General features: G+C 40.4%; 1 protein-coding gene across 1 annotated transcript; it reads left to right on the forward strand.

Moving 5' to 3' along the window:
- Positions 1–5032: 5032 nt before the first annotated feature.
- eng (endoglin) lies at positions 5033–42706 on the forward strand. Its single transcript, XM_044012086.1, has 14 exons — positions 5033–5153; positions 6333–6506; positions 20659–20792; positions 26945–27058; positions 30725–30902; positions 33032–33215; positions 33310–33412; positions 33659–33851; positions 34054–34202; positions 34416–34646; positions 34840–34906; positions 38546–38656; positions 38748–38795; positions 38887–42706. Exons 2-14 carry the CDS (start codon positions 6449–6451, stop codon positions 39006–39008), a joined length of 1692 nt encoding a protein of 563 aa, XP_043868021.1. The 5' UTR covers positions 5033–5153; positions 6333–6448; the 3' UTR covers positions 39009–42706.
- The last annotated feature ends 29383 nt before the right edge of the window (positions 42707–72089 follow it).

The raw sequence follows: 72089 nt of genomic DNA on the forward strand, positions 1-72089 counted from the left end.
AAGTATGAGAAAAAAACAAATTTAGTATGATGATTGTGTCTGAATATTTAAAATGAGCACTTTCCAGTGAGCTGCGGAGGACAGCAATCCACTTCTCAGTGGACAGAAGACAGACACTTTATTGTCCTCATTGGGACTGTTGATAAGCCTCAATATTTAAAGTGGCAATTTGATTTATAGTGTGAGATAATGTTAGCTCACACAATAAAAACCCATCTTATAGAGCTTGATTTAAGGAACTTAATTTGGAATTATCAGTAAAATTACTTCAAAAATATGTTGTAGTTTTGGCTCATGCACACGATTAAAACCTGTGACCACTTTTGATGTTGTGGCCTGTTATTTACGGGCCGCAATTTAATATTACACAGACTGATAAACACATATTTTAAGCCCAACACACACACAAATAAACAAACCTTCTAAGGTAAAAAAGGAAACGCTTTTCTGTTCAGAAAGCATGTAGACACAACAGGATACAGGACGTGATGCTGCAGCCATAGTTCGTCACTGTTCTAACTGCTTTGAGCCCATGATGACCAACGAGTCTTCCTTTACCTCTCACCTTACACACACACACACACACACACACGCATGCACCTCCAGCTGGCCAAGCAAACACTGCAACAGGTATCCGGACTAACCCCCAAGGGGAGCTCTGATCATGACTCTGCGCTGTAGGGATGAGGAAAAGGAAAGCAGCTTCTGAAGGGGGACAGGATGAGTCTGTCGGAAAGTCAATCAAGAAAAGGCGTCTATGAGCATTTTCATAAAGTCCATGAGGATGCTGCTTGAATGCTTGGAATGCTGCGCTCGTGGTGCAAAACAAAGGTGAAGAAAGGAGGCAGAGCAGTGCACGGGTGGAAATTTATCACGTACAGCGGAGAGAGACAAAGGGAGGCGTGTCTGTGAGGACGCTGTGTGTCACAAACAAAGAAGCAACTTCAAGGACTGTCCCTTTTAAGTGGTCGAGGTACTGTAGCTCCACTGGACCAGGTGGTTGAGATCATGTGAGGAGGAGGAGCATGCATTCATCCATATGCAGGTGCTGCGTTTATTTCCAACTCCCCTGCAGAAGAAATGGTTATCCTTGAAATACACCAAACAATTCGCTGGATTCGCTGAATAATTTAGCTGCATTTGCACATTTGACCTCATGTGCGAGGGGTTCTATCGAGGCACGTGGTGTAAAAAATGTATTTGTGTGCACTGCTCACCGCAGCTGCTGTCACAATTACTGAGGAGTGAGTGTGCACTGAGCTCTGTTGTCACAGACATACTCAATACATAAATACTGCATGTGTGCACGCATGCATTTAGTTTCTACTGTCAGATGAATGTGCTAAATGAGTCAGGGAGCCCGTGAATGCATTACATTGCACGTGGAGTCCATTAATCACTTTACCTTAGACATGACAAAGGCATGTACTGGGGATTATCAGGGCTACCACCCTTCTAACAGTGTTTTGTGAACATTAAGAGACTTAGACATGGCTAGTTTGTTGGGGGAAAATCCCCCTATAATCCGTCACAGACGATTCCATGTGGCTTTGTGACTCTTATATAAAAATTCACCGGGACTATTCATATCTACAAGAATGAGATTTTGCCGGTATGTTCCTTCACCAATGGCCTTCTCAATTAAGCGGCCTTATGGGATCGTAGATGTACATTCATGATTCTGTAGGGCCGACAGGCTTATGTTTAGCTCATACCAGGCACGGAATATTACTGCTGCAAGGCCATGTGTCAGATCCCCCCTTGGAGGACGATAAGGAAACAAGTAAGCTGGCGTATAGTCTTTATTCTCTCTATCTCTCCTCTGCTGTGGACTGAGGCAGGCTGGCTGGCTGGCACCACAGAGACCCAGTGGCACCGTGCGGGAACCAACGTCAACCTGTGATGAAAGACGATGGCCGATTGTTTCCTGTTATTGAAACACTACTCATGGGTGGGGATGGAGAGTTAGTGGGTAGGCACCAGTGATAAAAAAAAAAAAGAAAAAAAAAAGGAAAGCCATTGAAGCAGAGTGCTACTGGTAGAAGTGTCCTTTGGCCAACCCTCACATGTGATGGAGTTCTTTAAACGATTGCCATCTGCGACAAAAAAAAAAAAAGAACCCCCCGCCATTAAGCATAATGTGATGTGAACTAACAGAGGATTGCCGAATCTAATTAACAAAGAGCGTAAGTAGTCCAAATGTGTCTGCGTTAAGCGCTGCCTCCCCTGAGCGTCTTCTTTGTACATGCTGCCTGAACAAAGGAGGCCGAGGAAAGTTCACAGTCGACGTGTGGAATAACAACGACTGTCTGCAGCAGATGTCACGGCAGACACTTCGAGCCCAGGTGTTCCCGATCACATTAACTACGGCTCAGGTCTCAGTAATTAGACTCATTATTTGCAACTGTGCTTTGCCTACTGTGACACGTCAACAAGTCTGCTGAACACATGTGTAAGTGTAGGTTTTATTTTAACACGTTCACTGTGATTTCTTTTTTCATTCAAACACTGTAACTAATCCCGCTCCTTGGAACCGCCCCCCCCCCCGCCCCACCCTGCATGTTCTAGATGCTTCCCTGCGCCAACACACCTGATTCAAATGAAGGACTCGTTAACTGGCTGACGAGCTGACCATTAGTCAGGTGTGTTGGTGCAGGGTAACATTTGACGTTGTTCTCATGCGCTTGGAACTCAAATTCTGCTCCATAGGTAAGTCATTCTGACATTTGTAGAAAATGCATAAACATAAACTTCTTGAGGAAGTGTGAAAAAAAACCCCGTTGTCCTTTCATAGTGAAAGAAAAAGGGTTCTTTGCACCCTTTCATCAGGTTTTAAGAAAATTGGTTCAGTGTTTTTGCACAACACAGACAGACGCAAGGCAATTCTTGTAGTCATTTTAGACAGTTTTTTTTAATGAATTTAATGAGTTTCCATTGTGTGGTTATATGTGTACTGTATGTCCCTGAATCATGAATTTGTTTTAATAACAAATAGGAAGGAGACCAAGTTTTGCTTCTAAATTACTGTTATGTTGCTGTGAAGGTCTATGACACAAAGGGAGAGGGAGGGAGAGAGAGAGAGAGAGAGAGAGAGCATGAGAAGGGCACAGGGACAGACAGACAAACAGATATGGCAGCTGTTTGTGTAATTTTCTTTGCTCCAGCAGTTTAGTAATTATTACGAATGCTTTTGTAGCGGTTTGAAGTCTGCTGTTTTTCTTTGCTGCTGCTCCTCTGCCCTTTACTCAGAGAGCTGCTTTGACGGGACGGTGACTCATCTGGGTCTCTTCTGTATGGAAGGATTTTGTGTCTACTCTTTTCTTTACATTTTTATCTTATCTTTACACAACAATATAACCTTTCATAGAGGAAATTACTTTTTCTTCATTAGATTTTATCCATTGATACTTAATAATTAGGAAGGAAATACACTTTACCAATATCCAGTATTTTATAATATGGTTTAAAAACAAGGGCCTTTCTGCATGGAGTTTGCATGCTCTCCCTGTGTGTGCGTGGGTTTTCTCCTCCACTGGGATTGGCACCAGCACCCCACGTGACCTTTTGTGGAGGATTAAGAGGTAGAAAATCTCCTGGTGGTCCCAGTTTAGACTAGATTATTCAATGACATCAAACGTAAACCTTTATTTCATGCTTGTGTTACTCATACGAATATGTTTTTCCCTCAGATGTCCTCTCGATTGACACACTGCAACGGAAACATGTTGGAATACCCTTAAAGCGTTTATTCATAAATGAGAAAACAAATTATGTTCGAATTCCACAGATGTGTGAAGCCAATCTTAGGTGACATTGGGTGACGGACGAAAGATACAATTTATCACAGGACTGAAAAGGAAACAAGGAAATAAAACTCATACTGGTAAAGCGAAGAATTTAACTTGTGTGGAAAACCTTGAAACAATAACAGCGTAAATATATTCTCTTGAATTTTGTTCGTATAGTGCCAAATCACAACGTACACTATCTCAAGGCACTGTACGGCAGAAACCTTTACAATATTATAGAGAGAAGAGAGACACAATAGTTCACACAATGAGCATACACTAGGCATCAGTGGAGAGAGGAAAAAATCTGTGGTGAATGATACTCAAAAATCTGCCACAACCGTTTGAGGTGAAAGGACAAATAAGAAAGAGAGGAGACACGACAACGTTTAGGTTTTAGACAGGAAAGTTCTGAATCAGCTATGACATGTTTAAAGTAATACAATCTCATTTATACATACATAAACTGTGCTTAACAAATGTATCTGTCCTTAAAGATATTTTAGAAATCTTTCAAATAACATTTGGGCTTCTCTGAGATGTCAGAAATTAATCAAGCACAACATTCAGCCACTAAAAAAAAAAGAATTCTGTTCAGGAATGCAAGTCAATAACTATAATTCGACATCTTAATCCAGAAATAATGTGTTTTTACTATTTTTTTTGTAAAAACATTCATGATAACAATAATAATTATATGTTAGCGTCTACATACTTTTCTATTAAGCATTACAGAAACGTAAACAAATGATTTTGATAATTACCAGTGCTGTGGCATAGACCTTACTTTGGGTGGTATAATACATTTGTTCAGCACTGTATTATGCAACTAATAACATACATACGTTTGAATATGTGAGTTTTCCCCTTTAATGTCACTCATTTCATTCTTCACTGTTGAAACTGCTGAAATTGTGTGTAAAGTTATAGATAAAACGTGACTTTTAATTGAAACCGGGATCGAACCCACCCGACCCTCTTGCTGCGATCCAACAATGCTATACCACTGCACCACCACGTGTGAAAGATCACCAGTAGACAAAGAGTTCTGGAAAAACATGACGGTGAAAGTTAAAAACGAGTCGTTGAGAAGTGACTTGTTTTCACTCAGAACTAAAGACGACAATGCGTGAGAGGGACAGCAGCAGCGTTTGCTCCCCCACTGAGAGAGAGAACAGAAGGCCGGTGGTGGGAGGGAGGGAGGGAGGGAGGGGAGAGAAAGTCAAAGCCAGCACCGCCCAGAGCAGCGGCACAAAAACTTTGGAAAGTCCTGACACCGTTACATTGCCGAGTGTCGCTGTCACCTCCTCGCCCGTGGATTATCGAGCCTGCACTCCTTTTTAAAGACGCCTCCTCACCCGAAAAGTAAGTTTAGTTAATCATAACTTTTCTTCTTCTTCTTCTCACTCTCCCTCTTACTGCGCCTCCGGAATTTGTGGTCGATTTTTATTTCCTGGAGCCCTTAAGTGAGCTCTTTCCTCGACTGTTAAATGTCCGTTATGAAATTATTAACTTTAGAAAAGTAATAGTTTTGAAACAAAAAAGAAATCTATAGCTGAAATCCATCTTTACTTCTCATGTCACTCGATTTCAGCCACTTTATTGTAATTATTATTAGTGTCAGTGGACACAATTCCCTGCTGTAACATATTGATCCCATAACATTTAATTCCCTCTTAGGAATTTTATTACAAGTGCATTTTTCTCTGAAATTAATGATTCCAAGGAAATGTGTTTTTTTTTTTTTTTGTCTTTCCTTGGAAATGTATAAACAGTTTACACAGGCTCTCCCAGCTATATGAATCATATAATAAGAGCAGTCTTTTGCTTATCTGATCTCGGCATTGTGATATTATTTAAAGAAGGCGACGTTGTAGCGTTTCCTGCCAGAAGTTGGTGACCACCAGATAACCCTTGGGTTCAGACCCTCATTGTACTCAAGGAAGACGCCGAGAAATATTGTGGTTTCGCCTCAGGAGGAAAATCCTGTCACCCCACTGAAGGAATTCAAGGCATTTAAGCGGCAATTCCCCTCACTGTCAGTTTGTGGGAGTTACCTTTGACCCTCATGTCGTTACATTGTACTATTATTTATAGGGACATGAACATCAACATATAAACGTGCCAGATTATAGCCACTGTCTTATTTTACACCTCTCAATCATAAGGAGACGTGACATACACTGTTCCCATTAACTAAGGCTGTCGGGACCATAAGGGTCAAGATTAAGGGACTAGCATGTAAAGTAACTATAAACAACAATATTCATATTAGTCTTCAGTGGCAGAGTAGTTGGACAACATGAGGGAATAAACGTTTGATGACTTTATAATGACCAAGCTCTTGGATAGTTGGTGATACATTTGCATTTACTTGTTTTGCTGTTGCACACTAATTATAAGAGTGATGTACATGAGATAGGCTAAAGTTCGTCACATCCTTTTATCGACCATCACCATCTCATTGGGTCTGTGTGTTTTGCCCCCCCCCACTGACCTGTTGAACCCTAAAGACTGAAATTGTCTCCTCTTCCGCTGTCACAGCCATCACTGCTCTGCTGCTTGACAAGGACACTTCAGCCGCTTCCCACTGAGTGCCTTCAAACCCCAGAGACCCAGACTCAGCTTCCACCGTCGCCTCAAACATAAACTTCCCAGACATGGAGGGTCACATGGTGCGCCTTGCCCTGCTTCTGTGCATCACTGTTGCAGCCTCTGGTGAGTAAACTAAGTGATACTCGGTGTTCTCTGCATTCAGACTTTAAATCGTCTGTATTTCATGCTAAAACCAATCTGTAAACTTTATATTTATGTCAATCTATAATTCAAAGGCAGAATCAATCTTTTGAGTATCCCCAGGTAAAAAAAAAGGGAGTTTATGTGTAAGAATAAATGCTGTGTAGTTTCTGGGCTTGAATGATGGTTTATCCGACAACTCCTGTAGTACACAATATATCATCAGAGTAGGAGCTACATAGATATCTGTAGAGATAAAGAAATGGTGAAATCAATGTTCTGTTCTCTTACCAAATAGTATACAGACTGCTGTGTCTCTGAGTCATCCTGTGTAGCTTTTGCTTGTCAGGGAATTTTTTAGGTTCAAATGAGAAAACAATGTTTATAGGGGACAGTCACAATCACAAGAGACAGGAAAACAAATTGCAACCTCTGTTGGCTGCTAGTGACCATCCACATAAAATCCAATCCTGTAATCCCTACAAGGTGGCAACAGATTCTTCAGTCCGTAACCTAACCTGTGCTGTCATGCCACAAGTCGTCTGAAATTTAGTGCAGCCACATGAATTTCATTTATATAAACAATACATTTTTTATTATCCCATTATTTAATTGAGTGAAAGTGTCTTGAATATAATATGTCTAACATTCTAATTTGATATGAAATTGTCAATGTCAACATGCTTTATTTAGTTACTTTTAGTGGGAAATATTTTTCCCACTAAAAAGGCAGTTTTTCCATCCATCAGACATGGCTTGGTGTTACATTTTTAGAAGATTCGTGCTCATTACAGCAGCCAGGCTCCTCATTGACACCAGTTACACAGCTCACATCACTTGTAGCCCTCCACTAGCTCCCAGTGAAATTCAGAACAAACTTTCCTACTCATACCTTTCAAAGACCTCCATGGTTGGGTCATATTCTATATTTCAGAACTCCTCCAACCATATTCTACCTCCAGACCACTTAGAGTTCCTGCCTTTAGGTCTCCTCATCATTCCCCTCACACACCTCAAGCCAATGGAACAGCCTTTCAACTGTCAGAGACACCGAATCATGCGTTAAAAATCCCTCCAAACCCAATCTGTTTTTATAATGTTAAGTATGACCGCTGTTCATATATTGTTTATTGGATTGTGTTTACTGTGCAGTAAAAGCATTAAAAAGTTCTACATAAATAAAGCTGTACTTACCGACTTACCGGCTAAATACAGACACGCTACCATTATGCAATTCAGTTTAAACATGAATTTATTTCATAACCTTTTTTTCCACACACTGAAACATGTACACCAGAAAGACAAACAGACTTCACCAACTCGATTGTTAACTAAGGGAAAGTGGCTCTTGCAAGCGTATACATCACTTCTAAGATTATATGCCAAATAAACAAGGCTGTTTACTGACTCTGGCTGCACTGCTGACCTGCTATATGACAAATCACAATATTGCCATTAGTGCTAAACACCCTCTCAGCAGGGGTGCTGGTGGCACGGATGCAGAAGTATTTTTTGGCCAACTGACAGACCTGCAGAGAGTTGACCTTGTGGAGCTTTCACTGCAGGGGATCAGTCTCGCTGTCTGCTGGCAGGGCCTAATTGCCTCTGTGACACATAGCCCTGTATGTGCCATCAGTTTTTGCTTTCTTTATAAGGTCCCAAGAAGTTTCCTTTTCCTCTTTTCTTTTCTTTTCTTTTTTTCATTCGCATCTGCTGCAGCCGCTTTATACAAAGGCCCAGAGGGAGCTGTGCCAGTGTTCTGAGACGATCGGGGACTCAGACTTTGTGTGCTGAATATTGAAGCATTAATCAAAACATTAGTGTGACACATATGTGTTTGTCCATCTCTTTAGTGTTTATTCGTCATTTTATAGTCCACGATTGGCTCATTAATTTGTCATGTCCTCTGAAGTCGTCCCCCTGGGGTTTTTGCCACTGCCTCGTCGGTGAACAGATGAAGCACAATCATCAGTGGCCAAACAGAATATAGAACAAAATGTACACATTCCCAGACTAAACAAAATACCCTGCACCCTTATTTACACTGTTTTTAATAGCATCCAGGCCAGCTGCAAGTCTCTGTGTGAGCCAGTGCCATGTGAAAGTTTCTCAAAAGGAAAAAGTAAACACAGAAAAAGTAAATCAGAAAAAGCCTGCAGTCGGCAACAAATCCCATGATACTCTCTGCAGACATGGTGTATTGCGTTCGAGCTGTATAGAAACTTTTTTGATGTGTGATGCCCTGATAACTTCTTGGTGTCTGGGTTATTTAATCATCTTGTGAGGTCTGAAGAGTTGTTTGAACAAACGCGTCTACACTGACTACGTTTGTGTCACAACAGTAAGTCGGTAATATAATAGATATAGACTATTATTTAATTCACTGGCATATGAATAACAACCCCATGCGTTGTTCTCTAAAGAATATGTTGTTGATTGAAAATTGTTGACTGAAAATGTTGTAAAAATACAGTTGAACGTGTTAGTCTGACTGAAATGGTACTGAATGGAATTTAGACCCAGATAATATGATAGTGAGTCAAATTACTATTGCAGCAGTCGCACCAGAGCCGTACTTACCTGACCAGGGGGCCCACGGGCATGCGTCACAGTCCCAGAACCCAGAAATGAAAGAAGCTAGTACACAGACGAATAATTCAACATTTTTTTGACTTGACAATGAGACAGATTTTCTGCTCCGTCAGCCCAAAGAATTGAATTATTTTAAAATTTGATTGGATGGTGGGAAGACTTCGAATGGCGCCCACCATGCTTGCCACCAGCTAAATCGGAAACCGTTTAATACTAACAAGCTGAAGGGGGTTGTTTCAGACACACTTAAGTCAATAAATTGATTCCCCACTAGTGCTCGTACACTGGGACAAGGGCCAATTGAACGGCGTACAGCAACAGCTACAGTTGCAGCCTGAACGACTTAACTGTGCATGGAAATGCACTGACTGACTTTTAAATCGGCCTTCTCTTGAGCTGGAGGGACAAAAACCCAGACACAATTTAATCTCACTTTGACTTCTGATGGATTCAGATCAATTCGAACACAAGGTCATGTTTCCATCACCTCTGGGTTATTTATAAAAATCAACCCCTGCTTGATGCCTTTCATCATCCCTTTTCTCACCCCACAGCTTGAGTATTAAAATCCCCTATAGGTTGGGATCAGTCGGGTCTTTCTTTCTTGTTTGTAGCTCATCTATAATCTGTGAACAGACATCTGTTAGGCTCCAATAAAGCAGACAACATCACACCGGTCTTAGTTTTGCTACGCTGCCTCCCTGTGTGTTTGGTTGTGTTTGAAAGTGTTTGTTTTGAAGGTCTTTCATGGGTTTATCTCAGGGCACCTGTGGTGCCACAGTCCATATGAATCCCTCTCACCACTGAACTGGGGTATTTCTTCATGCCAGGAGGATCATATAGGGAGTGTTGCCCTTGCAATAATGCAATTTGTCTTTTGTTTGATTTCTTCTTTGTTTTATTCTATTCCTCTGTTTGCAGCCGTGTGGTTTATTTAATAGGCATTTAATAAAGATGATGTGGCATCCATCCATATAAGTGATATAATGACTGTCTTATACAGGGCTGTACAGCTTTATACAGTGAATTTGTATTATTATTTTAAACTTAGGGACCAAGTAAGATTCAGATCTTTTTTTTTATTTTAAAAGCAGCAGAGGTCATTATGTACTCAACTGTACTTTTCTGTAAGTGAACGTCCAACCCCCCCACCACCTACATTTGCCATTACTTGAGTCTCTTCAGAGAAGTCTTTCTGCCCAGTAAATCCCACCCTCAGCTTTTATAAATTTGTTGTTCCCTAACACAATCTGTGAGAACCTGAAAGGCATCACCAGCGTTGTATTTTCTGAGTTGATTAAACTTCTTCAAAGGCATGATTTTTGCCTCGTGTCTCTGCAGGGCTTTCAAATAAAAGAATTTCAGCATACATATATTTTCCGAACAGGATTACTGATTGGCCCTCTCTGTCTCTCCGACTGTCTCGCCACTTTCACTTGATGTTAATGGCACCTGCTTTGGAGAAGATTTTCAAATTCTTGCTTTTAGACCTCCTTATAATGGCCGACCACTTTTCGTTGACTGTTTCAGTCTGACACAAACGATTATCTTTGCATCTGAGCGATTGAAGTCTTTCTATTTAGTGCTTTTATCCATTGTGTGTGCAACATTTCCTGGTGGGGAAGTGGTGCTGAATATGTCCCCCACTGTAACAATTTTCCCAGTAGGAATCAGGCATCATGATGTTAACCGCCAGACCTCCTGCTGCACTTCTGCCTACCCCAGAGTCTCCCTCCACGGGCTGAAGGAAAAGTACAATAGTGATTAGCGAGCTGCCGGAGGAGGAGGGGGGAGCGCTGTCTGAAAATGGATGTCAGCCAGGGAAAGAAAGCGAGACAGACAGACAGACAGACAAAGATAACAGAATTCATAAGGACTGATTCATGGAGACAGTGAGGGAGTGGGAGGTCAAATTTTTGTGACTGTCAAAAAACAGATAAGTGGTTCAGGAGGGAGATGTTGGGAAGCAGAAGTAAATAAAGGATAAAGAAACAAAGAGAACCAGGAAAATAAGTTAAATGGAAAAAAAAATATATGAAAGACTGCAAGATATCAGACAAAAACAAAGTAATAAATAACAGTAAAATACAAGGGGTGGGAAAAGGGAGGGATTTGTTGGTCAAAAGAAATTGCATGTCAGAGGGGGAAAAAAAAGAGAAGTGGAAAGAGATGACTAGGATTTCTCAGAAGGCATGGTGTAATAGAATAAGCCTAATGCCAAAACAAAAGAGAAAGAAAGGTAGTAGAAACAACATCATGTTAAAAATGGCGTTGAGAGTCAAAACACTCCACTTCCCTTGTTTTACTGTAGTGAGCCAGCTCTGCCTGCAGTCAGACTGGGTGGCAGGGAGACGCGACCACTTGTCGCTGCCTCAGACCGATTTCAATCTCCTTCAGTGTTATGCCCCTCCCGAATAACAATCATTTCTGACTGCCTCTCTTTTCCTCTGTTTGAATACAGAAAGCAGCGAGAGGGAACCAAGCTAATGCTCGTTCCCACTTAATGCTCACTTGCTCACATTTGGTCTGGTTATCTAGATGCAAGTGTGCAGAAGAACGGCATGCAATCCAAGTATGCTTTCAGTGGAGAGTGACCTTTTTTAAGAGTAAATTCACAGGATTGATCGGTGTTGGTTTTGCACACCAAAACGAGTGAAAACGAGTAAAAGCACATTAATCATACATTGTATCCAAGCTGTTTCTGTGTAATTACTCAGATGACATGTGCAGTTCTTATGTCATCTCCCCATCCTTTATAAACATAATATGGCCTATTGTAAAGAAGACAAACATGAATATATTTTTGGTAGAAAAAGTGAAAAGGCTGGAAACAATTACAGTTACATAATATGGTGTGTGGTCTCTACCTTGATGTTACCATTCGTATTCCCCTGAATGGAATTGCTTTAATTGCCTTTTGCAATGCGAACAAACTGTTTCTCTACCATTTATGTACAAGAAAGCATTTCATTGTCACTTTTCATCATATAGATTTCAGATCCTGGCTGTGTTGCTGAGTCTAAATCGCTCATAAACATCATAGCTATGCATCTATAAGGTCTCACAACCTACAGCCTTTTTTTTCCCCCCATTTTCAGGTTTTCGCTATGCATTTGTATGAGCGCTGAATGGCTCATTAGTAGCGGGCGAGATAAATGCCTCGTCAGCATGGCGGCCACTTGTGCCCATGTCAACATGCCTGCAGTCTGCACAGATAAGGCATGGCATTATGTGCTCTTATCCTTAGATCTGCCTGACCATGCTTAACCATGGGATCTGCACAAACATAAAACAAAAAATGTACCAGTGCATTAGCACAGAAATTGGAGGGAAAACTGAGCTGATTCAAGTGGTGAGGTAAAACAGGCTCACGTACACTCAACTCAATGAAGTTTTCCACATCCTATATCCTTATTTCACTAAAACGTAAGCTTCACCAGTGGTTTTAATTAATAACAGACCTATCACGCAGGACAGAATCAGTCCCTTAATCTTCCTCGGTTCAATACCCATGAACACAATGTTCCCTGCAGCTAATATATGGTAAAATGCCTCCTGACAAATGAAGAGATTTTGCTTTAAATTGTTCTCTTGGCTTAAAGGACATTCGAACAAACATCATTAGTGAAATTAATATTTGCCCAAAATAGCATTTCAGAGAATGTCAATGCAATTTTTTTTAATACTAAGTACTTGGCATTTTCCCTTAAGAGAAGACACTATCTGTCAGCACAGGCTGCCCAGACTCCTAAAATGGTCAGTGCTGGTCAATGTGCAGCAGAGTGTTGTAAAAACAGGAGAGCCTCTTGATTCAAGCCCTGGGTGGGTAGTTTTACTATTGATTCAGGTGCCACACAGTCAATCTGTACTCGGAGAACTGAAATCCTCTGATACCTGACTAGGATTGTATGTAGTTCTCTGTGTGCATTTGATGGGATGAGAGAATCCTCCCTGGATTTGGACCCTCAATTTTGTATTTGCTCCTATATTATACAACCAGCATATGTGACCCAAGGAATAACCCTGACAGTTTATTTTAATAGGCTTATGTACCATTACTACAAAGCTTCCAGTAGTCAAACTGGAGATATTTAATATTTTCACAGTTGCTTGGGGGAAAAGTTGCACTTTTCAACCAGCTGTACCTTCTCCAGACACTCAGTTAAAATGTTAAAATGTAAAATGAAGTCATAAACACATAGCTTTTGCATAGTTCTGACAGGATTCTTTGAGGCTTAGTAGATTTAACATAAAAATAGCACATAAAATTAATTGTATCCTTTTATGATGTTCAGGAGCTGTTTAATTTAGAAAATATTGATCCCATATACACTTGAATTGCATCAGAATATAATGGTTAAATGTTTAATGGGATGCCTCATCACTCTTGTATTTGCTGACATCGTGCTTTTGACTTAAATAATACATAAATATATATCACAGCCTCGATCAATATGAGAACACATTAATATTTACTGGCACGAATCAGTCAAGAGGAGCACGTTAATCTCTATTGGTTCTACATGAAGCATATGTTGTGTGAAGCTACATCCATCTTGAATGATTGGGAGCAACCGCTGTGCAATGAGTCTCTAACGCTTCAGTCTGCCTTGGTTACACGCAGTTAGAATAAAACTTGCTAAATGAGTCTGTCTATCCTCCAATTAATACTTGGATGATTAATTGTGTTTTGCTGGTGCTTTATCAGCATTGGTTGGGAAACTCTAACGACATACAGTAAGTGAGTGGAAAGGATGCACTATACCCAGTAATTGATGGGATCTGAACTATAATGGATCACCCGAGAGTTTAAGCATTAATGTAAAAATAATGATATAGTATTCAAGCTTCAAATCTGCAACTTTTTTTTTTTATTCCAAAGAACCACAATCCATTGATCAAGTTAATCTGCATAAAATAATATGAAATGGCTAATAGGTAGCAGCAGATGGGGCATAATGTGAGTAGGAATTGAGCCTCAGACCCTCGATGTCGTATGCCACTGCTAGACTTGTTCTTCCGCCGTCTTCAGACAGCGATGAAACGATGGGCAAATGGCTCCCAGAGGTGTAAACAGAGCTAGTGTGAAGACAGGCTGTCTCCAGACCTGCTATCGCATCCTCTGTTCCTCTCCAGCAAACACTGGAGGCGGGACTTGGCAAACCTACAGGCAAAAGTCTGGAGCCATTAAACTGACAAGACTAATCAGCAATATTTCGTGATAGAATTTCAGGACATTGGAGCGGGAGGTGAGATGGTCAGGAAGCTCATGTGTTGCTTGGAGTACGTAATGTGGAGTATGCAGGGGTTAGAGGCCAGGGGACAGTGCAGGCCCCTGCAGAGCACTGATAAGAGCTTGTTTACCTTCCTGTGGATGGTCAGGCCTCAATCTGCAGTTGCGGAAACTCCAGGACAATAGGTGTGTGTGTGTATATGCAAGTGTGTGTACTGTATGGGGAGTCGAGAGAGAAACTTGAGCCAGCCTACAAGCTCCCCTATCCCTCCCCGACTAACTCCGATAGGGATGCTGACCCCTCCCTCCCCCCTTCCCCATCATGACTCCGTCACTCGACCCTGGACACAAACAGTTTACTCTATCTTGGGAGACCAAGGGAGACAGTTGGTCTTGACGTTGTCTGCTGTCAGAGTTTCCCTTCCTGTTTTTTTTCCTTCCCTCTCTCTCCCCCTCTCCCTCTGAAATGCAGCCATGCTCTCCAGCTGCAAGTTCTGAAAAGCTTCACTTTGTGACTAAACCCTGGGCATATAGCTGTCTTTTCCACGGTGGCTGACAGTGAGGGAAGACATGAAAGACAGGGAATGATATCAAGCTGAGGTGGGTGAAAAGGCAGCTTGTGTTTAAGATGCAGGTTCCCAGTCTCCTGAATCCAAATCAACATTTTGTTAACTTCTCACAGACATGTACAATTCAAGGGCTCACCACTGCCTGTCAATATTCTACACTGCACAGATACTCTTTGTTAAGGGAACAGTGCTATAGGTTGACTGATGGGTTAGCAAAAATACACCACGGTCCGTTCACAGGCAGAGCAGCAAGTACGCTATCGCCTCGATGTCCCATGTCACAGCGACCCCACCCACTTTGGGGACATACTATGAAGTAATGGAAAGTGAGGTGCCTGATACCCAAACCGAGTAGAGTAGAGTAGAATAGAGTAGAGTCGAGTTGAGTCGAGTAGAACCAAGTAGTCCTAGCCCTGTATCATGGAAATGTGCCAATAGTAATGCTAGACAGAGCCTGTTTTCAGATGAAGGATGCAGATAATGTTACATTGTTTCTATTCATGGAGACTAAGCAGTGGCAGAATAATAACTTTTGGTGATTTTTGTTGTTGACGATGTTATGCACCGCACCTTTTAACAAAGGCAGATCTTTGGGTCAAATTTAAATTCAACATTACTATTTCTGCTGACCAGTGAAATGCTGATATTTTTGGTCTAAAACAAGAAGTGAGACTGTCGGAGATGTGCCTCTATACATTATGCTTTTTATGCAGTTATAGACAAGAAGGAGCCACAGCATCACCGCACCCCTGACGATTTCAAAGTCATATGATACCAGCAAAGCCTTTGTACTGAAAGTAAAGTGGTGACACTTCCGTCTAAACATGCAGACCCCACAGTGGCCTTCGGGTTCCATAACAATGCAAAAGGTCCACTTGAGGGCCAGTGTTGTATGCGCATTCCAGGCTGTTGTAGGAACATGGTGGTACAAGAGAGTGTACTTCACGGAAGACGACAGTGTCTCCAATCATGAAATGCTACGCTTAAAATATTTAATGCTGGACTGAAGTAAAATGATTGGGTGAAACATATAATTTGGAAAACTACAAAGTTAATTTTGTTTTGCTACTATGTAGATGAAGTGGATCAACAAAGTTTTCATTTAAAAGTCATGGCTTCACTCCCAGTGTTCTTGTTTTCCATTTGCAGCCCTGCTCTCAGAGAACGCACATTCCACTTACTGCCATTATTTTAACATACTATGTGATGAATAGAAGCCTGGATTGTGGCTTCTTTGCATAATGTAATGCTTGTGGGATGGCGCTCATGATCGCACTGCTCACGTAAGCCACTCAGCCTTTTTGTAATCTGTCAAGACTGTCCACCGAAAATAATTTACAACACCATAATATAATTCATTCCACCCAACTTTGAAATGTACTAAGTCTGCATTTACAAACACTGCTTTGACTCCCTTGCATGTCAGATCTCGTGTTGGACATTCAGTGAGTCCATGTTTCACAGTTGTTAAAGTTTTATGTGCTTCTGCTCTCACTAACAGTAGCTGACAGGTACTTGTGATGTTTAGCTCAAACTATTTTGAGGAAAAGCAGAAGATGAAGCAAAACAAATAGGGGATGTCAGCAGTCGAGTAGAGCTACTTTTATCCCTAATAATGATAAATCACCTCAAGTATCCTGTAACACCCACGCCAAACCACTGCCTCAGTTCAGCTTTGGTACACTCTGAATAATTATATGGGTCCCTCCTGGGCAGTGAAACTTCATCTAGGAGGTTCAGGTTGGCATTTTCAATTAATTGCATTTTACTGAGTGTTTTAATTTAAATCTTGAAACAGTGGACGTAACGCTTGAATGCACACAAAGACGGTCCGTTGCTGGGATGTTGGAGGTCAGGTTAGCCGTAGTCAGTCGACATATCGTGACTAACAGAGCAATAATAACATGTTATATATGATAGTCAAAGATGCACCTCCACATTCATCATACTCAGCTTTACTTCAGATTCTACTATGTATGCGAATGTGTTTGCATAACGTTTGCATAATCTAGTTCAAGTATAACCTGAACTGACCTAAAGGCCGATGCCTACAGACAAGGTTTCCTTTCAGATGTGTCTCTCGTTTTGAAATCTGTCAAAGGAAATGCAAATGTTCCATCCACTGCTGTGATAGAAGTTGGTTCAATGAGATAAACAGAAGGTGGTGCTTGTTTTCCAGTCAGGTGTTGTTAGATCACTGCAGAGGACGAGGGTTCAGTGGGAGTGCATAATCAAGAAGCCAATTAAGGCTCACACAAAGAAAATGTAGTGATGGAGAGAACACAGCAGTAATTATTTTTGTAATTATATGAAGGCCGTGGTCCCTGCTTACATCATGGTCGCATCACAGTTTACTTTGTTGAAAAAGACGCTTTCATATTCAGGACTCAAAACCCTGTCCTCCCTCTCAAATACCCCTGGTAGAGTGGGCAAGGTTTGGAGACAAAGCATTATAAAAACTCTAATAAAGAAATACTGTCTTTAATATAAAAGGCCATGCTCATGAATAAATTCAGGCTGCAAACTCCAAAGAAAACTAAGTCAAAGAATTTCTGTTACTTTTATTCACTGAAACTATTTCATTTCTGCATGGAGTGCCTTCACCCTCCTGTCTCTACGTGCCATCTTCTCCCACTGTGTGCGTGCTTTTCCACCCACAGTCCAAAAACATGCAGAGGTTTATTGTGAATGTACTAGTAAAGTGTTATTCGTCTCTGTGTGTTGGCCCCGCGATGGACTGGCGACCTGTCCAGGGTGTATCCCGCCTTTCTGCCTGTGTCAGCTGGGATTGGCTCCAGTGACTCATGACCCTCGTGTGGAGGATGAAGCGGTAGACAATGGATGGACGGAGCTTTTCCGCTGCCCTCAAGTGTAAAAACATTTTTGCCAATATTTAACCTTTTTCCGCTGAGGTCTTTTGAAAACGCTCACAAAAACAAGAGAATGAAACCAAATAAACATCTGCAGCATGTTGAGCTAAACTTAGCAAAGCAGGCAGATAGTGTCAAGCTGATCCTGAGATGATCTTAAATGGTCACAGTCGATCTGCTGGCTTAATGATGCTGTGCATAATTGAACACATGCGGGAAAAGGATGTCTTTGATTTTGTCAACCAGTCTCCTGTCATCAGCAGGAATGCCCTGAAGGTTATGAGAGCAGGAGCAGATAGAACTTGGACTTATAAAAGGACCAGAAGTTCCTCTTGTTAATTGTGGCTCCAGGGGGGCTGCAGACAACCAGCCGGGAGCAATGTCCTACACTGTGGTGCAGTCTGCACCACTGTGCTCTCTCTGTCGGTTCAGTAACAGCAAATTGGGTTTGGTTGTGCATTTGTTGCTCTTAATTTTATAAGCATTGATCAATTTGCTGTAATATGTTTAATGTGTTTCCACTTAAATAAGTATTTTAATTTGACCATATGGCGTTGTTAATGTAGTATTTAGAAAGAGTCTTTGCAGGCATTCAGATCCATTGACACTCATGACATTTGTAATTAATGACATTGATTCTGCATTTAGAATTAAAGCAAAGGTTAAATCTGATTATGTGCTCTTTTGTAATAAATATAGCCAATTTTCTGTCCCCCATAATTCCCTAATGGTTTCTATTCACATTCCCCTCCTCATACCTAACATCTAAAGGGAAATCACTAACATTCATAAACATGTCTTCTCATGGAATGGGAAATGGAGGCAACTAAGTAGATAAAGAGGACAGGGAATGAAATGGTTCTTCTATACCTCATTTACTAGCAAACCGCTTAGTGAAGCCATTGGCATTTCCGGGGTCAAGGGGGCAAAATGAATGTTCTTCATATCCTATGGTGACTAGTGGCACATGCACACACATATGCACTCACATAAACACACACACACACACGCAGAGTCTTACGCAGTCAGTGTGATTTATACCAAGACCTCTGGGGCAGCAGTTATGGGTCGTTAACTCTGTCACAGCAAAACAGAAGAGAAATAACTTCATGGATGTGGATATTGAGCAACAGACATTAGCACGAGGGGCCAAAATAACAGGAAACAAGCCTTGACCTATGGGGTAAAGGGGAGGGAAAGAGGGATGGCAAAGGAGTATGGATGGCCGTTCGTCTTGATTTACAAGAAAAACTGTGGTCCAATCCTGGGAAGAATAAAAAACTGTGGAGAATGTTGCTCAAAAATGAAAACCATCCCCCTTTCATAATCCTTTCTCGAATTGGTGGGTCAAATAATACAAAAGAACAGTGTTAAAATGAAAAGTGTCTCTATACATAAGCAGTATCAAGAGTGCACACTACCGACCATGGTGTGTTGTGTGGACAACAATAAAAGAGATGAGCGTCTCATCCTATCCTATATGTTCTGGCTCCCTGTTTTTACCGCTGCCCATTGCATTCATCACTTTCTGTCCCATTTGATCTTCATCTCTGTCCATCCCCCTCCACAGCAAGTGATGACATTGCCTCCACCAAGGTCTTTGATTAGTGCCGCTTCTAAATAAGGCACATCCTGTTGACCTTCCAAACTCCGCTTTTAACCCGTTCCTCTCTTGTAATGTGTCTTTCTCATCCCACATGCGTTACTCCACATCTCCTCTGTGAGGCACTGAGGCCTGGTAAGTAAACAGACCAAATACAAAGTCGGTGAAGCATTACACACTGTGCAGCATTTCCTTACTAAATTAGACGTTTCTATTATATCACACTTGGCTGCTAATATGCTGCACCATCAACTGATATGGGTGTCTGAGGGGATGTTCAGCTGTATATTACTCTTATTCATCTTACTGGAGATATGCTTATCTAATGATTAAATACAGGATGTTGTTTTGACTGATCCTGCAAGAGCTTACACTACCGTGAAGATAGGTGGTATTAAGACTTCGTATTGAGAAGCGAATTCAGATTTGAGGCGATGGGAGCCAAGTTTGGTACAACAAAGACCGCTTTTTCACATGGACGTCTATAATACGTCAGTCAGATTCTTATCTTTAATCCGCAAAATGTGGGAGATGAGCCAGAAAAAGAAAAGGTCCCTGATTAAGTTGGAAAAGACATTTGACCTTCTCTATTCTGACAGTTCCTTTTTGAGGAAGAAGGAAGTTTGCTGGAGGATATTTTGTCCCTGCCAATAACCTAAGGCAAACACACACACGCACACATACACATACAGGCAGACCAGGTCAAACACCAGGAATTTGTCAACGGCCCCATCCACACAGCCTGGTCTCGATCAATCCAGCCTCCTGAGACATGGACTCCCAGGTTAAACAGCAGGCTCATAGCAGAGAGCGGAGTGAGCAGCTGTGATGGATGACTGCAACACTCTACCCTGACACATCTGATAAACGTGAACCAGCAGATGCAGGTTTTTTTTAAACAATATATTCCTACCCATACATTTAACATCCTTACTCGGAGACTGGGGAAAATCTTTCATAATGACTAATAACAAGTTTACCCCCTTTGCGACAGGGAATCTGTACTGTGGCTGGGTTCATCTATCTGTTAAATAATGGCTTATTGGTTTTCACACGTGAAAGTCCTCATTCATGCGCCGCTCGTGTCCAAATATGACAGGATTGTTATGAATAGAGCCATAATCTCGCACTACTTGGCGTTTGACACATTGGACTTAATAATGGGAGAACTTCAGTTTCAGTGCAAGAGGGGTGAAATGATTTACTCTAACTTGATTATGTGCCGCAGACACTGCGTAACCATTTTGCACCATTTGATTTCTTTCAGCCTCAAGTCTAACATGTGATCCAACAAAAAATGACAACCCATGGTTTCATGTGAGAGAGATGCAAACTGGCTGCTGGACCAGCTTCGTCACAGAGGACAAGGCGGAGGTCCACATCCTTCACTTTACTGCCACGGTAAACACATCAACATAACTGAAATGCAGAATAACCAGTGCTGGTTATGCAAATGTGTAACATCACATTAAATCTCAGTAATATACGTATCAAGTTCGGTCACAAACAGAAGGTAGTCGTGTGCAGGCTGATGAAATGTGTCCATCACTGTTACAAACATGGGAAATCGGTTTGGAGAATAAGTCTGAATTGAACTGTTCTACTGTTACAGTCACACATTTGTAAGCCAGTGGCAAAACTTTAAAAATATAGCAAGCTGTACTACGGAGACTGACCCATGCAAATTTCTGTGTGGTTATTTCCACACATAACAAAAAGATGCAGTCCATAATTTCTAAAAGAATGAGTGGGAGAATTGCCTAAAACCCCTCCTGGGGCTTGAGAATGATACCGCATAAGCCTTGTTGTGCAATCTCATCAACACTGCTGCTTAGCAGGCACATAGACATTAGTGTGCACATCTCATATTAGGCAGAAAAAGCACATTAGATGGAACAACTCGATGCAGAAGAAGGGAATGTGATTGTTGGTTGGTATACATTGAACTTTGCTTATATATTGTTATATAATGATGTAGGAAAACCTGTCTGGCACAAAAAATGCAAACTTATTTTTTCTAACTTTTATTGGCCAAATAACCAGCTAACCATTACCAGTCATTAGACAGAACAGAAATGGGAACATTAGGTTTCTGCAAATGTCACTAAACTAAACAGAGTTTCATAACAACTAGGGATGCACTTTTTGTCTGACTGAGTACAACTGTAATTACTTTTATGGCAAATTTGAGTGCTTGCTGATACTAAGTACTGAAGTACTTACAGCAAAAAAAAAATCTTTTGAAAACAAATTCTGCTTGCTCCACTTTGATTAATGCACAAAAGACAAAGTAAGATACTGTTGCTGCTGTTTAAACATTTACAGCCTCCTCTGAAAGTATTGGAAGAGTGAGGCCAATCCCTTTACTTTTGTTGTACACTTAAAACATTAGAGTTAAGTAGACAAGATATCACTATTTCAGCTCTTATTTCCAGGTATTTACATCGAGATGTTAAACAACTTAGTAGATGGCCTTGTTTGTAATGGAGCACCAATTTGTTTCGGTGAGCAAAGTTATAGGAACAGACTTGAATTAGATTTAAATGAGTAGTATTTGGCAAAGTCGTGTTGGTTCTTTAGTTGTTTGACCAAATTACTTGTGTTCTCTCGGCAGTCTAGTACAGCACAGGTTGCCGTCTGCTCTACTTTTGACATCATCGCTTATCTTTAAGTATTTCCAAACTGCTGACATTGCGACACATGCACTTATTGCCGCATACCCGATAATCTCTGCATAAATAGCTGTTTGCAAAATACCTTCTTTTTTTAGCAACTCCAACACACACCATAATTGCAGATAGTGTATTAGGTCATTTTAATTTTCTAACTTGTAGGTAGTGACAGACACAAAAATGCATCCCCATGAAACTTTTAATCTATAAGTTGTTACTGCTGTGCCAGACACAATTTTTCACTGTCTCGTGTTGTCGGTCAGCTCACATTAGTCATTTCTTTATCTGTGCGCTCTGTTTGTTTGCTTCCCTTTGCAGTCCTTTTTTGTGCAAAGTTCACAAAACACGTAAGGCAACCGTTGTTTATTTATTGTCTCTTTTTTAATTTTTCACCCTGTTGGGTGTTCTTCCTCAATCTGGTGGTGATTATGAGGAGCAAAACACTTCTGAGACCTAGTCACAGGAGGGGGCAATACAAAGCCTGCTTGAATCTATTACCTCCATAAAATTAATAATCCATAAGATGGTTTGAAGAGCTTTAGAGAATTCTATTAGAACTTTTAAAGATGGAATAAGCACTGCTGCCAGTGGCTTTGTTGAGCAAAAATAGTCTTTTAGCCTAATGTAAATCAAGTCATCTGAGAGAGAACTAGCCTTTTGGACCTCCTCTACACTTTGATCAATCTCACAGAAGTTCAGTGAGCGAGTGACTGTTGTCTTTGATGGAATGGTTGCTAACCTAAAAAAAAGCAATGATTCAAAGCGATTTGAACAATAAATACATGCGAACATGTCAATATTGGCAGAGCATTTAGATCCGGAGAGGTTGCCTCAGGTCATCCGTTGTGTATGAAATGCATGTATATCTGTTCTGCTTACTTGGTGAAAGGGGCTCAGGACCAAGAGTCTCCATCCCAAAAAGTATAGTAAACACTGAGAAAGGCATTAAGCCCATCTGCTCCACATCACTGTCTCTGTGTTTCTCAGTAGAGCAGTGTTTAGATCTCGTGTCAACAGGTGACATTCCTGCGCTGCTCACAGGAAGTGATTTGCTCTATGTTCGGACAGATGAACAGCAACATCAACATTGTGCTAAAGCAAAGTAAAGGCTGCAAACTTGTTGGAGAATGATTGAAAACACAAAGGAGAGCCCACGGAAATGTTTCGGAGGTGAATTCTACTGCTCAAAAAAACCGTGTTGCTTAGCAGTTTGACAGGATAAAAGCTTCTTTCCCTGACCTGCCCCTGTGCTGCCACTGCACACACACACACACACACACACAAATGCTCCCTCAGTCAGTTCTCGTGGTAACGCTTGAAAAAGCCAGTGTTCAGATGAAGGACACAGCATACAATTAATGTTACATAATTTCCAAACCGAAGCAGAATAATAAAAACAACAACAGCCAAAGGTACGCACTGCAGCTTAGAGACACTGTGATATAACTGAATCTCAAATGTTCAGGTCGGTGAGTTGTGTGATTCATTGCTCACTTTCATTTTAAGTAAGAGCGCCGCCATTGTGCAAGGTGATGATGATTATTGCTGCAGCCTCAAAAGACTGGGTTCCAGGCATGTTGCGAGGTCTTTTACAAAGTCTCATTTAATGGCATAAAGTTTTACAGCATATTTAATGGAGTGGAAATAAGAGGGAAAGGCTTTTTGATGACAAAATAGATTTAAAACATATTAAGCGGAGAATTGCCCCTCTCAGTCATCTTATTGGGCCTGAAGAGAAAAACCAGATACATTACACTGTGTGGGAGAGTCAGAAAAGATACATATACGTGCCAGAAGAGATAGATATAGTTTATAGAAAGAATGGAGTTGGTCGTCTGATTGAGCATTACAAAGTGGTATGGGGTTTGGAGGGAGTTCACAAATGGAATTTGACTTGGGTTCTGTGTCATGCATTGAACATTGTACAGACTTACATCCTGTCTTCTCGTAGGACAATTAGTAGATGGTTTCTCAAGTGAAAGACGATAGTGGACATGAGATCTCTCAACACAGTCTCCTTATCTGCTCTCGAGTGTTTAGAACAGATTTCTCCTGTAAACACAGAGGAAGAGGGGGACATCTTCATCCCATGCCAAACTGCTCAGTCAAGTGTCCCCATTTGTCCTTCAAATTTTCACCTCCTACCCCATTTCTTTGTTTTCATACTGATTTAAAACCTGCCAGTGGAGAATTTTAGAGGAGCATCAAGGGGCGACACAGGCGGAGGAGGAGAATTCATGGGAGGAGCTGCTTGTACACAGGTCACTGATGTCACACACTGGCTTGGGTAGTCAGGGTCTTGGCATGGGGCCGAGACTAGACCAACGGAGCCGAGACTAGACCAACGGAGCCAATTCAAGTAAAGGGAGAGAAAAGAATAACTGGAAACGGCATCAGCAAAGGCCCTTCAAAAAGTGCGGCAAAGAAAAAAATAAGAAGCCCAAAAAGGAAAACAATTGTATCTCGAAAGGACAGGAACAAAAGTAGAAAAGGTGAGCGATCATGGTCAGGAGTCTACGGTCGTGATTCAGAGTTCAAAAATTAAAGAATGGAAGTCAGAAAAAGACGTAGGAAGGGAAACTACAGAGACAGACCGTCAAGTTCATTAGAAGATTATTTAAGGAGAGTAACCACCGAGTTGTCTCTGTATGAAACACAATGAAGTCAGGAGGAAATGCCATTCATTCATTTACTGTATGTGACATGATTCAGGTGAAAACAAAGCGGTATTTCAGGGACGAAGTCTGGGACAGTGACACAGTCTCTTACATTCATTCAGGGCAACCAAGTGCATTCTTTATTTGAAACAAGTGGAGTTAAGAGAGCAACTATCTAATAGTGTGATTACATTGGATTCCTGTCACCACCTACAGCATTATCTCACATTTACATTCTTCTCCCAGTGTCAGTCCATTTGTCTACACCTTCCCCCCCACAAGAAATGTCTCTTTTCATGTCTATTTATGGTGTTATTTACAACCCGTCTCTCTTTACAAGTCATACTGTGATGTTGTTTCTGAAAGTTTTCACAGCGCAGGCCCGAGCTCATTACAATTAAGCATCTAGTGCAAAGCCCCTGCAAACACCAGGTAGCCAGTAAATGAATTCACACCTTGCTCATTGTCTCCACAACATGAGTCTTGTGCTCTGAAAAAGCTCTATCTTTAAATAAACTAGAGAAGGAATAGAGTATTTTATTTGTACAAAGAAATAAGCATGACTGATGTACACAGAAATTGGTATATATGAATATTCTGAGCTTTTTCTTATATTAATGCTCTTCACTTCTAATGCGTCCGACTGTAAAAATTGATTATCTAAGGACTATTACAGCAAGTAAAGTTAAGTAGAAATTCCTTTTTTTTTCCTCTGAAAAAAGGTCTACTCGCCACCACTGATATTCACAAAGCTAAAGCAGCTCTACCCATTATGCACATGTAGAACATGGTAATGAAGGCTGAATAAGAGGGTGGATGCAGTGGCAATTAGGCAATCTGTTGACCTCAGCTGAAATATTGTTAATGAGGTATTACATTATGTGTTAAATGATGTTAATTAGGTTTTATGTACAGTGTGGTGAGTACAATGGGAATACATGATTTGCAAATTATAAAAAATTCATAAAATGGCAAATAATCTGAAATCTCTCCATTAGGGACACGAGGCTTCTCCTCATTCCTATTGTTAGTGTTCTGTTAATGTTATAGGTACTGTACTGTATTGTACTGTTGTCACTCTCTGTTGTCATCTCTTTAGAGTATTTTAAGACCCTGCTACAATATACAGCTTAAATTAGAAAATTCAGCTCGTTGCACATCAGCCATATAATTAATTGTGATAGATTTTGATTTACTTTTGACTTGTTTTGTGCGACACAGAGACATTATAATAATAGCACCATGTTGCATTATTTCATTAATGTCCCTGTCAAACTGGAGACGGGTAGAAAAACAGCTTCCAGTCTGCCTATTGACGAGCCCGCCTCAAATGACTGGCATTGCTTTTTCTGGAAAGATGCATGTGTTGACATCTCGTAGTCGCAAAAACAAGGATAATTGTCACATCCCAGACTGATTTTTGAAACCAGGTAGAAAAGGAATCAGGCTTGTACAGAATTAAACCGCAATTGGAACTATTTTTAAACTTGGTGCTGCAAGCAAAATGTGTCTCTACCGCATCAACTTGAGGTCTCTTCATTTAGTGGCACTCAGTGACAGACCGGCAAACTGGGAAATAACCACGTCCCCTGTCGAAGCAACGATGATGGTGGATAATGGCACAAAAAAGGACATAATAATAACTGTCATTTTATTTCACTGCGTAATTGTTTGTGATATGTCATAGAGTTAAAAAAACACACACATTCATAAGCTTAAATCTGTTAAAGTCATGAGGTTTAATTTTCTAATCATATTGCACTTTGATGGAGACTGTCACGAGGGTTCTTCTTCACATCACTCCATTACCAGATATTTCACTGTCTACATTTGTAAGGATTTTTCATAGCAGTTGACAAGGACGCACGGATAAAGAAATGTGCCGGATGATGGTAGAGTTATCACTTATAGAAGCCAAAAGGTTCAAAGTCAAAAACTTTATAGACTTGATGCTTCTGGCTTCTATCAATAATAGTGTTGTCATCATGAATAACTCTCCAATGTGGGTGGAGTCATAGTGTGAGAAAAAGAGAACGCAAGTGGCACGATTTACACCTGGAGTTTTACATCAATGCCAAACTTTTGATAACAAAGAAACTATGATATACACACTTGTGGTTTTTTTTTTTTAAATAATAATGAAAACTTTAGGCTCTATTCATATCATCTTTGTGCACATGTGAGGAAATATTTCAAGTAACAAATGTCTTTTTTTTTCTTTCAGGTTCAGAAGATAATCCCTCTTCATATGCCAAACGCTAAGCCAATGAACCTCATTCTTACGTCGCCAGACGTAGTTTATGTTTTCTTCAACATCAGCGCAGATGTAAACATTTATGTAAGTGACACCTCGTTGTTTCTCTGTATTATCTTTCAGGTTCTGGGGTGTTGGATGGGTATTCACTGAGAAAGTCATTTTAAATTTAACCATTAAATACACCTCATATTTCAATCGTTTTTACTTGATTACTCCCATAGCTTGTATACAAAATATGGAGTCTTCTGGTTTCCTCTGTGAAGTCAATTAGGAAGTAAGAATATACTGAACAGCTGCTTTGGGAAAATATTTATTTCTTAACAATTATTCTACTTCTCAATTACAGTTTAATGATATTTCGGGTAATTATTTTCCTGAAGAGTTAATGTGCTCAATCACTAGTTTTGGGTCTTCTTCAATAAAACAAGTTGACACCTGTTTGATTGACAGCTGCTATGGTCCAATAGGGGCGTGGCTGCAGGTGACGTCTGGCAACTACATCAAATTGCAAATCTGGAAGCTTCAAAACTGGAATTCAGATTCTTATGATTACAATGGTATACAAGGCCCTTGAACAGGCACTAAGTAATCATGAACAATGAACAGGTTAACGGGGTGAAGTTTTAATCGGTTATTATTTTCAGTGAAGTTTAATTTTTAGATTTCTCCAGATGTAGTTGCTCAGGACAAATTTCTCCTGAGGGGGCCAATAAAGGCAGATTTTTCCCCCACTTATAGCTGTAGCTGCTGTGTTGTGCCAGCTGTTTGCATACAGTCAAATTGCCACAGCTGTGCAGCTCTCCAAGCCTGTTTAGAGACACAATGAACCATACTGCTTTCCCATAGATATTGGATGCTGTGTAGCGGCGGTTTTTGTGTGTGTTCTTTTATTATCCATACTATAAAATCAGTAATAGAAGTTTCAGCCAGCAACGAGACGGGCGGATGGCATCGCCTGTTAAAATTAATGTCCCTGTGAGATTGGAGATTCTCACTTTTACACACTGTTTTCAGAGTATATCTGAATTTCAATCTGTGGGGCTTGGAACGTAACTTTTCCTGAGAGTGTCTAATTAAATAAAGAAATAATACACAATGCACCAAGTGTTGCAGTTGCAGTTGCAGTCAGTTTAATTGTTGCGGCGTCTCAAACTTTTTATGTGTGATAGCGTTGTCAATGGACCAATTTCAAGATTCAAACTTGAACACAAACCTTTTGTTACAGAGACGAACCACTGACTCAGATTTGACTTAGATTCTCATTAGAACATGTCAGGATCTTCTACAATCAAACTAAACTGCCTGTCTCAAAAAAGGAAACTATTCTAAATGTGATTGTGTGACCTAATACATCAAACAGACTGCAGCTGTCTAATACAAAGTGTTTTATGATGACATATTTAAATCTGATTTGTTTCATTTTGATCACCAATTCTTATAACGTTTATATAACTTAATTTATGAAAGCCATTAAGGTGTTAATGGACTTCCACATAATACCCATGAAGTGTGCAGTTTGAGCCATTCCAGATGTTTCCAGTGTCCAGCTTTGATTGTGATTGTCTGTGTGTTTTTCTTACCTTGTGTACACTGGTGCCATCTCATATGTGATACATTAGTGAAACCATCAAAGTCAGCACTATCTCCTTTTATTTCTTTCCACAAACTTACTTTATCTCTGGAACTTTTAACACTTGACAGTTGTTTGCCAAAAAAGGTCACGTTTAATACATTGCATCTCTCACAATGTTCTAGATTTTTGTTCTTGTTCATCATCATCACAAGCTTTCCTCTCCAACATGATTGCGCTATTGAAACCCTTAAGATCCTTCCTTTTTACTACTTCAACACAAACATTTCACATTTTGACAAAAAAACAATTAAAATTGCTCTGTAGTGTGGTAGCAGTAGTGTAAGACTAAGTATACAAGCAAGTTTATATAAAAATACATAAATAAAATAAAGTAACAGCTGAAGAATCACAGCAATGAAATGTTTACAGCCATCAATTAAAGATATGCTGACAGGAGTGCGACACTCCATCCTGTATCATGTCCTGTCGAGAGCCCGGGCGACGTTGCCTGTAACCACAGGATGTTTTCATGGGATGAGCAGTATCGCTGGGGGATAATACTGTTTTACTACAGATTGTGGGCGGGGGGGGGTGGCGGCAAGCATCTGCTCTGCATCTCAGAAAGTTCGTCACCAGCTCTGACAGCTCAGCTCTCTGTTACTTTCGTTAGGCTCCCACTGCTGACCGCGATAGCCATGAAAATGTTGTCTTCTTGCTCTCTTCAGTTTATCATATAAACACTTTGTTAGCCAGAACAGCAGCAGCGACATACACGAGATGGGAAAGATGCATCATCAGAGGCATTTTCCACAAGGAATTCACCTCTGCTCTAATCATCCAAATGATTACCACGGTTATTCCGCTATTATCTTCTGCCTATCCTGCTTTTATTATTATTTTGATCCAGTGTCAATCAAATATTCACGTGTAAAGACCAATGACTCGCTTAGGCTTACTTGTATTGTACCTTTTTTTCACTTTATTAAGCAAGGGCAAAACACATTTAAACACACAAGACAGGTCAGGAGAGTAATTTTCCATCATGTAAATGCGCACTGATGAAACACTACCAGGATGAATAATTGTTCTTTCTGAAATTGCTCATCCGCACCACTTCCCACTTTAGTTCTACCGACAAAGAAGGCTGAGTTTGTTTAGTTTTAGTTCAGTTTGTTGAGTCAGAATCCAGTAATTATGTGTTACATTGTCTGCATGTAGCCCAAAATGGAGCACACAAAGAAAAAGAAACACATCGGTATTTTATATGCAGCTCAGGTCTTCTTCTTCAAATTTCCACTTGAAAAAAGAGATTCATGAAAAATATGTTTTTGGTTGCTAATTAATTTCACCTTTTATTTAACCAGAAATAAAACTAAAACTCTTCTTTTCATTGTTTTATTTTAAAAGCCAAGCCCTCACCAAAAGTAAGCCTTTTTCAAGTGTCTGTTTATAGAATGAAGAGATCACACTTGAACAAGTCTTTATTTTACTCTTTAGTCTGCAAAAGAAGAGAAGAACAAATCAGAGTAGACTGAAGTCCATTGACCAAGAAATATAAATGTTTTTGCTATTAACTGTGTACTTAAAAATACCCCAATGTGACTAATGGGTGTTGAAATCTACCATAAACAGACATTACTCCTCTATTTCTATAATGCCTTCCTTTGCCTTCTTATCCACGCTGAGCTTTATGTAAACTCCATTATTTCCCATTGGTCCAGACGAGGAAACGGCAGTGTCTAGTCGATGGAATAGATGTATATATTTATACCATGTATGGAGCCAGATTTCAGCCGACAGTGGTGACGCACAAAGCTAAAAAAGGTCCCATTTCCTGGCCCCACTCAGGAAGCAAAGGAAAGACCTTGGCTCCAACAGGGTTGTGCAACTGGGCTCGTGGACACTTAACCATAATAAACATTTCTTTTTAACAGGACCCTGCAAAGAGAATGGAGGGAGAGTTGGGTGGAGGTTTAGAAAAAGTAAAAAGAGGAAAATAAGAGGGATAGATAAACAATGTGAGCAGATATGAGGCATATATTTGTGTAAAATTGACTCTTTGATGATTCTACCAATGGGGAACAGACTCTGTTTTTCTTTTTCATCAATTTGCCTTTCGTTAAAATCAAGTGGAATGACATGGGCTCTGCTTCTTTTCTTTTTTTTTTGAACAGCTGAACAGTAACTCCACAATCACTGCTTATAGTAATGAACACAAAAACAACATTTACAAGCAAGATATCCCCACTCAAAACGAGGACCTGGTCGAGTGGGCGACACGGAAGTTTGGCGGCGTGACCTCGTTCACAACAGTCCAAAATCTAATACAAATGTCCACAACCGGAACAGCAGGTGAGAATTATATGTACAACCTGGCAAATATTTAATAGAGTTAATAGAGTTCCTCCATCTTAACTACCTGTGGGGCAGTTTTGTCAGTTTGGAGGGAGTCATTTGCACAATCTGCAAAATCAGTATAAACCAGTCAGATCTTATCAACAGTGTAAAGGGTTTAGTGTTTGAGATATGCCAACATTGTCACACATTACCCAGAACATGCTGTGTGTGATGTTGTTAGGTGTCAAACTATAGTTTATGTCATAGAGCTCCAGCTTACATAACTCAACAGCAAGCCTGCAGTACAGTAAACAAGGACGGATGTGGTGTTGTTTCCAAAGCTCTTGATAAAATCAATCACCAAACTTCTCTTTTCTTATGTGTTCATGGACGCACTCTCTGACGAATTTCCCTGAGGAAACGTGTGCCGAAATGAGACCAACATTGCTTCAAAAATAACCTTTTAAGTCCCTGAATGTTAAGCCATGTGTTTGTGATCTCCAAAAGGGCACTTGCAATGAATTGCTTCTTCACGTGCATTTCAACAACAAGAGATGCACACAAAGGAAAGATAAATCGAAATAAAAAGCCAGAAAACCCATGAAGCTGCATTGCAGACACCTGGCTTAATTTTAAAGTCTATCTTCATCTTGTCCTCAGGGAACACAAACTACTGCAGCATGCAAACATTTCTTTTCTTGCATGACTATTCCAGAAATGCCCGGGGAAACTTTATAAATCCTTTATCATGTACAGCAGTGACCCAAACAACAGCACAGGCACTGACAGTGACAAAGCGAGACTCCCGAACTAAACTTGCACGTTTGAAATCCATGGACATGTTTGCAACAGGTAAAATCGCATGTGATCAGTGCTCATCCTCATCTTTGTGAAAGCTCAAAAGTCACAGTGCTGACACAACATTGCAAAGGGCGAAACACTTGGAGAAAGAAGTCAGCGACAAATGGTTGACAATGCTGAAGACGGAGGCACAGAAACAACAGATATTGAGAGTGACTGTTCACTGTCGAGTGAAGCCTGGATATAAGGATATAACTGGCGGCGTTTGCCAGCAGCAGTAGCGGCAGGATGCTGCATGCAGGCGCAATTATTTCTAAGCAAAGCCTCCGGAAGTGGTTTGAGCCAAAACTGAGCTCTGACATGGATAGAGATAGATGTAAACAGTGATGATATGCTGGAATAGTGATTGCTGTATTAAGTCATAAACTGTTTTTTTGATTTCCTGTCCATCTCCAGGTCTGTTATAGGTACTTATCATTGACATCTGGCCACTCACAGTTGTTAAAATGACATGGAAAGCAGTGTTGCTGTACACTGCATCTCTCCCAGTGTCAGCGGGGATGGCCGGAGCACGCCATGTCCCCCTCAGGGGGTTAAGCAGTATAGATAATGGATGGGTGGAATTATTCTTTGTTGTCCAGCAACTCCTAGTTTTAGCGAGTGCTGTTTCTAGTGCACACAAATTTACTGAGAGAGAGTTTACATTGTTACATCATTGCATCTCCTGGCCTGTATGGGGTGAACTCATGTAGGCTTTGTTGTGGGAGTTTGAAAAGCGAGTGCAGTGATTACACAACAGTGTGTTGCCAATTGTAAGATTTGCAAAGTAGAAAATATGAAGCCTACATGTCCCTTATGGCTTGTTGAAATGTCTGTGTGATTTAAAATTCCTGAAATGTCTATTGTAGCCTGTTACTCAGAGTTAAACGTACCACTTTTATGTGTAGTTGAAGCAATTTCTTCATATTAAGGGTTTAGAACAGCGATTTTGAGCAGTGTTAAAACTGAGACTGAGAATTGTATTGTACCAGGAAACATTGGCTATCACCGTGATTGTTTGCACCGTACAAAATTCAAGTGTCCAATCCAGGTTTTCACAAATTTAGTTCAAATATTCTGTTGAATATTTCTCACGTCTCCATGTCCTCAACTACTGGTGTGATAAGGCTATATAAGGAGTTTGAACATTGCACCAGGTCCACTATACACCACTGCCACATACTAAAAGAGAAGTGCTGGTAATTGATTTTATTGAGAGATGTTGTTCTGTAATTATGCATATGACAATGTTTTCCACTGGAATGCCTTTTTGAGTCACAGCGTGAATGTTTGTGGTTTTGCAGGAACCACACCTGGCTCTCGCCATTGCACGCTTAGAAATGAAGACGCATTCGAGAAACACTTCATGGAGATTACAAATGGACCCTCTGCTACTTCATCCACGTCTTGCTCCCCTCAGCAGCAGGAGAACTCCAGTGATGAAGTGGAGCTTCACATCATAAACATCCCGGAGAATGCCCGCGTTTGGTAAACCTTGAGATTCGCAACACGAAGCATCGAGCCTATTGTTTTTCCATCCTTGTTGTAAAACCTTCCTGAAATCCATCTCTCCATTGTGCAGCGATGTGTCACTTCGCATGGATACAAAGATGATCAGGGTTTACTTGAGGGGCCCCCAGGGGACAGCATGGACCATTCTCAATGCACAGTACACCAGGTTTGCTGTAAGTGACACACACACTCTCTCACACACACCGGCCTTTACAGATAAGAGGTGTCGGAATAATGTCCCACTAGCACATTAGAGACAGGATTTATCAAGACAAACTACACTTTTCTCTGTGATCACATTGTTATCAATGGTGTGACATGGCTCATTTATAAACATCGTCGTATTGAGCGATGACTTATTTTCCTCAACTTTAAGCACATCTCTCTCTCTCTCTCCCTCTCTGTCTCTCTCTCTACAGTCTAACAATGACGTCCTGCTGCCCAGCTTCACTCGTGGAACACCATTACATACACTGAACAGTGACAATGCAACTGAGGTCCAGAACAAGGTTATGGAGATCTTTAATGTCACTACTTTCACTAGTTATACTGAACTCAGACCAGCGGACTCTTCAATCTTGCTGGTGCTTGTAAAAAAGGACAACCCTACAGGTGAGATGATAAAAAAAAACAAAAAAAAACATTTTAATACATAAATACAGCAGATGGTGTTTGGCAAGAAGACACAGCCCACATATAGCACAGTACGTTACATAAAACCAGCAGAAATGAGGATGGAGACTGTTTTAAGAAGAGTGAAAGTAATATGCACAATTATTTAATAAAGAAGTATTTTCTGTCTTTCCCCTCCCAGTAACGACAACACCACTGGCACCGTTCATTCCCATAACAACGACTGCTTCAAATCAGATGCTGTTGATGCAGTTGTACACGTCCCCAGATTTCCGCTCTCCCCTAGACCCCAACACCAAGGTACAGAGCGACAAGAGAATTTATGCCGAGGTAAGAGATCAACGACTGTGCATTTCATTCAAAATATGTCTATAATGACAATGTATATAATAATTGCTGCAATCAATGTTTACTGATGACATATCTATGGCGCAGAGGGTTTTTAATGCTCACATTGTGTAATGCTCCACCTCCCTCGGATAATTTGTAGAAAGATCATTTTTGTGCCTTTTCAACTTGTGATGTCTCCTCTGTCCCTTGCAGATTTCTGGTCACGCTTACGGGGGGATCAAGTTGACCATCAAAGTGACCAGTTGCTTTGTTTACTCTAAGCACTCGTCCTCTGTGGTAAAAGAGCTGCCCTTCATTCCAGAGACCTGTTCCCCCAACTCTTGTCCCAACAGCACCCGACTGAGCTTTTCACTAGATCAGCTGCAAGAGGTGACCTCCACCTCATGGGACCTGGAATGCTCAGTCAAACTATGCCACGGTGAGGTAGGAATTCACTGTGGACACTTTTTGGACGTCACATGAATAAAATCATGCACTGAACTGGGTAAAGCGATGTAGAAGTAGTGTACTCGGATGTTCTTTTGTGCGTGTAGATTATTTAAATTGCAGAGTTTTGTCAATAATTTGTTGATAGGTTGTTTTCATCTTGTCGTTGTTGTTCTTACCACCTCACCAGCAATGTGCAGATGCAGGAAGAGTGAATGGAAATCTGGAGGTCACCCAGCCGTGTCTGCAACCACCGAGTGAGTTCAGTTTAAACTCCAAAATATTGTTCACTTCACTTTCTTCAAATGCCCCTTTCAAGTAGCTGATGTTTTAATCCACACCTGGCCACTTTTATTTACTTGAATCTAACTAACAGAGCAGTAGAGCTTATAAAATGCTTATTACAACATAATTGTTTCAGCCCTCATTTTTTTTAACAATTATTTTTATATAGTTGTTGCATTGTTCTTCCATCCAGATGTTTTTGTTTTAACAAAAAACAGCTTCCAAATCTCTAAAATGCTCCACATTTTAGAGATTTGAGATCAATGTTTTGTATTTTATTCTCTAACAACAAGGTCTCTGAATTTTAAAAGAGAAAATATAATGTTACTCTTTTTCGCCTTGAGGATTTACTTCCTTGTCTGACGCTCAGTCAGTGCGTTGCTGCCTCTTGCTGTATTCTTCGTGTGTATTGTTTGAATGCACAGCAGACGCGGCGCGGGCGGTCGTCATAGCAGTGAACTCAGGATATGCAGTGAAGTCAGTAAGGGGTTGCGGGGCAGGGCCTCGTCCTTTAGGAAGGTCTGCAGGCTGACCTTGTGACCACAATCAGACGTAATGGCCCTCAGGGGAGGGAGGCGAAGTCCTCTTTGTTTCCAGGGGGTCTGACAGTGTTGCTCTCCAAACTCAGCCACTGTGCCTGGTGCTATTGTTGGACTGCTCAACACACTTCACTCAATCGAGGAAAGATGCATTTCTACAAAGAAAGAAATCTCCAGAGTGACGATCAGTGAAAATATTCAGTTTATAAGCAAAAGGATACTTGAAAGTAGAGGCTGTTAGATTGGAAGAACAACTCGAGTTTGTTCTTTGCAAAACAAATTAGTCCTGCTTGTTTTTAAGAGTCCTTTTATTCCGCATTCCATTCTAAAAGAGGAATGCAATGGCTGATGCAGCAGCGCTGCAGTGTTTTGTGGTGAGGACACCGACTAAGTACTCATCCATACTTTCCTTTGTCCTGTTTCTCTTGAACGTGTGTCATTAGAAATGTTTTTCTGGCAACGGATGAAATGGAGGAATTCAATGAGCCGTGAAGGAACGTGCCGGTTTAGTCGGTCTTTTTACATGACTCCATTCTTCAGCTGTGTCAGAGATACAAGGGTTATATCAGCAGACTGCATTCTGTCTTCCCTGGGCAGGACTGAGTGGTCCATTCAGCAATCCTTCCTGTTTGGTAGCTTTCATAAAGAGGGCTCCAGGGAGCCACAGCACAGGCCTTCTGCCTGTCTCCTCTGTACACCTGCACTGGAGCTTCTGCTTCCTGCTCCTGTTTATTCAGCTTTGCTGTCAAAGCCTCACTTATATAAACTAACACAGCAACTGACTGCAGTCAAAAAAAAAAAAAAAGGTCCCAAGAGAAAACCTGCTCACGCTGCTGTGATGTTTCTGGCTCATTCAGGGTCGAGGAATGTTCCTCACAAACAGATCAAAAAACCAAGGTTGATGCAGTCAGTTCAGACATCCACAAGATGTCACTATTTCAGTGCTCTAGGTTGTGTTTAATTCACTTGGTATTTGTCTTTGTTTGATCAACAAAAAAAAGAAGCATGATAATATTAAGTGTTATTTACTATGAATAACCAAATCATCCTATTTCAAAGAAGTAAATTAACCCAGTGAGGTTATATTGTACATTATTTGTACTTTTATTTATACACTTCACTGCAAATGTGTGTTTTATCAAGGCTCACAGCAGAGACAGCCGCACCACACAAGCCAGCCATTCAAATTGCACACGATGCACAGAGTGGTGGCAAGTTTCCTACAAAACAAACCCTCTGTCTTCTGTCCTTCATGTCCTGTCTTAAATGTACTTCAGGAAAGGGGAGCTGTGTTGTATGATGCCCAATATAGTTCTTAGCCTAGCACTTTCCACCAGGAGGCAGGAGGAAGCTGAGGCAGGTGAGAGAAACTCATGCAAAGGTGATGATTAGATTCTTTCAAATGTTGTGGGTACTTCTGGGATGATCTCTACAGGCACTAGGAGGAGGGGAAGAGGGAAAACTTATGCACACGAAATCTGACGTGGTTTTTTTTGTGTATGTGAAGACCCTCAAGGTAAAAATATTGGTACATGGTGACAGTATGGAAACAATTTAACAGCCAATTTAGAGAAAACACTTATGCGGCAAAGCTTGGATTAGACATTTTAGTCGCTTATCCCCCACACAACACGATTGATAGAATATGAATATGAAATCATTCTTCACAACATGAAAATTGGAAGCAGGGATCAATACGTGCACAGTGAGTGGTTTGTTTGTACAATCAGATGTCAGAGCGGTTTAAGGTGATGTCTCAGTGAAGGGAAAAACTGTCAAAGATCTATTGTACAGCCTTCTTGAAATATTGTCTGTCTCAAGGTGAGCTGTTCACGGCCTTGGTCGACCACAGTGAGTGGAGCAAAATTGTGGGGTGGCCTTGCCTGGCTAATACAGTATGTCTGTGCCACAGTATTGTATGTCAAAGGCTTGATCAAGTTTTAGTGTGCGTCTGTTCTTCCTCTTTTAGAGCTGCTTTGGGGGAAAGTGATTTTTTTTATTGCTGCTGGCTCCGAGTTTTATGTTTTCTATTAAGAGTGTTAGCAGAGAGGCATATTCTGCAGGGCAAGCCAACACACAGCTCGCCCAGAGAACATCACCAATGCATAACTTGATTGTAAATTGAAATTTGTATCATTAAATTAGGAAAACGGGAAATGATAGAGTGCAAATTTACTTTTTTATTTCTGCGAGGGTGAGGTCACCCTGCGAAAGTAATGACCGTTATATTTTCCGACATGGGCTCCACTCGGACTGTCATGGTAACAAGGGGATGGGAGGGTGGCAGTGTTAAAGGGCCATGTTGTAGCTTGTACAAGTCACATTTTTACATTAGAGTTAACATCTTAAACCATAAATCTTTTAACCATAAATGCTACTGTTGATTTCAGGATGTGCAGTAAGTAATGGGTCAGCAAGCATTTAAATGCTGGGTGGAAACTGTCCTTCACATCATTATTGTTAATTTTATTAAAACAATTTTGAAAGCAAGGAAAATATTTTGAGTATTTGAGTTTAACACAAATGTGCTTAATTGATCAAACCGTCTGTCGTAAAAACGAGAACATATAAATATATTAGAAGTCTTTCAAAAACTTGTTGAAAACTAAAACTAAAAATATTGTTATTTATTTGGCAAAATAACAAACTGAATTCACCTTTTCATACCCAAATTGGGCATCTCTGAGAAGTCAGAAATTAATCAAGCACAACATTCAACCACAAAAACAATTTTTTTCTGTTCAGGAATGTAAGTAAATAACTATAATTTGACATCTTAATCAAGAAATAATAATGTGCTTTTATATTGTTGTTCCTGTTTTTCCTTCTACACAATTATTTTAATAATTACAAATGCTGTTCATTTAGGGCAGCTGTGGCTTTGGGTGGTGTTCCAATAAATTTGTGAAGCACTGTGTATTTATAATGCAATCTGAGCTCTCTTACAAAGCAGTACATAAAACACAAAGATGAATCAGAATGTTGATTGACTGTGATTGACATTGTGTTGTGTTGCTGTTGTTTCAGTGAAGCTTGCATATACATTGTTCTTTTCCTATGTGTGTGTTCTAGCCCCACCGTGCTTTGATTTTGGCCTACCTGGTGTTCTTGGCATTGCATTTGGAGGATTCCTGATTGGAGTATTACTTATTGGAGCACTGTGGTTTATCAAAATAAAAACAGGTAACAGAATAACAATAACGTTCTTGTGTCTTTGATTGAATTCAACATTTTTATGTGGATTTTTAAAATTGCCTCATCCTGCTTAAATCAGGATACCCAACTGGATTAGACATGAGCTCAACAGCAGCAAGTCTTCCCGGTGAGGATTTTTACCACTTTTAATGTCTCATCATCAGTGCAATCCTTTTTCATTCAGTTCTCATAACATCTTCTTTCTCCTCTTTATGCAGGATGCCCCTGCTCTGGAGCCAAACGACAACCAGTTTCTAACAACCCGTCCCCCTCTGAGAACAGCAGTGCTAATGCAAGCATTGGAAGCACCCAGAGCACACCGACCAGCAGCATGGCATGAGACTAAGCTAATCGTCACCACCAACAGAGCCACCATCTCCCTCCAAAGTCATCTGTACGGGTTTTGTGCTTTTGTTTTCCCTGATAATGCTTAAAAAGCATCTCCCCTCTGTGCCCTCCTTAAATTCCCATTAGAAAAAGCACAACCCACCGGGCTGGGGGACAAATAACAGGAGTCTATTCTGTGGCTTCTGACGCTCACCTCTGCAGATTCTCTGTCAAGCTCGTAGACAGGAAGTTAAATAGGGCAAGAGGGAAAAAAAATTCTCCCAGCAACAGGAAAAACAAACCATATCCCCCAAGAGCTAACAGGAAATTCACTGCATTCCTTTAGATGAATTGTACTTGTGTGATGGCAGCACAATAATAGTTAGACAGGAGACAAACCAGTCAAAAGACTGACTTTGAAAAACAGATGAAAAGCTGTTTTGCATTCACATCTAAGCCACCGGAGTACAAAGGCCCTTTGGTTAGGTCAGTCCAAAAACGTTATCCGCAACACCTCGGGAACTGGAAAGCTCCAGATGTGAGGATTTCTCATACAATTAAAATGGTCACTTTGAGGGTTATTTGTCCTAATTGGAGTTCGAGGTCAAGGGTTAACAGCTACCTCCTATTGCGAAGAAGTCTGGTGCTAAGTTTAAACTTAAGACCAGATTTCTCTGTTGAATTTATCTTACTTTCTGACTCTTTCATGTTTTTTGTTTTTTTTTCTTTGCTGTAGGATCTTACAGCCGACCCACTGGGTCATTTGTAGCTAACAAAACAAAGTTATGGTTCCACTCTCATGCGATGCAAAAAAACTGAATCAGAGCTTTCACATTTATGTTCTAGTCCCATCCCACTGTTTGTTTGTTTTTTTTGTTATTAAGGTAAGAGCAACAATAAGAAACTATGTTCATGGGCCAAACATAGCAATCAACCATTAAGTAATGAGGAAGGAAATAATCACTTGTGTTATGTACAGCACCGCACAGATGTGTGGCTGCATTCAGAGCCGAGTAATGTTTCCATAAGTAGGAGTTGGCATCACAGTCGTGCACATCAGTTTTCAGGACTCAATCATTTACTCACTCATACTCGGTGATGCCTGCAGGGTGGAGTTCCCCTAAAATAGTCTATCTGGAGGCTGAATTCCAGTACTTTTCCTCTGAACACAGTGCATTCACATCAGAATTAGCAACAAGTCCATTACCACCACGTAAGAGTTTGTTGCGACAGCTTGAAATCAATGTTTCTAATAATACACACACACATACAATCATGCACAGCAGTTAAGTGCTTTCCGGCCAGTTCAAATACCAGCCTGCTGTTAATAATAATCCATCATTCCTTCCCCCCATAATATAAAGACTTTATGTCTTTGACATACAACCTGCTCACTCATGTTTAATGCCACTTTGACAAACATATGTAGAGCTGCCAACTTAATGTGACCAAAATATCATGGAACAATACAGGTTCAAATATTGTGCTGTAATATTTGATATCTTGTAATTAAATGTGTGGTATTTCAGGTAATTTGGCAAAAACAAAGTGCCTACATAGCGTTCGTCACCAGCTCTGGATCTTTGAACTCAGTCGTATAATCACCAGTAACACAAATATGAAACCACATCTTTCATGTCACCAAAGTGCTTTAACCCCGTGAAAACTACTTTAAAACTTCGGTTTTCCACCTCTCGCAGAGCATTTTGTTACGATGTGGAAACTGTCACTTGAGAGAGAGATGAGTTTGATGATATAAAATGATTAACTTACATCAGCTGCTGCAGTGCTAGCGCTAGACAGGGGCTGCATAGGCGCCGCATGGCGAGGACGTGCACGAGGGGCGAGAGTGGCGGTTGATCCGTGAAACCACCGTTTGTTTTTACTGTTCAAATGTAAAATGTGTTTTTATATCTATATATATATATATATATGTATATATGGATATATGTATATATATATATATATATATATATATATATATACATATATGGTTTTTTTTTTGTTGCCACAAACATTCACGTCACACGTTGAGCCTCAGTCAGTGTGTATCTAAAGTACATTACTTTGACACAAATGCCTTTTATATGCATAACATATACTACTCTAATTGATGCATATATATATATAATATATATATTCACATGACATACAGTTATTAACCTTCATAGTTGGATTATAAGGTAATTTATTCACCTTCGAACCTAATCTCTTCCAGACCGATGACATTTGTGAAATGTCTCCTCATTGTATGTATTCGAACTGTGTAAGCTTGTCCCCTCCCTCTTTCACTCGGTGTGTGTGTGTGTGCGTGCGCGCGTGCGTGTACATTTTTATGAACATGCCTGATTTTTCTTATTGTTTTTGTTCTGTCGAGAAAGAAACAAAGAGGGCCAGTACAAAATGCCACTTGAGTATTTGTGCAATATGATGAGGTTAACTTGTATGTAATGTCGATATGAAGTTTTGTAAGTCGCTGTATGATATCCTTACTTTGAGCCCTCTATTCTTAACATGCCTTAGTCTTTTATGTATTTAAAGAACTGGGACAAATTCCAATCGAAGCACTTATTAAATGCATTGAATTTGTTTTGTGTATTAATCATATTTTTTTTTATATCTGCATATTGGTATGTGTTTCAGTGTTACATGTTACAGTCTGTTACATTTGGTCTTGTTGGTTTTTACCACTATTTGATTTTTACCCTAACTGTAAAAAAAACAAAAACCCTTGCAGTCTTGAAAACAGATCGGCAAGATAATTCTGAGCGCAACTTCTCACCACAAAGTCAGTCAGTCATCATCTAACCGCTTTATCCTCCACCAGAGGGTCGCGGGGGGTGCTGTGCCAATCTCAGCTACATCGGGCGATAGGCGGGGTACACCCTGGACAGTTCGCCAGTCCATCGCAGGGCCACACACAGATAGAGACAAACAACCATTCACTCTCACACTCACTCCTACGGTCAATTTAGAGTGTCCAATTTACCTATTCCCCACATTGCATGTTTTTGGACTGTGGGAGGAAGCCGGAGTACCCGGAGAGAACCCACGCACACATGGGGAGGAAGGCCCTTGTTCCAACCGGGGCTCGAATCCGGGTCTTCTCGCTGCAAGGCGAGAGTGCTAACCACTATACCACCGTGTGGCCCTCACCACAAAGTATTATAGTTAAATGTGCTGCAATCCGCCATATTCTAGAGGTCAAATTACTCATGTTTTTTGTTTGTTAGGTAAACATTATATATCCGAATGTGAAATCAACAGGCTGACAGTTAATCCATTTGTTAACCCTACAAATGTATTCATTATCTCTGACCACAGCGTCCTCCTACTCAGACACTCAGACATTTAATGGACTATATGTGCGTCTGTGTATGCACGTATATGCGCCATATTCCCTGTATTTGAAAGTCTGTGTGTAGGTGTGCAACAGACGATACAGTATATATAATGGGTTATCTGATAGCCTCCATCCTCTGAAAAGTGTCTGTAATTCACACCACAAAGATATGTCAGAATGTCAGCTTTGATCGTATAAAATGCTGTTATCTCCGTGCCTTAACCCTTCTACCATTGAAAATGGGTCCAAACGTGTTCTGCGCCGAAAGTATTCCAACTGATGTTTTGTATTTTGTATGTTGTCCCTGAGGAAATACAGTATCAGTGTTGTCTGGATTTATCTTAATAAAGTGAATATGACAAAGTCTATTCTTTGTGCTTCCCCTGTGTCTTTGTTACAGCCTCGTCCTATATGGCGGAAATTCTCCGGAGCATATTGATAAAGGCAGTGACAGAGTGAAGGAAGAATGAGGATTATACTGTGTTTAATCTGTACCTGTGCTTGAGGGTTTGACAGAAATATTGTTGAGCACTCTGCAGTGACTGCAGGTAATGAAAATGCCCAATCGTTTGTCTCGTCTGCAACATGTGATTGATGACGGGCTCCTTCTCTCAGCTGAAGTTGTGAATTTGACACTTCTGCATTATCACTGCAGTTGTAAAGACAATGTCTCATAATATTAGCAGTGGGGAGCACCGCCCCCCCGCCTCAGAGTGCACATGTGTGATTTATCATTGTTTTTATTGATGCATTTATGTTTTTATTGTTGCTGCTGATTCCAGATATATATGCGTTACATACAATTATACTTCTGGATACCTTAACCTAAAGCTATGCAGCGTACATAATAAAATTATATTGGGTTGATATATAACACCAAGGTATTAGTAAACAAATATTTTTCCCCGAAGGTTTAACTACTAAGTCCCCTACAAGCAAAACCGTGCTTTTTTTTCTTTATGCATAGTTAATAACAAACTGGTGTTACATGTTTTTCGTATGGAATCGCATTTTTTTTATTTCTTTTTTTTTTCCAGAAATGAAACGGAACAATCCGTCTTTGTGTCTCATTGTGACTTCCGTCTGATTCACCACAGCCTGACAACCTGAAACAATAAAGGCAAGAAAACATCATTCTCCATTCATGTTCAGAGTCATCAACCTTTACTGTTAGGTGAAATGATGGAAATAATGGTGTTTTTCTCTGTCCATGCTTTTCAGGTCCTCTTTTTATATACATATTTATTTATATACAAAGTCTATCATGTTGTTTCAGGACTGGAGCCAATGGCACACAATACATACTTGGAACCATGTGGCCTTGAAGGATACACAACATGACATGTATGTGAGAGTGTGTGCCTTTTTTCTTTTTTTTTTACATCTCAGGATGAATTCTAATGGTGTTGTTCAGTGGTGTATCATAAAAACCTTGTCACTTTTTTCCTCAGAGCCTTTTCATCACCATCCACAGTTTTTCCACTTGTGTGAGATTTTGCATTTCCTACTTTTGTCACCTTTTCTATGCAAAAATATTTGTCAAGCCCTTTCAAAACTATGAATAAGGGAAGAAAACATTCACAACGGTGAACAACTTAATTTGCTTTTATTACATACTGTTGTTCAGCAGTTGCCAATTAGATAACATAACCTGATGTTCTGCCATCTTTTGAATGATACTAATACCATTCAAATGTTCCCACGTTACAGTTTTCAGCTTTAATGCTGCCAATGGTTACAGAGTCACAGAAAAAAAAAAGAAAGTCACACAAGCCAAGCTGGCGTGAAGAAGTAAATGGACATTGAGTCATGCTTTTCTTCCACAATTTACAGCTCAGAGATGAAGATGAAAATTGATGAACAATGTCTCCAAAGATGTCTCTTAATTGCTGAATAACATCTGAGGAATACAGACATATGAAGTGCAGTCTCTCGTGTTTGGATTTCTATCAATCCTGGGGGTTCATTTCCAATGTACCGTAAAGGGCTTTACTTAAAATTAATTAAGCAAATTCCAGTATTAAATATTTAATCGGTTGGCACCCACAAATGCAATTAATTTCTATATTTAACTGCTCACTCCACAGTGATATGGGAACGGAGGAAAACGGTAGCCAACATTTTCAAAGTTTAACAGTACCCTCTGGTTATATTACGGTTATGTTTAATAATCATTTGTCCTGCAGCTCTGCATAGTACTCAGCAAACTCTCGACTGTGTAGAGTTGACCATTAACCAAGATGAAATTGGAAAGATAAACTATCCTAGTACAGTTTTCATTATAGTGTTGGATTTGCTGGCAACAGTGCATAATGAATGGATGCTGCAGGGGAACAACCCGTTACATTTAATTACTCTGATGATTGTGTTACTGCTCATCACCACCAGATGGTGCTACACTTTGTTTTCTTTTCTTTTTTTTTTCTCCACTCTGAATGCACTGATTTTTATTGCCTATTAACAGAGCGAAGGCACTGATTCCCATTATAATGCAAAGTATCAGGCACATTTGCTGGGGGAACAATTGAACGAAAAACAGTAAAAGGGGTAATGAAGCGACGCTGTGCAGGAGCGATGGAAACTTGGAATGAAACATCTTGCTGTGAACTATCATGCTTGATACAGTATCTGTCTGCCCGACACACACACACACACACACGCATGCTGCCAGTCAGACAGACAGTAAGCTTTGAGTTGCACAATGTTTTCAAATTCTAATAGCATGCATCCATAGTCTACCTTTCTTAGTATCAGGTTAACACATCTGTGACTGATCCTGACATAAAGCCTATAAAGCCTGGAGGGCATGTTGAATTCGGGAAGCCATATGCGAGCATAACTGAAGCTTCTCAGAGTGTAAGCTTACTCTCTCGCAGACTTTCACACCCCGAGGCGTTGTGCTGCGCACAAGGTTGTTTACGTGGCTCTGAGATGGTGTACAAGCCGAGCAGCTCTCCCCGTCTCTCACCCACACAGACGTTCACTCTTGCCAGCACCTCACCGAGTGGACGGAGGTAATCCTCAAACTTATAGGCAGCGTTGTGTGCTGGAAGCAAATCCCATTCCTTCGAAATGCAGACACCTCTGCAGCCAACATGTGGCCCAAACAACGTCAGAGCTGATACTGCATAGATGTGCTTTCTTCACGTGTCCCACTTATGCATTCCTGATGTAAGTAAAGCACCCAGGCCTCACTCGGCATAATAGCCTTGTGTGAGTGCTGCCACATCATGTAGATTTGCTTGTTTTCCATTTTGTCATGCATGAAAATGTTCAACTTTTAGATATAAAAAAAGAAGAAGAAGCAACATAACAGAACTGGGTAAGCGAATTTCATAAGCAGCAGGTGGATGCTTTTTTTTTGTTGCTCATTTCCTATTTGCGTTTTCCTTTTTTTTTTTGGCTCGACATCCCTTGCATCAAAATGAACAGGGTGGAAAAACAGATGCAAAGTGGAATCACACTCAGCGGAGCACGTACATTCAATAAGGCCAAACAATCCTGCATCACAACAAATAATCCTGCCAAGCTCGGTTTTTTTTGGTGCACAAAAATCAAAATAAAAGAGGAAGTTAATTCAAATACTGCACCAAACTGCAAGTCATAGATTTCAACACTGTAAATAGTTTTATTCTTGCTGCAATTTTAACAGGATCTGCACCGAAAATTTAGACCCAATGGTTATTCCCTGGCTCATGTCCAAATCCTCCACCAACCTCAGTGCAAATCAGCACTCCTTTGCATAATCCTACTGACAAATACCAAAACAAACAGATTTGTATTTTGGAAATACATCTGCCTCACAATCCTCACCGCCCATTGTAACTTGTTCCATGCTTCAGTCAAGTTTCAAATGTTTTTTCTGGACGGTACACTGATATACATGCGCAGCTCTAATGTAGCATATCTACACTGTGTGCACGCCATGGCCAGGATAAACAAAAACAAGGCAAATCCTGCTGTTCCACACAACTCCACCTTTGTTTATCGGTGTTTGATAAGATGAATGTCTTTGCTTTAACAATCGACTGCTGGAGTAACGAAGGGATCTAAACATTTTCTCCTTCAAAATGTCTTGCCTGGCGATTTCACTGGTGCATAATTGGCCACAGTTAAAAGCTTTGAAGGTGTTCTCTCTTTTTTTTTTTTGTTTTAACTGGACTGACTGACAGATTTTAATTTTCTAATCATGTTGTTCTCTCCTTTAACTGCTAATGCCGGTCGCTCTGAGAAAACCTTTCATGAGCTGAGACTTAATATGTGCACTGATGAGTCGCTGCTTCTGCTCTTTATGTATAACAAGACAAGCTAAACCGACTATTGAACTCATTCTTGACTCGACGTTGTGGCGGGTGGCAAAATCATGGAACGTCTGCTCGGATGTAACACAATCTGGTAATTATCGCTCATGAGCAGACCCAATCCCAATCCTTGGGGACTCCTGCCCTGCATGTTTTAGTTATTGCCCTTCTCCAACACACCTGATTCAAACGGTCAGCCAGTCATCTCTGCAAAAGCCTGATAATGACCCATTAATTTAAATCAGGGGTGTTGGAGCAGGGCAACATCTAAAACATGCAGGGGTCCTTGAGGACCAGCAAACACTGATCTCCAAAATAATGAAATAAGACAAAGGAAATAAGGGGCTGAAATAAACACATACAACAGCTTCTGTCATGGTCGGCACATAAAACAAATCACCAGGTTATTTAAGCGTGATAAGTACTTTGTTTATCCAAGTGAACTGTTTCTGTTTACCTCACCATAAAGTGCACTTCACCCACTCATTACACCACTCAGTTGAGCACTCTGGTATCATAACCCTTTGCAAAGTCTTTACTTAATCAAAACACACGGCACCAAGCGCATTGTGCTGTGCTACTGAATGACGGCTCTGATCAACTGAAGTTGTCAAAGAAATTTAGAGGATTTTTAAAGGTTTTGTTTGAAACTGACAGGGTTTTTTTATTTCCTCCCCATCTCTCTTATTTTGCACCAAATTATTCTTGACCCTGTCTGGCATGACTGTGCTCCTTGTGGATGATGATGATGATGCTATCACATTGATCTCTTGGAACTGAGTGCATGCATGTTTTTTGTGGTGTTCAAAGTCCCTGTTATATATTGTAGTTAGAATATAACTGACTAACTCATTGCTTCTGTGAAGCTGGCCTGGCCCCACAGTGGCAGATATGGAAATAAGCAGAAAGGAAAAATCACAAATGTAAATTAGTGTAAGCATAAAGTGTAGCTCTAGATAAAAAACAAACAAACAAACAAAAAAAAAACCTCTGACTGGCTGTAAAGACAAGTGCCTTCGTGCACAGAATGTAGAGCACAACTAGCCCCCCTGTAAACAAAGCTACTGCTATTTAGTTGCAGTTGGCTTAATTAGAATGAATGAGCAGGCCTTGTGCAAATAGGACAGTTTTTTTGGTGGATGGAGGGAGAGAGAGGAATCAGTTGTGGTGGATGGAAAGCTGGAGTGAGAGATAAAGTTACTAGCGGGTGGCATGGACCAGTTGGACAATGACAAACAAAGCCTCCAGCCAAAGGCACAGCAGTAATGAATTTAGAGGAACAACATACATGTTAATGTGTGCCCAAATGAAATTATTAGGATGATATTCCATGTGTTATCCACACAACACAGCTAATGGTTGTGTGTGTGTGTGTGTGTTTGCGAGTGCATGTGAGGCTGTGGTGTGTTTTTGCAGACAGATTTTAGACATTTCAGAGCATTTAGGTCCTGGTGAGACACTTAACCATATGTACTGTACTTTTGTAAAGGGAACAGATTGTTGTTCATAGTGAGTTCTAACATCAGTGCGGAGCAGATTGAATAATAAAAATTTACTATTTCAGTGATGTTTCCCAGCAGTGAACTAAAGTCTATTAAAATCTGGGAAATTCCTCTCTATAAGCTTATTAAAACATAATTTTCAAGCATTTTTTGCAGCAACATCAACGTTTTTTTTCTTTCTTTCCTTCCAGTCCTGAGGACTGAAAATTCTGCTGTGTGTACTAGAGCAGTGTTTCCCAATCCTAGTCCTTGGAGACTTCTGCCCTGCATGTTTTAGATGTTGCCCTGCTCCAACACACCTGATTCAAACGGTCAGCTCGTCATCAAGCTCTGCAGAAGCCTGATAACGACCCAGTCATTTGAATCAGGTGTGTTGGAGCGAGGAAACATGCAGGGCAGAGGGCTCCAAGGACCAGGGTAGGGAAACACTGCTCTGGAGGAAGTTACAACATATGAACCGTGAACTCTTTGAGGTTGAGTCCATTGATTCTAAAAAAACAAAAAAGCAACAAAGCAACTTTTTATATCATTTAATGGAATCCTCTTCACATCTGGATCGAGTTGCCTGAGAAAAAAGAAAACCATCTGGTGAAACACTCTGCAACAGGTACAGCACATGCCACCCACTGTCTGCTCTCTCACCAAAAACACTAAAATATGAAAATTGCCCTGAAGATGTCTTGAAGCCGAGTGGAGGGGGGAAGGGGGAAGACTATGTCATGTCTTAACCACCTGCAGAAAACACCTAACGTTATCATAACGAACCTCACAGCTATAGGCAAACTAAAATGTTTATTATAGTATACACACTCAAACACTCACTGTTTTTTATTCTTTTTCATTCACCAAATACGGTAAAACAGTGTTTTAGAAACTAATTACCGACTATAGCTTCCACTGTATACATTTCTTAACTTGACTGCATTGTCATTTTATGCATGATTGTGCAACATAATACTTCCAGGCAGCAAACACTAAACTTAATTGCGGTGTACTGAGCCGGGTCAAAGCAGGCTAGGTTCTATTATTATTATTATTTAGTTTATTTGGTACCTTTTTGTAAAGTGTGTAGCACAGTATCACTCCATCAGGTGCCATTAAGGTGCACATAAACCAAATGGGATTTACTCATAAGTAATGCAGAAATAAAAACAATGTTGTTAATGTTTCTTCATCTGATTTGATCTCCTATAAAAGAGCTTCATTCATAAAGAGGGAAACTACAAAAATGTACATTTTAAATGCAGTTTATGTGACCCAAAGTACAAAAGACCTGTCCTCTTTGTTTCCTAATTTCAAAATGTAAGGACAATGACTATTCTACAAACTTTAATGTGTCTATTGTCGATCACATGATGACCAAAGGTCCCCAAAGTGCTTTTTTTCAGTTCATAATTTCACATTTTTCTTTAGCACCCATCAGTTCCAGTGGCTAAAAGAAACCAGATTGTTACTTTTAGATGACACTTACAGTGATTATAGATAGATGTAAGAATAAGTGCCTTCCTTTATGGATATATATACATTTCTTTGTGGTATTCCCCAACTGCACTGCTCTCAAAGTGTTTGATGTTCGTGGGCTGTCAAAACCTCACTAAAAGGGGTAAAGGCACCATAAAGTGTCAAAACGCTTGATTAAGCAATTCATCTCCCCCGTGTCCAACCACAGACATGACTTATTGATGGTGAGAGGTCATGTCCACATAGAGAAGGTGATAATGACCACTGTTTGGGACAAAGATGAAGACTGGAGCCCAATCAGGTGCCTGTCACTGTGGGTCTCGTCATCACAGGACACTGGATGATTGGTTGAGTTTGCAGCATTCAAACAAAAAAATGTGTCAAATCGAAAGTCAAGTTTTTAAAATGAAGTCAGAGAACACACAAATTTACATGTTCCATGATTGACATTAAGAAATACAGTTAATTTGCATTTTGTTGGAAAATCCATCAGGCGCTGAACAATGGTAATTAATCACCATCTCCCACATAAGCTTGCATTTGCCTTCCACATGTCTGGGAAACAAAGAACAATAATACAAAGGTTGTACGGTGAGATGTGTTCAGACACAACATGAGACGCCCATATTGACTTTGTGTCACCCTAACACTTGTTTTTTTTTGTTTTGGTGGGGATGGCCTGTCACTGCGATGGCAGTAGAAGGAGCCAAGTTTTCTCTGAGGAAAGATGGCAAGGGAAAGGTCGCGCTGAATAAAAGGCTTTTAATCTCGGTACCCGGTGTCATGTGTCCAGGGAATATCAAAGACGTCCCATTTCTAGTGAGGTCAGAGGAGGTCAACCTCCCTGTTTGCCTACTGCTCTTCTCTGTGTTTGTGATGCCTAAATACCCAGGGTTGTGGGGCTTTAAGAAAAGGTTAGTAGCAGCGTGGCATTTAGTCCTAACTGTCTCTCTGCTGAAGTCTGGTTTGCTGTCTGTGTCCATGTGTGCTTGTGCAATGCTCGGTGCAGAAATATAAGATTTGAAATGTGGCTTTGTTTATTAAAATGCCAAATTAAAGTGAAAAACGCGGTATATGTTTGATTCCTTGAAGCAATACATTTGCTATAATTGCTATAAACCTTTTGTTTTAGCCAAATTATTATTATTATTATTATTATTATTATTATTATTATTATTTTTATTTTTTATTATTCTGTGTGGCCCACAAAACACCAGCTATTTTCAGCCCTGGTTTGAAGCTTAACGTCAAACTGATCGTCAAACAGATAAAAGCTGTTGCTGTATATTTTGTTTTTTCATTTTCTTTGGCTTAAACTTGTTTTTTGTGTTTTGAGATTGGTTGCAGGTTTGCATGCCTGATTGAATGGCATGTGTGCGAGTGCATCCTGGGAGCTGATTGGTCCTGCACAGTTGATTCTAGTATAAAAGCCGTCCCTTGTACTGCTTACAGCCTGACTCCCAGCCATCAGACATTTTGCGCTTGTTTTCAAATATGCCTTTAAAAGTGTTTGTTTAATGTGTGGCTTGTGGTTTCTTGGGAGTTGGGAAGAGGGAGTCTCCTCCCTCTTGTTGTGATCAGGTTTTCCCCTATAGGGTGGTCGTTACGCTCTCCAAGACAATGAATAGAACAGCATTCAGTCCTTAGTGGTATCTTGCTACTGCTGCTTTTTTGTGAGTCACTAACCCAGAGGGGAACCATGATGGATTCACAAGTATGCTCCCATTTGAAACTTGAGGGTAGGCAGGCTTGACGCTCGGTGATGCAATGTCAGTGGTGTTAAACATTGTTATGTGCATTTTGTCATATACATTATGTAAAAATACAGACATGAGGAGAGAAAACCCACAATGTGTGAAAGGACTATTAGGGGGGGACACAAATGTTCATCCCTTTTAATGAATGTAACAAGATTCTGTAAGATGCATATTAGCAATTCAGATTTTTGATATAGGAAATCCTGAGGGCACTTAAATGGATGATAAGCTCCATTCTGATGTTAGCTTTCCCAAATGTCTTGGCCTTTATGTAAGCACTCCAGCACTCTTGGGCATAGGTTGCCAGTCCATTAGGTGTGAAAAGGAATCACTTTCCTTTTCACAACACTCCATCATTCATCATCACACATTCAGCACTGTTCAACACCACCACAGTGCTCTCCAAACGCTTTTGAAGTCACACTCTTGTGATCCAAACATAAACAAAGGTTTAGATCCACGAAGAGTCAAGACACAACAAGGGAGAAGGCTGACACTTTAAAACTGATTTGATACCAGAGCAAACTGTTCAGCTCAGGACTGAGGTCAGGACATTAAAGGGATAAGAAAAAATAGCTTTGGGGACCAAACGTGCAAACCTTTGACAAATAATATGTGAAATTTGAGAAACACTCACTGAACAGTAGACGGGAAGTGCAACACCAGCTTCCTGCTATTTTCTGAACAGCTGTAACATCATTGTATCTCCATTTCAACAAGGTAGGACATCAGGAAACTGGGAATAAAACCGGAACAATTTATCACTTGTGTGTTCTTGCTGGGCAACACACACAGTAATGAGACCAGAGAGAATATTAAAACACAATATTTAAAGGTGTCATTGCATGATTTTACAATCAACAATGAATTTGACAGCAAATGACACATGCTATAAAATACACTGTAGTGCAAATACGGCAACTAGGTCAAATTCTAGACCAAAACACGGCAGAATAGATTAAATGAATAGAATAAAAAAAAAAAGAGTTGGCATTTCTTGTTCGGGTGGTGACTGGATCTCAGAGCTTGTATGACGATGTGTTCCAGTTCTACAAAATATGGACCTACAAAGAATCTGAGGTCGTGATCAGGAATATGTTCACTTGGCCACACATCATGCATACTAATCAGGTTATCTCAAACAATTAGTAAAATACATCAAGACTACTGGTGGCCATGTGATCTCAAACAAAAGGACTGGCTGGCCAAGACACACTCAGGACTTATGTAACCACCCCCACCAAACTCCTCCCTGGAGATCCCACAGATAAACCCACTCATCTTCTTCTTCGCTTGGGTTTAACGGTGGTTGGCAAACATATGTATTCCCGCAGTAAAACAAAACCTTCATCCATTTCTAGCACTGCGCTCCGAATGTTTTCCCCTCTGTGTCCAGATTACGCTTAATTTGAATTGAGTGCTCAACAAAACTTACAACATTACTGAGGATATAAGAGAAAACTATTATTTATCCCCGCATTCATCTGGGTACATTGCAGGTCACTGAAAGAAAGCAGTTAAGTATTAGGATGAGCTCCAATTTGAATATTTTTTAAAAATATTTCTCTTGAGAACATGACACATGTGTCCAGGGGTGGAGCAAAATCAATGAGAGCTGAGTGATCCTGTACCATGGATTGATCTATGTGCGTTTATGTTGACCACAGCAGTCTGTAAGAGACGGATTCAAGCAGCTTTGCATTTGTCTGTGCTGGACTCAATAAGAGAAGTCACACAGGTCAGAAGTGGTCGATGTCTGAGTGACTGGGCCATGACTATTCATCTTGACAACGTACTCCTCCCATCATAGTTGACTGCAGTTTCCACTGCAGACAGCAGCATGCCACACTGCCTTTGTAGGACAGAACAAAAAAAAACCAAAACATGTTGAGACACTGGACAATTCACACAAAGCACGAAAATGAAGTGAGAGTCCTGGCACCTCGACATGAGTGTTTCAAGTCCCCATTGGTTTTCCACCACAGCCGTACCAATTTTCTGAAATCATGTGGACAGGCGACACCTGTTGCAACAGATTCCCTGTCACCAGCTCCTCTCATCAGGGTTGCTGACTATTTTCTCTGACTCCAGCTCGCTTTCAGACCTGGAGGGTGGAGATATTGCATCTTAACTTAGGATATTGTAGTTGTCTTTTTAAAAAAAACAAAAGGATGTTGACATTGAATTAGCTGCAAATATCAGCCTTTTTCTATGTAGAATATCTCAGGGTATTACCAGTACTCAGTGAAACACTCTTGGAGTGCAAGGAGTTTCAGCACAATCACGAGGGCTGGATTGTAAAGGAGAAGAATGAGGCGTGTTTAATGAGATGGGGATGAGATGCCACTGTTATGGCGGTCAGCAAGATGTATTGACAAGAGCTACAGCGGCAGAGAAACTCATGGTGGAATGGTCAATTTGCATCCAAGCATGGTGACTGATCAAAGAGCCCAAGAGGAGAAAAAGAGGATTTGGACAAATAGTGAACGTCACTTTGAAGATTTCTTTTTTTTTTAAATTCACAAGTTAACCAATGAATGTTGATGGCTGCACGTGTTGGATAAGATATAACGTAGTGATGCTTTTGCAGGAATGTGAATCTTGGACAGCTTGACCTTTCTTGAGTTCTTACTGTATATAGCAGTGACATTCACAGGAATTCATTTATTAGTTTGTGTCATTCCATTAGAGAAAAATGTGTTAATCTTCTGTGACTCCATAGCTGCATGGGGGTATTCTTGTACAAGATTAATAGTCTCCCCATTAAAACAAGAATGACATGCTTTTCATGTGTGTTTCTCTGCCGTAGTGCAGCGTTCAACTGCAATGAAAAAAATATTGGAAAGAGTGTTTGTGTAAGCCATACTAACAGACTAACATGAGAGGAAATGTGAACACAAAAATTACTTTGCATTTCTACACAGTACTTCCAAAGGTAAAATGTAGAGTGGAGGGAGGTTTGTGTCTCTGAGGGATAGAAGATGAATCTGAGCCTGAGCCCAGGCTTAAAAGGATGTGTCTGCCATGTCGTGTTTGATTAATGGCACCGCAGGCCTGCTCATCAAGAGGTAATAAAATATGAGGGCATAAGTCAGGCTGCATCCTCGGGCTCTGGCAGCTGTTCAGGTCTTCATGCACAAGCTTCTCCAAGGAAGCCAAATCAAAAGATCTACACCCATTCTCCATTTCCAGTTTGCTGACACCGTGACTGTAATTGATCTTCTACAAACACAACTGTCATCCCAAAAAAAAGGATTATGAAACAGTACCTATTAATCCCAAAAAATAGTCAATACCAAGATTTTCTTTTTTGAAAACTTAAGCTCTGTTGATCCAAAAACCAAACACTAAAAGTTTCAGCTGCAGAAAATCACATGGAACTGAGGCTCCAAGCCTCCCGTGTTTTTATCGAGAATCCTCAAGAAGCACGGGGTATCTCCAGATAGATACAGTCCAGCCAGGAAACATGCTGTCACATGACACAACGTCATGTTGGAAGATTGCAAATCCTTAAAGATGGGATGAAAAAAAAAAAATGGAGTCGGGGGAAATATCTTTGTGGCCCCGAATCCAGCTGCCTCCAAGTGTTTGATAAGAGAGAGTGTGAGTGTACTGTATGTAACTGAAAAAAGAAAGGTGTTCGTTTTTCAGGCTGCTATAGTTTGCGTAGCATTCACAAGGAGACAGGTCAATGTATTCATTTAATAAGAGTTGGTAACACTTTAGAGTAGGGAACACACGTTCACCATTAATTAGATGCTTATTAGCATGCAAATGAGTAACATATTGGCTCTTAATTAGTCATTATTAATTACTTATTAATGCCTTATTCTGCATGGCCTTATTATACAACCAGTAAGCCATTAACTATAAGAGTTTTCCCTCAATAACCTCAGAATTATTGCTTATTAGTAGTAAGGAAGTTGTTGTATATGAATTATGATCTCAATATGCTTTGTGTAGTATTGCTTTTGTAAGGTGGTACTATCACAAGAATAGTTCTCCCTTAATAACCCTTAATCAATATGTCAATATGGTCTGTTCTTACAAAACACACAAAACTACAAGTGTTAATAGTGTCCAAATAACTCTAAATTAAGTCTTTGTTACTTAGAATATGTTCCCCATACTAAAGTGGCATCTTGATCACCACTAATTCACTAGTAGTTGAACACTTATTAACCAATACATGTTCCGATTTTATTTACCTATATTTAAAGTCCTAAAATCAAATAAGATGTTTCACCACTGATGTATGTGTGCGTGGGTGTTTGTGTCTCCAAACGAATCTTAAGGCAGACCAGATGCTGCAAGGCAAATTGCTGTCAATACCATGTGTGACAGCGCAAACTATCAATGTCATCATCACTCACACGCCTCGTGTTACAAAGCCACCCAAGTAGCACCGAAAACAATCTTTGAAATACACACTGTACTCTCGGAGAGTAAATGAAAACCCCGAACACAGATCATTTGCTCGAGCTTATTTTCTCTCATCAAACCCACGCCTGAAACTGCAAACACTGCAACAGTTTACCTAATTGGTATTTATTCCCATTACAGGCCACTATTGTTGTTTATTAAAAAAGAGAATATCACCATCTTATATATATATATATATATACATATATGTGTGTGTGTGTGTGTATATAAATACCTCGCCATTGTTCACTCCTTTATACGTAATGCCCAAATGTTCCAGGCATTAATATACATCTGCATTTGTTCTGCAAGTCATAAATTATTGCTGGGGCTACCACTGTGAAGCATGTTTTAAAATTCCTGCTCACAGAGGGCTTGTGAGAGTAAGAGATTATACTGTGCTGCTGTGAGATCATCCTATAAGATATCAGGGAAATTGACTTTTTGGCTAATCTCTTCTTTATACCTCAGCTGCCAGCCACTAACACGAGAACATTTTGTATTTTTTTTTCCTCGCGTCATCGTCAAAGGAAGAAACATTAAATCACATTTTGTTCACGCTGACACTCAAAATATGTCTAGAACTATGCCATCGAAGTACGATGTGTCGGTCATCCCAAAAATCTCCCCGAATGCCAAGAGAATGATATTTCTCCCTGCAGTCTCCGACCGTTGACGTGTCAGTATCAGCACTGTGGGAAAAGTGCTGCGAAATAATTGTTCTATTTTGAAAAAGCAGCCTAATCAAAGCCTCAGTTGAGACACTTTCACAAAGTTTTAGTTGCTGTTGTTACATTCAGTTTCAGGGTTTTAGTCAAACTCATTTCCAGTGGGCTTGTCTACTTTAAATGAGTTTGAAAAAGATTAAAAAAAACAAAAAACCTGTGCATTATAACATCATTTAAGGGTGGGACGTTAATATACTCTCTTTCATACTGCAATGGGATCCTGTCAGCTATCAGTTCATCTCCTGGTCAATAAAAATGAAGCATTTGTGCTTTTAGAGGACGCTGTTTGTACACCGAGCAAGACTTGAATTCTAATAAATGATAAAAAAAAACTACTTTCCACAGGTGACTCCATTTGTCTTATGAGGTCATTAGTTACAAGTTGGACTACTTTCCCCAACATGAAGGATTTGGCGAGTTGTTTACCAGTGGAAGTTGCAAAAGTGATAATTAGTGCACTTGTCATATCGTCCGATGTATTCCTTGGTTCTTCAGACACCAGTTTTATTTTCTGTCTTTGAAACAGCATCATGCGGACATTTTTAAAAGTTTTTTTAATAACTGTTTCACTATTTACTTTGGGTTCTCATTATTTTTTTGTTGCTCAAGTTAAATTCTTTGGAAGGCTATGGTGTAAGATCACAGTGAGACGCTGAAGTATTAACGACTTAGAACGAAGCAAAACAACAAATCTGCTCAGAGTTCTTAGATTTCACAGAAAACAAAAGCGAACATCTGACCGTTTTCCCCCCTTTTGCTGCTGTTGTATTAAAACCTCACCCACGGCAGCTTCAATTAAAATTCTTATCGAACATTAGTTATCATGATTGGATAAGTGCTGTCGGAAGAGACAGCACTTACCCAATCATGATAATTTTGGATAAGTGCTGTCGTCTTTGCTTTTATAAGACGTCCAACACAGCTGAATGAGGGACAGATGTCTGTATGTGGACAGTTGTAGGTCAGCTTGTCTGAGGCATGTCAGGTAACAGTGATGCCTCACTGCCTCACAAAATTGACACATGGTTCTTAGTTTGTCGGTTCTCAGCATGGCCAATTTTTCCGTCTGTTGCTAAAGATGCATCTTACTAAAATAATGTCCTCATAACTGATATGACTTGATGCTTTCAGAAGCTTCAGAACCTTAAAAAAAAAGCTTGTGCAAATAGGTTTCCATGACCCGGCTCAGTTGTTCGATCACCACCAGATCCTGAGCAACATTTAAGCTCGTCATTGAATGGTTGTATTATGCTTGTTGGAGTTGTAATGATTTATAATGCGTAGTTAACAATTTGTATTGTTAACATTCATTTTTTAAATGGTTACATAAAAAAATGATAGCGTTTCTCCCTGAAGCACAGAGAGTATATAAATAATGGGCGCATCGTTGGGGGTGGGAAACTACTCCAGTGCAGAGATGACTCGTCTGTATGTAAGCCTGCGAGAACATGACACTAATTCTTATTTGATGAATAACATCAGCAAACATTAACGTGGGGGAGTTAATGATCTCAATCACACTGTGTCTCCAACACAGCACAGTGTCCATTTCTGCAAAGGACGCTTGCATTTAGAGAAGAAAAGAACAAGCAGGGTATGATTTAGGGGTGTGGCTGTGGCGTGATTGACAGAAGATATCAGGCACTGCGGTGAATACGATCAATAAGATCCTTCTTCCTCCAAAAACAGCTTTCCCAGTTAAATAAACAAGACAGAAAAAGAAGAAAAGATGGTGCTGGCCACAGGACTTTAAAATGGCAGTTCACAAACTGATTGGTGGAGTCAGTCCTTTGAGCTTTAAGGCGTTTGAAACAATTTAGTTAAAGTTGGGGGAAGCTCGAGATCATGATTCATTATTCAATAATATAAAAGCCAGTGTCGAGCATGAGATCAATTGCAAGGGTTTGCTGCCATCCACCATCTAAGCCGCTACCCCAACCCTTCCTGCAATTTATTTTCCACCGTTCAAACAACACTTTGATTTCTGTGTCTGCATTCTAACTAACACTTCTGTATACTGTGAAACAGTCACACAGGGAATGAAGTGCCTCATGCTGCCGGGACAAGCGTACCACATTGCTAATGGGTTAACAGCTCTTACAATATGAGGTCCAAATCTATTTTAGGGCTGCAGGGTATCATGTCGTGAGTTGTACCTACAGTATGTGTCCACCCCCTCGTATATTATGTTAAGCACATGATGCTCCGACTTTAGACCTATCTGTCAGTGTCTGCCAGCTGCAGAGCAAACATGAGACAGTAGGGGATTTACTTAAGAGCTGCAGCAGAATGTGCTAACTGCTGGGAAAATGAATGCAAACAATCCCCCCAAGCTGTAATGCATCTCAGTGCCTGCTCCCAGAAAGACCTCCTAAATGATGGAGCCTTTTAGCGAAATCAGATTTAGCCCTAATTGGATGACAGGCTCAGTGTGGACTCCCCCAGGAAAGTGATGCACACATACATGGCGGTGGGGGGGGAAAAAAAAAATAACGTAATGAAATAGCAGTATAATGCGATGCCATGCAGCAGGGCAACAACAACAACAACAACAACAACCACAAACTGGTGAGAGACTTTAAAATGTTCAACTTTCTCTTAACGCTCTGTCATGGAGACGTCGAGCATGGACCGGTGAATTACGAGGCCATAGTTTGTGGTGCTGTGAAGTAAATACCGTAAGTGTCCTTCAAACAGTGTTGGTGTAGCTCTAATTGTCAGCGCTGTTAATCTTGTCCGGTGCAGTATCCCTGTGTTTGACACATGAAATATTACACCATTTTGTCTTGGGTGAGGTCAATGTTTCAATACATGAGGGATAAAACATTCTATCCTTGGCCTGTAACCCATCTTTATAATTTGGCTTAATATAGTCAGACCTGTTGTGACAAAATCCAACATTGTATGTGTGACTATTTATAGCAAGAAATGCCCTCCATCTGCATGCCATCTGCAATCGGTTTAATTAAAATGTACGACTTTTGTAACATCAAAGGTTGAAATATCAAAACTGGACCTTTTCAAAGGAGCAGTTTTGACTCTGATAGCGAGACAAGCGCAGGTGTAGCTAATGATATTGACACTGCATTTAATCCACAGTATATCTAACCGTTAATTACACCAGTCCTGCCAAAAATGCTTGCTTTGGGGGGAAATACAGCAAGTGTTGATGTCAGAAGTGAGTCGAGGAACTACAAAGAAAGCACATTACTTTACTTCACGTCATTTGTTTGAGGACATAATGGAGTATTTAGGGTATTTCTAAGACATTGCACGAGCCGAAAATCATCCAGTTTCCAGTTGCAAGTGGGAAAGCCTTAATTACCATCAGCTCAGATGAACACTGAGTGAAATGAAATCATAAATAGGAGCCTCTGCTCTCACTCATAGCTTTAACCACGGCAACCCTTTAAAGGGTGTCTATCTGAGGAATGTCCTGCTGCTTTCCCAGAGGGAAGATTCAGGCTATGTAGCCTGTCAGGAGCTTCAAACAGGAGCAAAGACAGAAGTGGTAGAGGGCTAGTGGCACCCCATGATATCTGCTCTGAACACACAGCTCAAGAAAATGGCTAATGCAAAGCCCTTCAGAAGGGAGCTGGGGATGTTAGATAACACCTCACTTTTCATACAGGTACAAAACAGATGAGGTTTCTTTAAGACCTGTCACTAATTTGTTTTGTTCCCCCTGCACACAATAAAGGTGATGTGGGGATAGCAAACCTATTTGACTTTGTGAATAAAATGAAGGGTGAATTTCGTCAGTCTCCCTTAAGCACTGCTTGGCAATTCTAGGCAATATTTGATAATGGCGAAGCCCGACTGCATGTCAAGATATGTAATCAATTCTGAGTTTTTATCCAAGGGATATGGTGACCCATATTTGCACATAATTGTATGACATAAAGCGCAGAATGCAGCATTTTGAAAAATCATCTCTGCGGGGAAAGATAAGTGGAAACAAGGAAGACACAAAAGAGATTTAGAGAGAAACCAAAGCACTCTTAGAATTACATTCTCAGCAGCCTGGTTTTTTCCCCCCCCCCAGAAAATGTTACGCTGCACTTCAAATAGACAAACAACCAACTTTTAAAACCCCATTGTGAACTGACGAGAGGCTTTGGAAGTGACATTTATTTCCTTACTCCGTTGCTTGAGCCTGTTTGGTTTTCTAATGCGGCTGACAGGGGCATAAGAAGGAGGAGAAAGGGCATCTGACTGGGCGCTGCTGCAGTCCATCGACTGTTTTCTTCAGAGGGAAAGGTCAGAGGATACAGTACGATGGGACACCTGCTGAACGTAATCATTAATAAGCCCGCTGTCCTGTCAGCAGCCCCTGGCTTTACCAGATGTGTTCCCGTGCGAGGAAGAGAATGTGGCAGGAGTGTCCACGCGTCATAATAATACAGATGCCAGTCGGTCCTGGCAGTGACGCTGAGGTGTGATTTAGCATATGAGACAAAAAAACGCCCCAACTATTTTCAATGCTGTACGTTACATGTGTAACCTGTTATGCTCAGAAACTGGATGCCACAGAGTTTCTTTCCCACCCAGGAATGTCTCTAATTTAAAGGTTGCCAAGACAACCCCGCGTCTCACGGAGGACCGCCGCTACCAAGGACAACCATTAATGTTGGGAAACTAGGATCCACTGCAGTATAAAATAAGTACGCCGTGTAGCTGTACATGCTAAACTCTCATTTGCGGCGTGTATCTCAGCAACATTATACAGGTATAGAATAGAAATATTCTTTGAAAATATTTTTTGGACGAGGTCCCACATGGAGGCAACCACGACTCGGTTATTGACTCGTGGCCCCGTCTGACCCCGCTCCCCTGTTCTCCTGTCCTGCTGTAACCATTCGTCAATTGCAACTTCATGAAAATAAGTCGGCTGTCCTGCAGAGGAGAAAAGGTGGGAAACCAAATTGGATCGAATGTAATTCAGTTCACCAAGCAGGGAATGAATCGATAATGCTGAAAAGTGGCTTTCGAAGGACAGTGTAGCCACCTTAGGCAAGTCTGTTTATCGGGGCCTTCATGCGTATGTATTTTCAACCTAATTGAGAGTCACAGTGCACAACTGCTTTAATCTGGATAGCTCTTCAGGAAATGTTTTGTCTGTTTGTTTTTCAAGCGTGATAGGCAGCATGGATGTTGTTTTTTCTACTAAATCCTGATTTTCAGTCTCATCAATGTGTAATTTATTCGGTGAATTTATCTAAACAAAGACATTGGTTTCATTTGAACTCACTCACATTAAGCCACTTACAAGCATCAATGCGTACACATGGACACACCGATGCCTGTAAAGGTGTCATGGATACGGTATGTTGTGTATGTTATTTTACATGGAAGTGCACACTTAGCATTCAAATAATTGACTCATACCGTGACCTTTTATATTTTTCTATACATATGAACAAGGACAAATGACTGAGCGGCTTACGTGTTTCATTGCATATTGTAATCATGGACAACATTAAGTGGTTGTTGTGATTTCAATGTAATTATGTCTTGCAGGAATTACTACTAAAATGGAGAAAATGAAACTTGTGCATTTCTTGATCCAAAAGTCAGCTGGTGAGGTTAATAGGCTTTTTTGGAATTGCAATTCCACCAGCTCCAGACGTGTCTATGCTTCATTATAAAACATCAGTAATACTCATGATTCTTTTTTAATTTCGCTCTTTTTTCTTCTTTGCAGTTTTAATGTGTCTTTAAAAGCCGTGGTTAACACATGGGTATATGAGACAACTAAGTCATTACTAAGGGACATTGAACATTATCAAATAAATAAATAAATGAATGAAAAGAAATGTGTTCTTGAGGCTGGAAGAGGATTGTTTGTTTACGCTGACAGTCACACATTTTCCTTTTTCAAGGAAGTACTGAGCGATAGGCCGCGCTTGAGTAGACAAAGCACCTGCTGGCAAGACTAAGTGTTTGTTGAGGTCCCTCATTATTAGCCCAAGGAAAAAAAGCTTAATGCTCCTGAAGCTCAATGACAAAATAATGTTTACTTGGACACTGAGTTTGAAAATGGATAGCTAGATGCATGGAACACCATATACCTTATCACTGACATTTCCTGGCCCTGGGTTTGGGGGGCATTTTTCCCAGGAGAAATCTGAACACCTGAAAGTATACCTCAAGCATAAGATTTTTCAAACTCGAGCAGAAAACGTTATTCTGTGTACAATTTCTGTCTGAAACTTTTTTTTTGCAGGATAGGTCCTCCAACTATTCCACGTGGAACAAATGAAAACAATAATGATCATATTTATGTTGCAGTGGTTAAGACCCCGATCACAACAAGGGTCTTTGTGCATGGACTTTGCTCCAGTTTCCTCCAACAGACGAATTGAACGCTCTAAATTGACTGCATGAGAGTGAATGGTTGTTCGTCTTTACGTGGCCCTGTGATGGAATGACGACCTGTCCAGGGTGTAGCCCTCCTTTCACCCCATGTCACCTGCGTTTGGCACCAGTCTCCCGTGACCCTCGTGTGGAGGATAAAGCGGTAGACGATGAATGAATGAACGTTTCAGGGTGACCTTGAGAAGAGAGTTTGCTCTCAATGGCTTTCCCTGATTGACTTAAACAAGGAATATTTCTAATATATGCACCTTCATGTTTTCCACAGCTTCCGCTGATTTTTTTTTTGTAGCCAAAACGTTTAATTTGTTCACTGATATGACAAAAAAATAGATCACCTACTCTTCCTTTAAGGAAAGGGAGAGCTGTGTGAAAGATGTCAGATATTGGGATCAAGAAATAAAGAGGGAGTGGGCAGAGCAGGGCTGAGTGATCAACAATCTTACACACATTACGAATGACTGGTGTACGAGAGGCGTAATTAAAGTTCCATTAGGAGGTATTAACATTAAACAAATTGCCTATGTAATTAACATTTCTGTGTACAACAAAATGGTTCCTCGTAGGCAAATGCAGAACTTACAGGAGAACCAACCCAAAGTTATTCGTAGCTGATTGTTTCGTTTCTACTGTGTGTTCAGGATGTATGATCGTTCACATAGCAGCCATTATCGACCGTCCATACAGGCACCCATTTCCACCAGCAATCGACCTCAGGCATGCTGAGTGTACACTACTTGCCCACTGCAAATGAAAAAAAAAGGAAACACCATGAGATTATTTTTTTTTAAATCATGGGTCAATGGTCATGTTGAAGCTTCTGCTGATTGTGTAACATGGTTTGCAACAGCATTGGGAGCTATATAACCTTGAGAGGCCTTAATAACTAATCATGTCATTGATTGTGGTATTGTGTAAAATAGAAAACATATTTTTATATAGGAGAAGAAGAAGAAGAAGAAAGTGGTCCATGATGACGAGCCCTTTAACACCTGAGCCTCAAAATGTCAACCATATGTTAACCATAAAAGGGCCAGAAAATTATCATGTGAGGAAGTTATTTACAATTTACTCAATGTTAAAAGTGTTTATTAACAATTAACCATGAAGGAAAAACAAATGTATTTAGAAAAAAAACACTGTAGATGTACACAAATTACACATATTCAAAATAACATTTGTTTGTGTCTTTTTGACCAAAACCAGGCGTTCTTCCAACTCTCTCCTCTCTGGTGACAAACACGCTGATTCGCGTGATTTTCCGATGGCACAAACCGCCACGTAATTGGAGTCATGCAAAGTGTTAAGGGGCTAGGTCATAGTTTCTATGAAGAAGCATCATATGCTAGTGCTTATCTCCGATTACCACAGCACAATGAGACTAGGATTACTCCTGCTCCCCACGCCCCCATATGAGTCCATTGCAGTCATTTTCTATAGTTTTTCTTTAAATGATTGTAATTCCCAGATAAATTAAACTGGCCTCTCTATTTCTAATAAGGAATGTAATGCAGGTTAAGAGGTAAACCCTTTTAATCTGCCAGCATGGCCATGGTCATTTCTAATGGCACTTGAAAGCACTTACTGTATGAGATACACACAGACCGATGCACTAGTGACTCCAGTCACCATAACTAAGGAGGGCTGTGTTGCCCAGAGCAACACTATGTGCTATCTCCCCCTTTACCCATTGAAGGACGCCCATGACAAACAAGCATGTCCTCCAGTTAGGCCAGAACTGACTCGCTGTACGCAAACTCAAAGCTGGGGCAAATAAAAAGGGGTGGGGAGAAAAGTTAGAGTGAGGAGGATAGAAACGACCAAAGGAGGGACCAAGGGTTGCACACGAGCACCACTCACATTCACTGGGGCTACAGCATTCACAAAACAATTGATTGGAATTTAATGCGTTGGTCATACACATTTAATTTGATGCAGCACTGGCAGTGGTCACTAGAGTCTGAGCACAATTAGAACTGGTTTTGGGGTGCTGATTTTCTGATAGATGGCTACTTAGAGGCCTTATACCTCCTGAATAAGAAACCAGAAGGTAGTGTCTGGGGATGTTGCATCAATGCTACTCACGTAACATGCAGAGAATAGAAGGGCTGATGGGCAGCCGGGGGGGGGGGGGGGGTTCATGTACTATTTGGAGTAAATCCACTGATGTACAATGCATTGAGTACACACTAAGTAGCAGTGGTGAAAAAAGGAAGGCATACAAAGACTGCAGGCACAATACATGGACATGCAGTTCGGGAAATGAAATATGTGTTGATATAAAAGCATGACCTCCTTGAAGTTTGCACTAATGGTGTGATTTGTTGATTTTTCTAGATTTTCCAAGTGGAAAAAAAAATAAAAAATATTCAGCTTTTGCAATGAGCAGTTACTGAAGACGGCAGATATAGTACTCAGAGACACCTGCTCTAAACCACAACCTTGCAGTTTCTTTTTAAAGTTAAAGTTAGTTTTTATTAATCCCCTTAGGGAAAGTATTCCTCTGCATTTTGACCCATCCTAGAATTAGGAGCAGTGGGCTGCCACACTGAGTGGCGCCCGGGGAGCATTCGGGGTTGGGTACCTTGCTCAGGGGTACCCCAGCCCTTTTTGGCCGGGTGGGGATTTGAACCGGCGACCCTCCAGTTACAAGTCAAGTTCCCTTTCCCCTTGGCCACAGGCTGCCTTTTTGCTACCTATTCATTCTGGCCTCAGGATTTTTGTCCTCTACCTTCCCCTGCAGAACGCCAAGTATATTCATAGGATTTTTTATTTTTTTTGTTCATAGCACATTTGAAATATATCCACAGATATTCAGTAATATTAAAGTCGGGAGACTGAAAGCCAATACAGGAACTTAATCTCCTTTTTTTCGGTGAGTAGACTCGCCCATGGTTTATTTGGAAGGATCAATATTCAACCTTTTCTTCATTTATCTCGTCTGACTGTGGAACATAGCACTTCCTGGATGTGTTGATACAGGTCTAGTCCATTGTGCTCACAGACAAACAACAGTATTGTTAAAGAGGAGCTGAATATGTTCGGAGCGAGTGCACACTAATTATCCGCTACAATATTCCTATAGTGACTTTTGAGGTGTCTTATCAAGTGAAAATCGAGAAGACAAAAAAGTGCCCTAGCTCCTCATATGTCAGATAAAGCACTCATAGTTAGAAGTTCTCAATCCTATTATGGAACCCACAGGAGCATTTCCTTAATTAGTGCCTGCATTGTGGCAAGAAATATACCACAGGTAAGCTGCTGAAAAATAAAAACAACTCCATTTTTATAGTCTTTTCGAGCTTGTTCTACAGAGTTGAAGTAAAAACACTCAAAATATTACCAGGAATAGGGATAAAAAGTCTTTAAATAAAAAAACAATTGGTTTGACTAAGCTGCTCGCACAGAAGCAGCTTTTTTTTTTATGGGTAAGACAGACTCAGATTGTTATGCTGTTGTGATGCTTTGGTTCACAGAGCAGCAGTTGTGTGTCACAGTGGTTTATGTTTTTTATGTGTAAATTGGTGACAGCCTGTAATTCGAGTCACTAATCACAAACACACAACATGTGCTTCAACAGTGGCTCCCTCGCAGGTTGTAAATACCTTTACTCAGAATATTACATCATGGCACCATTTTTATATGAGTGAAACTGCCAGAGCAGGGATTTATTATTGCAGGTGCAAGTTCGATTCTGGCCCAAGTCTAGTACATGTTGCTGACAAAAGGCAGGAATTTCCGTGGGCTTTCCATCCCAGTTTTCCTCGGTGTGGTCAGGGATGATTTAATAATTTTTCACCATGTGGAAGAATTTATCGATTTCTCCACATTTGCACCGCTGTAAACGTCACTCGCGTCGCAGCTTGTGTTGTCAGTTTTCTGACGAAAAGTTGCTCATCGCAGCTATTTTATTCCTTCTCTCAAACAATTTGCTGTCACTTAATTCTTAAAATATTGTGCACTTTTACGTTTCTATTCTGTGCATGTCAGTCTACCAGTCGAGAACAATGTAGGAAGCAATACTTATCGTGCTTCTGGCTGCCACACCGTGTGCACTACAATTTAGGAGTTTGGAAGACATGCTGGAATTTTGAAACCTAATGATGCGCCATTCTCATTTCTCAGCTGCATGAGGTGGAGTTGTTGGAGTGGGGCACCCATACTGAACTTTAATAACATACTGTATCTGACTTTGAAATGTTTATGTCCTGCATATGGAGAGTGGGCTCTTTTCCCAGCTCATACTAGAGCACCTGCCAGACTTATTCAGGAGGGCCCTGACAACCTGACACTTCAATGGGCTGTGATTGGCAGGCACATTTTTATTTCTACATCGACCAACTGTTGGTCTACTGATCAGATGTTTAAGATGTCACTGTTTTGCCAAAAAGAAAAAAGAAAAACCCTGATTTTTTTGATGCTAATAACGTGAAACAGGTCGAGTTATTTTAAACCTATAGATCAAAAAGCTTTAACGCATGCATAATTAGAATCATCACTTTTATCACTCGCTTCACAGGATTTAGGCAGCAGCTCTGTTTATAGCTTGTTGCTTGGCAGTCGTCTGCCACCAGTTAACTTCATGAAATTCTCACTGCATAATCAAAATAGCTCTTACGTCGTACATATATATATATATGTACATATACACATATATAAATATGTGTGTGTGTGTGTGTGTGTGTGTAAGCTTATCTTAGAAGAGTCAAATATTAATATTGGTTTTTGTTGAAAAAAAACACAGAGGCCTGTAAATGGAACTCCTGGAAACGTGGATTCGCTCCACGTGAGAAAGAGTCCTTGGAACAGAATGCGCCACAAAGGCTTCATCACAAACTGTAAAGCTCTGACTCATCCCTGTGAACTTTATTCTCGGGTTGGACGGCCTGCTCTGAAAACCCGTCGACGGTGTCGTCGGTACAATCTTGTATAAGAGAGTCTCATCGGTCTGCTTCAACACCGTCAAACTCCAAAATCTCGTTCCTCTGCATCATTTTTAAATAATTCTGAAGGACTTGGAACTAAATCATTGGTCTGTCCCTTCTTTTTTAGGTTTCTGTTGTTTGGTTCTCTAATGTCTGTTATCGTATTGACAGAGTTTTCCTTGTCGATGTCTTCGGAAAATAGCTTTGCAATCTAAGTCGGATCATCCTTGTAAAATAAACGTTCAATAAAATAAACTTGTGAGGTTTTCTTGTGAAACGATGCTCGGTCAGTTTTGTTAAATGAGTAATAGTTACAATACATTTCTCTTCACAAGTATCTCGGTTAACTGTAGACATGTGTTGTTCTCTGTGCTCCAAGACTTGTTGGCAATGTTGTTTCTCAGCATAAACTGGCTCTTGAAGGATTTCACTGGCTGCAAATAAATGCATGGTTACAGTGAATAGGAAACAGTGCCCAGACCCTGCTTAAATACTATATCAACAACAATAATAATAATAATAATAATAATAACAATAATGTATGATTTTGTTACTTTGAAGCATATTTCAGCGAACAGATTGTACTCAATAAATTTAAGTCTTATCATCTGCCAGTAAAACAAATTTGTGTTGTGGTTCATTAATTAAGGAGTTAACATTAATCCTCAGACGTTAACTTTTCCGATTTGCCATCACACACATCGTGACTAACATTCACACAATGCAACAGTTATTGCATTGTCTGTGGGCTGCGATGTCACAGAAGGACATCTAGCAAATTAGTAATTCAAATAACTGTGTCTAAAACTGTCAGTCTGTCAAAGAATGGCCAGATGGTGAATATCCGAGCTGATGGTCGGGCGGCGTGTTCTCCTACACCAGGAACAAGGACACAGCGTGAACAACGATGGACAAAACAAAACTGAATCTTTTTTCAGTTGAGACAACACACATTGCCGCCCCTTAAAATAAATGTGAACATAGCAAAGCTGTAAAGAAAAACCCTCAAATGACATAATTGGAATGACAACAGAACTGCACAGGATAAAGAAGAGGACCACAGCTTTGACCACTGTGGTTCACCACTAATAGAGGTTTCCAATCACAAAAAGGTCATTCTATTGTGTCCTGGCAAGGCAGTGGCTCTTTGAAGGGAGCAATTACAGTACTCACTGCTGCCAGGACCCTGACTTATTTCTCTTCAGAGACTGTAGTGTGTGCACATAGTCCATTTTCCTTTTGTCCTATTTACCATCATTCTGTCTTCATGTGCTGCTCTGAGCTCCTGTTATGACTGCTGCTGTGACTTCCAGTACAAAGACCTAATTACAGTAATGGCAGGGGATAAACAGATAAACAAGCAAGCAGATGAACTGCAGGCCACAAAGGCAGTTTGATAATATGTAAACCTCCCACGCTGCTTGTATAAAATCCATCCAAACCACGCAGTTAGCTAGTCAGGAGGATGGCTCCACCAAAGCAGATCACAAATAAGTATTAATACGACACGACTCTGAGCAGTTCTGTAGTCTCGTAAAATATGTAATTAAAATCAAATCAAACCTAATTCTGTTGTATTTCTGTAGAATTTTTAGCACGTTTGAACATCTGCATGTATCTTTGCAAGGTGTGTTATGGATTCAAACCACGTGCAATCCAGGCAACATAATGGAATGAGGAATGAGTGACTAATGATGACTTGTTTTACTACTGTTGCCTCCACTCTCTGGGTGTAATGCTTCATTGTGGCCCTGCATCATGCCTGTCACTTAACCACAAGACCCTGTCTTCACAATAAAAAAAAAAAGGCTTGATGTGGGCATTGGAGAAGGATAGTGGAGATCTAGGAATCTGTTGTTGTCCTTGGTACTGCATAGTCCAGGATTATTGATCTCGGGAAAACCACTCGATCATGACTGTGTGCCTTGTGCAGAGCCAGCAAAAATCCTTCACCTGAAAATGCAGTGCCTCAGCAGCGGTCAACCACATCTCTGCTTTTTTCCAAACAAGAAAACCAAATGTTACAAAAGAAAAGATAAATAAGTCATGTGTGTATATGTAAGCAATGTCTGTGTGATTTAAGAATACATACTGAAAATGATTTTGTCAGTGTATGTGTACCTACATCAATATACTGTATATTTTATTTTGCCTTAATTGGTGACATATAGTGCAATTGTATGCTGAAAATGAATGCACAAATACAACATTATAATCACAACTGGCTTATGGATGTAGTATATTTTAGTATCATATGAAGATGTTGAAGGGTTTTTATTTAAATCCAAAGTTGAAATTGCACAGGAGGAAATGCAATATGTGGGTCAATTACTCTCACTGACAGGTAATTGTGTGTGTGCAACCAAGTTAAGAATATCTGAGTCAAAGTTCTCATTCTCAATAGGTGAAGACACAGACTAAAGTAAAAGGAGAGGGTGACAAGGCAATGAAGTGGAAACACTGAACTGCAGAAGAGTAGAAAGAGGAAATTCAAAGTGCGTATTTGTACAACTTCAATGATCAACACCGAGTTTGTGTCGCATAAAGACTGGCTTAGCAAATTAAACTGAAGGATTGTGGAATAAGAAAGTAACCAGTCTGGTTTAAGTTTGTCAGGTAATAACATGAGAAGGCAACTCCTCACAATGATGAATGTCAAATAAATGTGCATTATAGAAGAGGTCTTGCACTTCACAGGCTCTCACTGTTATTGATTGTAAGTTTTCTGGAAACAGACCTTTTTACAGGCTACTATAAAAAATATGGTAAACGTGTATCAATATATGTCAAGGTCTATATTACAGCATGGACATCCCTTGAATATAAATGTCAAACAAGCTTCTATCATCAGTAAAAAATAAAAGTACAAGTGCAAAGGGGCATTTTTCTTTTCTGTGCACCTGACTGTGTCTAATGTCTCACTTTGATTTGCTACATCGAGCAACAGACGGGAATGTGTCCAGAGTAATTTGAACCATATTTGGTTACGTTTGCTGCTACAAGTGAACATATGGAGGGGGCCCATTTCATCGCCCCGGAATTAATTAACCTGATGGACGGACTCAAGCGGAATTCTGATAACATGAGTAACAAATATTCAGAACTGTGTCCTTCACAGCCACGGGGTGAAAGCAGATAATTCAGTGAGGACTGGAGGCATATGAGGACAAAATTATGCGCGAACGTTGTATCTTAATCAACACAACCAGGAGTGCCACTGAGCAGTTGCTTATGGGGAGCAAGGCAACCATCGATCAGTCTTGTGGATGATCAAGTCCTTGAAATACTTAATTTCTCATGTGCACCAAAGAACTCACTCCAAGGGCAGTGAGTTAGAGACAAGCCACTTTTTCTGGCAGGGCCCATTGAATTTCAAAACACCTGAGTAAGTACCTCCAGTACCCAAGGAGGTAGGCATGACTTGAAACTTGACATGAACAGAATAATTAGACACTATAATTAGTGTTAAACTTCAACAAAAGGAAACATTATCAAAATGTTTCCATCTGCTCAGGTGACTCATTGTGATTGATCTTATATTCAAAAGAAAAGAAAAGAAAAAGATTGTACATCTTCTACAGTGTTAAACAGAGAAAAGTAGAATGTCCTTACACCTGAGGATAACTGAGACCTGGGGGCCTCTGGCATTTTATCTTGAACAAACGTGTTAGATGATTAATTAATTCATCACAATTCACGTCCACTCATTTTCTGTCCACTGGCTATCTGATTGGCCGACTAATCCCATTTAACACTAACTGAATTCGATGACTGCTAATTGTTTTAGCGTTAGTGGAATCTGATTTTCCTTACTCTTAATTCCCTCACTTTGTTTTCTTTCATTTCCTGTGCAAAAGCAAACACTATACAGGACACAATCAGGGACAACTGCCATTGTCGCTCTCATCACTTGCACGTAAGCCCTTGTCCGACCCCAAGGACGAGTGCACTCAATAACTGTCCCTGTCCAGACGCGGTAAGCCTGTGCCACAATCCCTTAAAACCCTGAACTCTGACATGCTTCAATGAGGTACATGAAGCCTCCTCCTTTGGGAGATTAAACTGAAAGTCTTTCCCACTAAACTCCTGATTAATTGGAATTTTTTTCCCCCAACTCTGCTAATCTGCACTGTTGTGTATTGTCCAAAAAGCAGTGGTAAGTGATAAAATCTGGGCACACCAGTGAAACTTGACATTGCTCCAGATCAGCAGTCGCATGCAGAGAAATGATACGATGAGAAAGCTGATGAGTTTGATGCTGCCCATAATTTGCTGCCATT

Source organism: Solea senegalensis, linkage group LG21, assembly GCF_019176455.1.
Source record: "Solea senegalensis isolate Sse05_10M linkage group LG21, IFAPA_SoseM_1, whole genome shotgun sequence".
In the NCBI taxonomy this organism is placed as follows: Eukaryota; Metazoa; Chordata; class Actinopteri; order Pleuronectiformes; family Soleidae; genus Solea; species Solea senegalensis.

Bases quoted from the DNA above. Each gene is read 5' to 3' on its own strand.
- eng (XM_044012086.1), top strand. From the start codon at position 6,449: ATGGAGGGTCACATGGTGCGCCTTGCCCTGCTTCTGTGCATCACTGTT. The intron at 20,793-26,944 runs GTAAACACATCA...TTTTTCTTTCAG, and splicing joins TCCTTCACTTTACTGCCACG to GTTCAGAAGATAATCCCTCT. The intron at 34,203-34,415 runs GTAAGAGATCAA...TGTCCCTTGCAG, and splicing joins ACAAGAGAATTTATGCCGAG to ATTTCTGGTCACGCTTACGG.